Here is a 72089-nt window from a genome sequence, read left to right on the forward strand (position 1 = left end):
ATAATATTAGGAGTACCTGTGACTATATCCCCAGCAGATACCACAGACAATTTCCTAAGGCAGTTTTTATAGATATCTCAAAGTATCACTAGTCTGATGTTACAATCAAATCATCATTACCTTTTTTGTTTTATCTAATAGACTATATCTATTTTAGAATGGTTTTAGATATACAGAAAAATTAAGGGGATAATACAGAGTTCTTATATATCTCATTCCCAATTTCCTCGATTATTGACACCGTACACCAGTGTGGTACCTTTTTTACAATTAATGAGCCAATATTAATACAATAATATTAACCAGAGTCTGTACTTTATTCAGATTTCCTTGGCTTTTGCCTAGTGTCCTTAATTCCATTTCAGGCTTCCATCCAGGACACCACATTACATTTAGTTATCAAGCCCCCTTAGGCTCCTCTGGGCTGTGGTAGTTTCTCAGGCTTTTCTTGTTTTTGATAACCTTGACAGTTTCTTTTTTAAATGTATTTATTTAATTTATTTATTTTTGGCTGTGTTGGGTGTTTGTTGCTACGTGCGGGCTTTCTCTAGTTGCGGAGAGCGGGGGTTACTCTTCGTTGCAGCGCGCCGGCCTCTCATTGCAGTGGCCTCTCTCATTGTGGAGCACGGGCTGTAGGCGCGTGGGCCTCCGTAGTTGCAGCATATGGACTCAGTATTTGTGGTTCACGGGCTTAGTTGCTCCCTGGCATGTGGGATCTTCCCAGGCCAGGGCTCGAACCCGTGTCCCCTGCATTGGCAGGCGGACTCTCAACCACTGCGCCACCAGGGAAGCCCCAACCTTGACGGTTTTGAGGAGCAGTGATCAAGTGTTTTGTAGCATACCTCACTAATGTAAACTGTCCAATGCTTTTCTCACGGTAAGACTGGGATTATGGTTTATTGGGAGGACAACCAGATAAAGTGCCTTTTTAATAACATCTTATCAAGGGTACATGCTATCAATGTGATTTGCCTGTTGATGTTGACCTTGATAACCTGGCTGAGGTCGTGTCTCAGATTTCTCCACTGTAAAGTTACTCCTCCACCCCTTCCACACTACACTTGTTGGAAGGAAGTCACTATGTGAAGCACAAACCCAAAAAGTGGAGAGTTATGATCCACCTCCTTGAGGACAGAGTATGTACATAAAGTATTTGGAATTCTTCCACACAGATTTGTCTATTTTCCCCTAAACATTAATTTATTCAATTATTGATATTTATTTATATCAGTATAGACTCATGGATATCTATTTTATCCTTTGGGTTATAATCCAATACTACTTTATTTTGTTGTTTGAATTGTTCCAGCTTTGGCCATTGGGAGCTTTTGCTTTTGGCACCTGTGCTCCTTTGACATACTCCTTTTGGGGTGTGTGAGTTTGTGTGTGTGTGTGTATCTGTGTGTATCTGTGTTTAGCATGCATGTTTGTGTGTGTGTTTAATACTTCCTGACTTTTTGGTACCACAAGATGCTCCAGGCTCATTTTGTGTATTTCCTGCCCCAGTCCTAGAATCAGTCATTTCTCTGAGGAGCCCTGATTCCTTTTATTGGAGAGTAGTAATAGAAACCAAGATCTGGGCTCTAGATGTGCTGTTGCTAATGGGCTATTATTTGATTAGGCTCTCTTAACTGAGAGAACAAAGAAATATATATGTATACTAACCCATGTATATACACATATCAGTAAATACTTCTATATATAACTATCTATATCTATATTGAGCTGAGTGTATACTGATGTCTGCAACTATAATGCATTAACGCTGAGATTAGTTTAGCCTTCTCCTCTTGTTTATCTGTAAATTCATACTTCAATATTGAGAAATGTGGCTACCACCATCCACCATCTATTTATTTAATTGTTCCAATTTCAGTACACATGTATCAGAGTTGTGAACCCATCTCCCCAACATCACTATTTTTAAGTATAGTAGTTAATAGAGTCTCTGTTATATCTTGTTATTTGATGAGTTTAAATACCCATTCGTTTCTATATCACAAATTTGGTTTTTAAAATATTCTAATGACTACATTTAAAACATAGTAACTAGTTTCTTTTGAGATTCTATGTATTATATTTTATGAATTTAAAAGTGTTATTTTAAGACTATTTAAATGGGCTACTCCATATTGTCAAAGGGATTCACAGTAAAAAGAAGGTTAGGACCCCAACCTCACAAAGATTATTGTCAGTTTATAATGAGATGATGTGAAATTGTCTGGTGCAAATGTTGGGAGCTCATGCTTGATAAGTGTTAGCTTTGTCCACTTGGGCAGGCTTCTTTCTCCTTTAAAGTTCTAAACACCTTGGAAGAGAGAACATGCTAAACCTTATGGTTAATAATTTATAATGTAGTGGAAGGATTTGCTAGGCATCAGTGTTGGAGGTAAAGGTCCATATAAGGTTGACGGAGGATGAGTGATTCCACTGCAGAAGTTTGTACTTGATATAAATTAATATAAGTGCAAGCAATGTATTTTAAGTTCATTCTAGAGGAGTAGTGCAGAATAGCTTCATAGAGGAGAAGACCTGAGCTATCTTGGGAGATGTTTAAACAGATGAGGAGTGGAGCCGGAGTTGAGAAGGCAAAGGCAGTGTAGCCTTAGAATGCAAATGTTCACAGACATGATCTTGTGGTTTATTCACCATCCTTACCAACCTAATAAGGACACCTGCTGGTAGCTGCATCATCATCATCATCACCATCAACATCATCACCATCATGTTAATAAAGAATGGATATATTTGCCAGGTAGTCAAACAAGCTCTTTGCATGTAGCACCTAGATGTTTTCTACGATCCACCTTATGAGTTCAATCATTGTAATTATTCTCATTTTTCACATACAAAAATGAAGACTTAGAGAGATTAAGTAATTTGTTCAAATCTTGGTGTGTGCCCTCTCAACTCCATGCTCTTTACCTCTGTGCTTAACAGGCTAGGATGATTTGCCCATATTAAGGGCTCAAATATTGGTTGATAAGTATAATAATCTCATAAAAGGAAAAGTGAAGTAATCTACTTTGATGTTTATGGTGCAGTTTGGTGAATGCACTGAAGTGCCAATAGATGAATAATAAAAGTTAGAAACACACAAAAATAGAGAAGAAAAATTCATATGTGTATGTCTGCTGGGAACAAAAAATCCTCCTGAATATCTAACTTCTTAGTAAATATCAGGATATCACATACGCATCATTAGGCAGCATCAATGGAGGATCCTCTGTACCCTGCAAGAGGGCACTGTTATAGATGCACAGAAAGAAAATTCATATTTCCTGTACATTATAAATAAGGACATACTATGATCACTCTTTAAGAATGAAGTAATTTGAGTTTTTAAATTTTCCTTATCAATTGGTGTATATGAATCATGTTAGGTGAAGAATTATTGGTTGATTGGACATTTTATGTTTTAATTCTTTACAGAAAACAGTAAACAAATCCTTTTAGGCTTAAAATATCACATTCAGCAAATGAGTTATTATACTGAAGAAAGTGATGAATTCAGTAAAGTGTCTGGAATCTAAAATAAGAAGTAATTGAAGGAACTGGGAATAGATGACATGAAGCAAGACCAGGAGAGAAGTAGGTGGTCGCTCTAAACTATTTTAGGAGTTGTCCTATGAAAAAGGGTTTAGACTGTCCCACACTGAAGATTTTAGACCAAGTAGACAGGTTTAGGTTGATAAAAGGATGAATATTTTGACAAGTAGAACCTTTCAACTATAAAATGGACCGACTGCATTTTAAACTCAAGAACTCCCTGTTACTGAAGTGCTTTAACAGAGGTTGAAGTTAAGCAGTTGGAAAAGTAAGAGCCTTTACAGTGAGAAAATTCTATGATTCTATGGTTTTCAACTCATAAATTTGTGTAGTTCATCCATTTTACTCATTGTATACACTTAAGTATATTGTTCCTTGAAATGGCCATTCAAAGTTGTTTCCTGTGCCACACACTATGAATGTTAGGGTTAGTCCTGTGTAAATCTTACCCCCATTGAATTAGTATTAACCCTAAGCAAGCAGCTTTCTTACATAAGGAAACAAAAAAAGAGGTTCAGAAATGTCCAAACTAAGTTTTTATAAAACTGTGTTATCAAATCTAATTTATCAAAAAACTTCAAACAGGGGCTTCCCTGGTGGCGCAGTGGTTGAGAGTCCACCTGCCGATGCAGGGGACACGGGTTCGTGACCTGGTCCGGGAAGATCCCACATGCCGTGGAGCGGCTGGGCCCGTGAGCCACGGCCGCTGAGCCTGCACCTCCAGAGCCTGTGCTCCACAACGGGAGAGGCCACAATGGTGAGAGGCCCATGTACCGCAAAAAAATAAAAATAAAAGGAAGATGCAGACCTGTATGCTTCAGGATTTTCTCACCAAAACCCCACACAATTTCTTTACTATTCCAGCCAAGTATGGCCTAGCCCTACCCTCATCCCTGTTTTTCTTGGTTTAGTAATAAAGAAAGAGATGGAAATAAAGAAGAGATATCAGGTAGAAAGATATAAAATAGTGGGGAAAATAATATAAGTGAAGTCAAGTACCACCATCATTTACTAGAAGTGAACTTTCAGCACCAGCATTAATATTTTTTCCTGTTATATCTGTAAATGATAATAACTAATATGTACATAACAATTTTCAATTTAAACAAATCTCATTTTTATAACTAACTACTTCGCAACAAGCAACATGCTAAGGCAACACCAATAGATGAAAAACGGTAGTACCTGGCCCCAAGGAACGTTGTCCAGGAGAACACAGATATATGTAAACAACACAATCACAATACAGTGTAGCGAGTGCAACAATCAGGCATGCAGAAGTGCAAGGGTAGCAAAAAGGAGCATGTGATCACAACACTAAAAAGAAGACTGCACAAAAGACATAATATGTAAACTGAGGTTTGAAAAATGAAGTGGGTTTCCCAGGTGCCCCATAGGGAGAAAGGAATTCTTGGAGGAGGGAAAAGCATAAATGAAGACAGTGAATTGTTCATATAATCCAGAAGTGAAGTAGGCAATGGCAAGAGAAATGATTGGACACAGGCGTCATGAATACTTGCATGTCTGCATTTTAGCAAGTCCATTCTAAAGGAAACTTTGAGGATCAACTCGGGGGTGGGGGGCCGCAGGGGGCACAGAACTAGTCATTGCTGCCAGAAACACGGGAACCACTTTCTACCAACCCACCAAAATAACGACTTCAAAGGCAACATGGTATCACAGAAAAGGTTTGTTTTTTTGTTTGTTTGTTTTTAGTTCATTAGGTCTCACTTAAAATTCTGATTCCACAATGCACTTGCTTTGGGATCTTGAACAACACTCATAACCTCTGCAAGTTTCAGTGTAGTAAGTTTATGTGATTACCTTCATCTGTAATATCCCTGCGTTGCAATCTTAATGGAAACTCAAGTTCAGGTCAAAGACAAGTTTCTCTGTGACCTCTCCTCTGAATTGATTCAAAAGCTGTCTCTCCCGTCCTCATTTGGCTTCTCTTATGGAATCTCATAAAAACTTCTATGACCTCTTTTGTGTTTTTTTGTTGTTGTTGTTGTCTGTTTGTTTGTTTTTTAATTTAAGTATAGTTGATTTACAATGTTGTGTTACTTTCAGGTGTACAGCACAGTGATTCCTTTTTCACATTCTTTTCCCTTATAAGTTATTACAAAATATTGAGTAGAGTTCCCTGTGCCAATAAGGAGATCCTTGTTGTATCTATTCTATGCCTTATTTGAATGACCGTAGCACTCGTTGTCTGTATCATTTTTATGTCTCTGGTTGCTTTGTGACTGAAAATGAAAAATTTCTATTTGTTCATTTCCTGGCCCTTCCTTAAAAATGTGTTCATTTATGTATTTCATATTTATTGACTACATCTTAGACACCGTGTTAACTGCTGGTTCTAGATGTTAGTAAAATATAGACCTTCCTGCTCAAAAGGTCACAGTATTTGTGGGAAAACAAAAAAATGAACTACCTATATCTCAAAGAGCTTTGTACTTCCCAAAGAGAACACACCTAGTAGGTACAATAAATACATGTATCATACATAAATGTATAAATAGTTAATGGGATTAAAAACTAGAGATAATTGCTTTTCGATTCTGAGGAAATGATGATTATATTTCACCAGGAGCTCAATACCACTCTGAGAATGAGGGCTTAACCCCCGTCCTGACTCACTGCATTGCTTTTCTGTATAAAAAATACACAAGTCTGTATATACGCTCTAGAAAAAGGCTTATCTGGCATGAATTTCAGAGAGCAAGAAGAAAACTTCAAGAAGTTCAGAGAAGCATCCAGCAGCTCAGATGATTGGCACTAATACAACTTGCTTGACAGGAAAATTGAGCTGTAAATCTCACAAAATTAGATGATCTTTGAAGAATTTCAAAACCTCCTGCTATTAATTGGAAATCCTAGAAGAACCGCTTCTTTTAAAGCATACTGATAATATGCTTTACAGCTTAATATTCAGAAGCCTATGTTTTGGCTAAGTGAGCTTCAGGAAAGAAGGAAACTTGTGGTTCCGTTCCATCTACTCTGCAAACTCTGGTCAAGACATCTACTTCTGTGCTCAGCCATCTTATCATCTGTAAAATGGAGGCAACTCTAAGAAAACATAGTTACAGAGATGTTGCACAGTTTCATGTGTCATTGTCTTCATTTGTTTCAGAAAACCAATAACATCTAAGCTACTACTGCAAAGAGTGCAATGTTACTTGGGGTCATCTGGTGCAGCTCTGTCAAAGTAAAGAAAAGGAAAGCGGCCTAGAATAACTATAATTTTCCCAAGAGGACACTATTATTTTATGGTAACTCTGGGACAAGAACCCTGATCTCTTTGATGCCATTCCATTGTTCTTTCGTTGGGTTCTGAACAACCCAGAGAAAGAAAGAGAAATAAAACTCCTATGTGCTGTGTCACTGGTACAGGTCGTGGCAAGATTGGAATTGGAGCACTACATATTAACAGGTATTTGGGGAATTCTTCAAACTAATTAAGATATATACCAGGTCCATAAAAAACAGTATGTTTTCTGAAGATGATTCTGTGGCATGAACAGAACTGGTAACTGAAGGTGTCTGTGTGCTGCAGTTCCAAACAGCATGGATGAATGGTTGTTTTCTGGCACCTTGAAGACTCCATCCCAACATACACATTAAAATAAAATTAACATTTCAACTGGGTCATAGTTAATTCTGCATGCTCTTGTAAGTCAGCAAAATATTCCATATATCATTTAAGTTGTCACTCCCTTTCTTTTTTTTTTTTTTTTTGCCGTACGCGGGCCTCTCACTGTTGTGTCCTCTCCCGTTGCGGAGCAGAGGCTCTGGACGCGCAGGCTCAGCGGCCATGGCTCACGGGCCCAGCCACTCTGCGGCATGTGGGATCTTCCCGGTCCGCAGCACGAACCTGTGTCCCCTGCATCGGCAGGCGGACTCTCAACCACTGCGCCACCAGGGAAGCCCCGTATCTGATTTTCGTATTAGGACTCTTCTAATTTTTTATATACATTGGAAAATAACTGATGTCTTTCTAAGGTGTATATCTTTGATTATGTTTTCTATTTTCATAAAGCTTCTTGTATTCTCTACTCAAAACAGGAGTAAATAATGGCTGCATATAACTAATCATAATCAGCCATTTTGTCCAGATTTTTAGATGTGTTGGTATAAAGCTACCATAGTATTCTTCTGTAATTAAAAAAAAATTCTCTCTGTTTTATAGCTAGTCCCATCTCTATCATATTTGCCAAATATTGCTTATTTTATTGGTGTTTGTAAAGAGCAAGCTTTTGGTTTTCTTTGTCACGTTTACTGCTTTTCTTCTCTATTTTTGACTTTTCTCTTGATTAATTTTGTCCTTCCACTCTTTGGGATTTACCTTGTTCTTTTTCTATGTCTACGGTCCATTTCCTGTAGCTTCAAGAGCCATTTTCCACAACTCAATGAGCTCTGCTGGCTGTGTCATGGCCACTTCATCATATGCCATTAAAACTTAATCTCATACACTGTGTGAAGACTCGGCGGTCTTATTTTGCTTTCAAAATTGTTCTATAGCCTTGGATCCTTCTTATTCTCCTAAATTAGCACTATCATCAGGGAAAATTCTAGTGGGCCTAGAATTCTAGGCTTGCCTTTCCTGCAGTTTCATAATCAAAGAAAAAACATTTCCACCCTTTTTTTGATGTTGATCGAAAATTTAGCAACACTTCTTTGCACTGTATTCAAATCCCAAAATATGAGCAAGCCTTCATGCACACAGGCTCACTGAAATGTCATAACTTTAAACTATGTATGACCTTGAACAATGACCTTTCCAAATACTCCACACTCTTTCTAGGTGTTCAGACTTTTTCATTCCTACAACATCTTTTACATAGGGTCGATTTGTGTCCTAAGTTCTTCCTCACGCCCACTTCTGAGTATATATCCAGAGGAAATATCATCATAATTTGAAGAGATATCTGTACTCCCATGTTTATTGTAGCATTATGCACAAGAGCCAAGGTATGGAAACCACCTAAGTGTCCATAGTAGATTAATGGATAAAGGAAATATGGTATATATATAGAATAGAATATTATTCAACCTTAAAAAAGAAGAAAATCCTATCATTTAAGTCAACATGGATAAAACTGGAGGCCACGATGCTAAGTGAAATAAGACAAAAACAAATAGTGCATGATGTCACTTATATGTGGACTCTAGAAAAATAATGAAATAAATCAACTCTTCCCTCCCTGGACATTTTCCTCAGCAGAATCTAGCAGCCTCTACTATGAGTATTATCTTTTTTCTTTTTATTGTTTGTACCAGATCACAACCCCAGGGAACCTATGTATTTACCGATGTATATCTACATTATAGTTTACCATTGTTCTTTTCCTTTGTAATTCATTCCTTCCACTTCTGGCCTCAGAACCTCATTTTTACTTTGGAGAAGTCCTTGTGATTCAGGTAGGCTGTGTGTCTCCTTCCTAGGCTGTGTGACTTGGGGCTGGCTAGACACAGTGTTTCACATATACTCTATATGTCTTAAGTACTTATTTCTCTGTTTTCCATCATTTTCCCTCCAAATTTTTGTGTAGTTATTTTTTAATTGACATTTGTATTCCTTTCTTTTGTTTGACTAAGGTACTGTTCAACCAATCTTCTGAGTGCTTAATTTCAACTTTTTTAATTCTAGAAGTTTCTTTTGGTTGCATTTCACAGATCATTTTTGCTTAAATTGTACATGTTGCCCTTCTTTTAATACATTAATCATAATTTTAAATAATAGTTTCATTGAGATATATTTTACTTTCCATATTATTTAAAGTGTACAATTTAATGTGTTATGCATCTACCACCACAATCAATTTTAGAACTTTCATCCACCCCCCAAAAGAAAAAGAATCTATTATAGGTCACTCACTCCCCCATTTCTCCAAACCCTAGGCAGCCACTAATATACTTTGTCTTTACAGATTTGTCTAGTCTGGACATTGCCTACAAATGGAATCATACAATTACTTAGCATGTTTTCAAGGTTCATCCATGTTGTAGCATGCATCAGTACTTGATGTCTTTTTATGGCTGAATAATAGTCCATGGTGTGGATATTACTATGTTTCATTTATCCATTCACAATAAATGGTCATTTGGTTATTTCCACTTTGGGGCTCTTATGAATAATGCTGCTGTGGTTGGATTTACGTGCAAGTTATGTATGCAGGTCTAGATTTGTTTTTTAAATTAACAGACTATTTCGGAGCAGTTTCTGGTTTACAGAAAAATTAAGCAGAAAGGACAGAGTTCTCATAACTCCTTAGCTCTCTACCCAGTTTCCCCTATTATTAACATCTTACATTAGCGTAAGATGTTTGTTATAGTTAATGAACCCATATTGATACATTATTACTAACTAATATCCATGGTTTACATTAGACTTCACTCTTTGTTTTGTACATTATATGATTTTTGACAAATGTGCAATAACCTGTATCCACCATTACAGAACCATACACAGGAAGTCTCTTTGCCTTTAAAATTCCGCACTTCACCCATCCTTTTCTCCCTCCCCGCAACCTCTGGCAACCATTGATCTTTTGACTGTCTCCACACTTTTGCCTTTTCCTAAATTTCATATAGCTGCAATCATATAATATGCATGTAGCCTTTGCAGATTGGCTTTTTTTCACATAGCAATATACATTTAAGCTTCTTCCATGTCTTTTCATGGCTTCATAGCATTTTCTCTTTATTGCTCAATGTTGTTCCTTTGTACCGATATACCATAGTTTGTTTATCCATTCACCTATTGAAAAACATCTTGGTTGATTTCAAGTTTTGGCAATTATGAAAGAAACTGTTATAAACATCCATGTGCAGGTTTTTATGTGGACATAACTTTTCAGTTCCTATGGGTAAATACCAAAGAGCATGATTACTAGATCACTGTATGGTAAAAGTATGTTTAGTTTTGTAAGAAACTGCCAAGTACCCTGCTAGCAGCAAATGAGAATTTCAGTTGTTCTGCATCATCAACAACTTTGGTATTTCATTATTTGGATTTTAGCTATTTGAATAGGTGTGTAGTGGTATCTCGTTATTCTAATTTAAAATTCCCTGATGACATGGAATGTGTAGCATCTTTTCATATGCTTATTTGCCATGTGTCTATTTTCTTTGTTTAATCATAGTTGTTTTGTTTTGTTTTTTAGCCAATGCCTACTAACTCTTGTCCTCCTGTGTCTATTTATATTGTCTTTTTTCTTTCTTTTTTTTTTTTGAGCTTTTGATCATTGAGTCTTTTTCCTGGTATGTCCAATTATTTTTTATATTAAAATTGGGCTTAACTTATTTTAGGAAACTATAAAGATACCTCCATATTCTGGATGTTGTTATCGTTCTCTTGAAAAGATTTCCTTTTGCCCATGGCAGACAGTTACCATAGGGACTGGAAACCTTAGTCCATTCTCAGTTTGAGCTCATTCAAAGCCTTTTTTTCCGTCTGTGTGAAGGGTGCTCTATTTCTGTCTTGTCCTTCCTCTACGGGTGTTGCCGTTTGGGATTACCATGTGAACGTTTGGATTCTCCCTATTCCCAACTACCCTTGTATTTGTTAGGCTTTAAATGTAATGGTTCCCCCAGCCCTGTGAGACTAAGGATACGTGTAACTTGTCATTCCATTAGTTGTTGCTTTTAGCCTCAGCTCTTGCCGTTTGGCTTCTGTGGTTACAGTCTTTTGAACTCCTTGGCTTTTCAGCTCCTAGGCTATAACATTTGAATCAGCAAATGCCCCAAGGAGAAAAGCTGCACCAAATGTCAAGCTTGCATCTGTGTTTCCCTTCTCTCCAGAACTTGGCCCACATGTCTTGGTGTCTCTCTAACATTCGGATGCTGGCGAACACATGTTTTCTTACTGTATCCAGGTTTTCTAAAATTTCTTTAGACTTCACCTGATCTTATGTTATTATTGAAGTATCATCTCAATTAGCCCTAGGAAGAAAATTTACAATTTTATGTTTTTTTAAATTTTCTATATTACCTCAGTTTCTGTAGAGACCTTTTACCTGATTGTTCAGTCTAGTTCCTGTGTTACCAGTAAGATGGAGATAGGTGGAGTCTAAGAATATTGGGGGGAAAATCACTGATGAATGATATGGCTCGTTCTTTTTGTTTTTCCTCTCCTTATTTACTCTGGCAGCCTACATTTGCCCTTCTTGATTTGACCCAGTTGCCCAGATAACCAACCCACTCTGGCAAAGACATGACTTTACTCTCATAAATGTCTGCATGTTAGGATAAGTTAGATGATGAACACCATGCCAAAGTTCTTTCTGTGACCAGTCAGAATGGCCATCATCAAAAAATCTACAAACAATAAATGCTGGAGAGGGTGTGGAGAAAAGGGAACCCTCTTGCACTGTTGGTGGGAATGTACATTGATACAGCCACTATTGAGTACAGTATGGAGGTTCCCTAAAAAACTAAAAATAGAACTACCGTACGACCCAGCAATCCCACTACTGGGCATATACCCTAATAAAACCATAATTCGAAAAGAGACATGTACCACCATGTTCATTGTGGCAGTATTTACAATCGCCAGGACATGGAAACAACCTAAGTGTCCATCGACAGATGAATGATAAAGAAGATGTGGCACATATATACAGTAGAATATTACTCAGCCATAAAAAGAAATGAAATTGAGTTATTTGCAGTGAGGTGGATGGACCTAGAGACTGTCATACAGAATGAAGTAAGTCAGAAAGAGAAAAACAAATACCGTATGCTAACACAGATATATGGAATCTGAAAAAAAATTCTTCTGAAGAACCTAGGGGCAGGACAGGAATAAAGACGCAGACGTAGAGAATGGACTTGAGGACACGGGGAGGGGGAAGGGTAAGGTGGGATGAAGTGACAGAGTGGCTTGGACATATATACACTCCCAAATGTAAAACACACACTAGTGGGAGGCAGCCACATCGCACAGGGAGATCAGCTTGGTGCTTTGTGACCACCTAGAGGGGTGGGGTAGGGAGGGTGGGAGGGAGACACAAGAGGGAGGAGATATGGGGATATATGTACATGTATAGCTGATTCACTTTGTTATAAAGCAGAAACTAACACAGCATTGTAAAGCAATTCTACTCCAATAAAGATGTTAAAAAAACAAAAAGTTAGAGAGTAAAACAATTCAAAAGAATTGGCCACACTCCTCCAATAGATTCTCTAACATTTAGCAGAACAGAGTTCACACTGAATCTGGTTTATGAGTAAAAGACAAGTCAACTTTAAAGTGGATCAGAGATGACAACATTTCTTTTCCATGTGGCTGCTTTGGAGCCATATTTCTGCTGACCACTCAAAACCTTCCTCTTGAGTATTCTGTGATATATTAGAACCAGGAATAAGGGGTGTTAGTGCTGGTAGGGTCAGACAGTGGTCTGCGATTTAATTCACATATCCTTTCTGCACCAGACTCTTTAAGATCATTGAGTTATCCTAAGAATTTTGAAGCTGTAGAATTCACGACAGTACATTACAATATGCCAATATTACTGTTCTCCTGCTCTGACATTCTCCACTGATGGACAGATGAAGGAGAAGGAAGGGCAGTCAGCAGTAACTGAGAGTAAATGAAACTGGAATATTATAATTCAGTATCATTTGAGTGACTGAATTGGCTGGCCCAGTGTTCTCCAGTTAAGGGTGAGGGAAGATTAATCCTGCACATGACACCACTACTGTATTTATACAAGTCTACTGGGACAGTTGTTTGCCTTGATTTGTTTTCTTCATTCATTTCAGTCAGACAGTTGTGTTGACTGATTTTCCTTTTTGATGTATGAAATGACTGTTTGACTGAATTTACCATTTACTTTACACTAGTGCACTGGAAAAATGATACATTCGTCAAATTGGATTGGCAGGTATGAAAATGTTTACCCCAGAACTAGACAGAAATATAATATTGCCTTCTACAGAAATGTAAGTCATATGCCCTGGATTTTGGGGAAATGTTCCAACTTTAAGTATTTTGCCAAATTTCAAAAATGTAGGGTAACTGATCCCATAGTAAAAATAAGAAGATCTGTGAAGTCCAGATAAAAATAGTTTTGTGTGACTCTGACAATCACATAACACAAAAGAAAAAAGTATTATGAGATAAATTTTAGTGATTTTCATACTTATTAAGAGGTGTTTCTATGTTAAACTTTTGAGTCTTATTCTAGAAGTTCTGTAGGAACAAACACTTCAAATATATTCATAGAAAACCCTCTTTATTTATAATTCCATTTTTCCAATATTTATAGTTACTATGACAGGCCATTTCTCCACATCCTATCCCATGATTCTCTGCTCCTATTGAACATTTGGAAATTGGTGGCATGAGCAGGAAAGTGAAGCAGTTTTTGAGATTACTGAATAATGCTGATTTTATAAAGACTGCTTTCTTCCATTGTTGACAAACTTATTATGGTACCGATGGTTGGATACTACTCTTAGAGATGAAAAAGGTCTTAAGGAATCTTCCATATTCCATTCACCAATCTGTGTTCTTGTTCAAAGCAAAATTAATTCCTTTCAAAATTAACATATTAGCTTAATAATAATTTTTAGTCTAAAATAATCTATCTGGGAGAATGGGAATTTTTGGTGGGAAAAAGCGACAGAAGATGGGACGAAAAGAGAATTCATAGAAAGACAAAACAGCATTTTTTAAATGGTGGGTATGAACTTCTGTTTCCAACTATATCAGTTTACCTTAGGAAAACACACTAGAAAGGCCAGATAAATCATAAGCAACATTTGACTGTGAGCGTTAGAAAGCTACTGAGGTAGCCATGACCTAGAAAAGTAAAATAGAGAAAGAAACTCACTGAAGTGAGAACAATATTCTGCACATGCTTTTCTAGCCCAGACATTTAGAAACTACTGATGAAGAGCAAAAGGCTGAGAAACCAAATGCGGCTCCTAAGAGGTAGAAAAGCCAGTAGATCTTAGGACAATGTCATAGGACTAAGGAAACCAGAATTGGAATTGAGAAATAACAAGGCAGCTAGAATTTTAAGGACCAAAATCACAGAGAGAGTAAAGATTCAGAGAACAGAGCTGGATTCAGCAACAGTGTTCCCTTGCAGTATTTTCCATGTATAATAGGTAGACAAGGCAAGATGCTAAGAAGTCAAACAAAAGCTAACTGAAGTCAAAACAAAGACTTAGTTGGTTCATAATGCTGAAGAGACAAAATTGGGGTTCAGAACCTATGAAAGATTTGTGGCCCAATGGTAAACTAATGATATGAATTAGGACATTGAAATCTCTACATATGTGTGTGTGTGTGTGTCTGTGTTTGTGTGTGTGTGTGTGTGTGTGTGTGTGTTAGGAAGGTTGAGGCAACATCTACATTGAACCTTATAAAGAAGGAAAATGAGTATGAAGTTGGTCCAGTGACTGAGGTGATCTTCCCCTCTGCTCCCTACCTAAGAATAGGAAATTCTCTCCTCAAGAAAATACAGTTGACCCTTGAACAATGTAGGGGTTAGAGACACTGACTCCCTGTGCAGTCAAAAATCCACATATAACTTTATGGTCGGCCCTTCTTATCTGTGGTTCTGAATCTGAGGATTCAACCAACCACACATCATGTAGTACTGTATTACTTATTGAAAAAAAATCCATGTATAAGTGCATCTGTGCAGTTCAAACCCAGGTTGTTCAAAGGGCAACTGTAATGTCATTCAGATTCTATACAACTTGTCATATCCCAAGTCTGGTATTCACTGAAGAGCCACCAAGACAACCAAGAAAAGGAGAATTAGAATAAAAAACAAAACAGAATCAGAATCATAGATGACCTAAACATTAAAGTTCATACATATTTCGGTAAATATTATCAAGTTCAAGAAAATAGATGACAAGGTGGAGAACTTAACTTGACGAGTAGAAACTACAAACTGATTGAAGTTGAACTGATAGAATTAAAAACTATACGAAATTTAAAACTCGGTACTGGATTGGACACAGGTAAAGAGAGGTAAGTGAACTGGAAGATAGAGTAGTAACAATATTAAGAGTAAAGCATGGGAAACGAAAAGAATAAAAAGTAGACAAAAGCGCATTTGAGACACATGGGCCACAGTAAATATTTTTTATCATATGTGTAAACCGGAGTCCAAAGAAAAAAGGAGAGAGAGATTGGGATGAAAACAATATTTCAGAAATATTAACAGCTGAGAGTTAAAACTAAAAAGAATATATGGAGCCATAAATTCAATAAGCACTAAAAAATGCAACAAGAACAAATCCAAAGAAAACCACACATGAGATCACCACAGTACAATTCATGAATAGCAATGAAAAGCATAACATCTTAAAAGCTGCCCGACGAAAAAGAGAGAGATTACTTTCAAAGGAACAATAGGATTAAGATTACAGCTTTCTTCTCAACGAAACTGACTGGATACTAGAAAATAATGGAATAATATTTTTAAGTGCTAAAGAAAAGAACTGCCCATTGGGAATTCTAGAGGCAGAGAAAATGTTGTTTGGAAGGAAAGATGAAATAAGGAAATTTGCAGACAAACAAAATTTAGAAAATATGTTCTTATCAGAACTGCCTGAATTAAATTATAAAGGGAGACCCGCAGGCTGAAGGAAGATTATCATAGACGAAAATAAGGACTTTATAAAGAATTATGTATAACAGAAGGAATAAATAAGTGGATAAACCTAAATAAAATCTAACAGCACAAAAAAGTAATAATAAAATATATCAAAAATTAAAATGCATTAAAAAAATGGAAGAGAAAAAGTAGTAAAAGATATTTAAGATCTCAGCATTGCTTGAGAAGCAGTAAAAGAGCTAATAAGTCATGGTACATGTGTAACTGCTACTTATGTACAAATAACAAGCTAATACAAGGGAAAATGGAATTTGAAGAAATCTAAAAGGAAGAAAGAAGAGCAAAAGGAACATAACAAGGTGGGACAGATAGTAAACGAGGAGTAAACGGTCTACAAGAAAATACCTTAACTGTAAATACTCAAATTAAAGGACAAGGATTATTCAAACAAAAAACGTAATTCTATGCCACCTACAAGAGACAAGAGTCAGATTGAAAATTAAAGGATTCAAAAATTATGTCCTAACAACAATAAGTAAAATTGAAGAAGATTTTTTAATATTAACATAAATTTGAAAGCAAAAAGTATCACTGGCGATAAGGCAGGATAATAAAACCCACTGTTACTTTACAAGGAATATATTATAAATCTAAACTTCAATGCAATAGATGAAGGGAAATTCCAAAAAACTAAGTAGAAATAGAAAAATCTAAATTACCTAGATCAGTAACATAGAACCACAACAACAAATCAGCAGGTTAGAGAAGATCTGAATACCATCATTAAAAACTTTGGCCTACATTTACATAAAACACTGCAACAACAATGATGGAATATATATATTATGCAGAAAATTTTAGGTGCACATGGCACATTTATAAAATTGACTATATTCCGGTTATAAAACAAGACTCCGAATAAGCAAGAATTTAAAAAATATATAACCAATATTTTGCCAAATAGTTGGATATTAAAAACATACTTCTGATCATTATGTAAGTCAAAGATAAAGTCGCAATGGGAATTAGAATTTTGTTAATTGAATGATAATGAAAATATGCCATAACAAAACCTGTGGGTTGCAAATAAAGCTGTGGCCACAGAGAAGTTTATGTATTCAAATTATATTTTCTAAATGTAAAAGGGAAAGGAATAAAGCAACTAGAAGATAACCTATCACCCTGAGGTAGGCAGCTCCTGAACTGTACCTGGTGGGGAAGGCAGGGCAGAACTTCAGGAGGCCAGCTGAGAGCACGGTGAACGCCACGTCAGGAGCAGTCTCCAAGAAAGAGCATTTAATGTACAAAGGGATGACTAAAATATATTTAAGAGCTAGCACCCTGACTCCTCTTAAGGATGACTTAACTTTGCTGGGGAAAAAATAAGAAGTGCTCGATGTAGAAGGTGAATAGCTTTATAATTCCCAGGAGAATCTTGGTACCAGGACCACACAATGAAGAACTTGGAGTCCCCGTGGCTAATCCAGCAGAGAGAAAAGGAGAAACAGAGATGCGAGAGAAAATAAAGGGAACTCTTGGTGGAATTTGGTGCTGCTGCAGGCCCAAGTCCAGGTATGTGCTCTCTAGCTCCCCATCTTAAATAAAAGCCACCATGTTCCTCAGTCTTTCAGGTACTTAGAATTTCTCTTTAGAACCTGAAAATGGGGTCAGGTTTCCTGTCTGCATTGCTACAGTCCAAAATAGAGGCAGGATGGTTGAAATAGTTCTCTATCTGGCAGAGGAGGCCTTGAAGCTGTGAGCCACTCACTGCAAACCAGCAGGACATGAAGGATTCTTGAGCAGACCTGAAGCTACTGGGAGGCCTTTCAGGTGTTAAATCCCATAGTAAATACTGTACCTTCATTGGCCCCTTCTCCCTCTCTGTCCAGTCTTCCTCCACACCCATGGGGGCCCAAAGGGGTTAAATGAGCACTCTTTGACTTGTACTTGGTGGTCCCAGAACTTGACTTGGGCTTGGAGACTTCCATGAAAAGTCTGCCTTCCACCTACTGGCTTGGGTTTCTTGGTCTCTCTGCTCCAGGCTAATCCCTTCAACCTGCTTTTTCCATTTCTGCCAATAAGCCCCCTCTCCAGACCTTCCTAATGCTCTTCTGGGGTGGGAGGAGACTTACTGAGGGCAATGTTTATTTCTAGAGGGAGAGGTGACCACATGACCTCACAGTGGTCATCCCCTTGATTACTCAGTTTCTGTCTAGATTAGTCGTGGGTGTCTGTGCACCCCAGCCTCACCCCCAGGAGTCTTTAGATCACTGTCCTTATCTCAGCCCTGAGCCTCTCTCTATCCTCCTTCCCTCTCTCTCCTTACCCATCTTTACCCACAGACTCGCAGACTTTCTGGACCTCTGAGGACGACAAGCACTTCACAGAACCTCTGCTACAGAACCAAACATACTGAAATGACTCTTTACAAAGCTATTGAAACAACAGAAAAAGAATACATGAGGATTGTTTCTCCTGAGGGTTCAATTACCTAGGGGGCCTTTAGCAAACTTTGATTGATAAATCTAACCTTTCCTTCCTTGGCAATAGTTGATCACACTGTGAGGAAAACAAGTTAGAGAAAGGAAAAATAATATTTGGATTTCAATGAAATAATAAAGATGCAGGGACTATCTTTGACTTTTGCAAGCTGAGAAGAGGTTTACATTTTGATTATTTGATGGCAGGAATCCCTTTTAAAACAGGGCCAGTATGCATGATGCATTTAAAAATCAACGTTTTCAAATAGAGCCATAACCCCCACAAGATTTCCTGATTTCTCTGGGGTCAGATAAACCATCACATTTCACAGTGGTGCCCTGTATATGAAAGTGATAAACATAATCTGGAAGCACGGCAGTGGCTAAAAATATGGAGCTGGAAGGCATTCGTTGAAATGATTTTTTGCTTTTAATTCATTGCATAAAATGCTAATGTCCAAATTCAGGCAGGTAGATCTTACCAACCATCAAGAGCTTCAACCCTGCTAACAGCTAAGTGTGCACTTTTAAACCCTACTTTGACTGCTCCAGAAACTTACTAGGTTTCTTTAATGCCTCTGTTACTATTTCCTTTGTGTCATTTTGCTTTTCTTTAAAAACATAGCTGTGTGACCTTGGGGAAGTTATATTATTTCCTTGAGACTTGGTTGCCTTCTCTGTGAATATCTGGGTATAATTTTAGTATTGCTCAATAGAATTTTTGGTGATAATGAAAATATTCTATATCTGTACTATGCAAAGCAGTATTCAATAGCTACATGGAGCTAATAAACATCTTTGAAATATGGCAAATGCAACTGAGGAACTGAATTTTTAACCTTATTTTAAAATTTGTTTCCACATAAATAATGCCACGTGGCTAGCATCTGTTGACAGATGCTAGACAGATCTACATAATATTTTAAGAACACTCTCCACTCAAAAACTCTACTATTCATTAAGTCAACCTAAATAATTTTGCCCTCTGACAAACAGAAAATAATTTATGCTTCCCTTGAAATTATCTGTCAAGACCTTTAGCAGTTAGGGGACATTATATTCTTAAAATTGACTTTGCTTTATGAAACTTTAATAATGTTGGAGTTCTCTGCCCTTGGTACCACCTTTGTGATGATGGGAAATACTGTGGATGATCAAGGACTATTTCAAGAGAACATGGAGAGAAACCGTCTGGATTTAATTTCATTATGAGGATGTCAAAATGTTAAATTACTTAAAATAAAACCCATATTGTTTTTATGCTAAGTTATAGTCTACATGTAGCTGGAAAAATGTTAAAAATATTTTTAAAGAACTACACATCTGGGCTTCCCTGGTGATGCAGTGGTTGAGAGTCTGCCTGCCGATGCAGGGGACACTGGTTCGTGCCCCGGTCCGGGAAGATCCCACATGCCGTGGAGTGGCTGGGCCCATGAGCCATGGATGCTGGGCCTGCGTGTCCGAGCCTGTGCTCCGCAACGGGAGAGACCACAACGGTGAGAGGCCTGCGTACCGCAAACAAACAAACAAAAAAATTAGAAGTATCTGAAATAAGCCTAAATTCAGAGTTAATCAGATTGGCCTGCTTTCTCAGGGGGACTGGAATTCACTGCTCTTTCCCCTCAACTCCCTGATGTCAGTGGCACTTTCCACAGATGAGGTGGCCTTCTCTGCCTACTGCAGAAGCTCAGTTCCCCCAGGCCCACTCCCTGTTTGAATCCCACCCTTGAGGCCAGGTGCCACCCTTCCCAGAACATTCGTGGTCTCATTTCAGTTTTTCACCTGCTCAGATTGAGTCCCTGTAGACTCTTTCTCAGCTTGAAACCTGATCTTCAACCCCTTTCCCTGACCTCGATGGTTACCTTCCTACTTTAGGTCTCAGGTGCTTTAGCTATAAAATGATATAGTTGCTCTTAATTCTAAAGTCTTCTTTCTAAAGCTCTACAATGTGGTGGCTCCTTGAAAATGTTTCTCTTTGCTGGTTTTAATTTTGTAGAGAATTAAAACCACAGCTACTCTAAAAGACAGTATGTTACATTGGATAAGGAAAGTGTGTTTTTGTAGTTAGATTAACAGGGATGGAAGACGACTTAGTATGTTTTAAGATACTCATGATCCATTCTAGTGAGAGTCAGGGGAAGAAGGGGAAGAGAGTTAATAAAATACCAAACCATTGTGACAAATTAAGTTAACCAAGATGTAGCTGATTAGTTACTACTTGAATAAGCCACACATATCCAATTCAAGTTTTCCTTTATTTTTCTAAGAAGGGATCCCAGTGAACTGAGTCCCATGTTCAGGAACTCCACGTTCAATGGCTTAGTCTTTAAAAACTGTTATGTTGCTGGAAGAAGAAATATTTCCCATCAAGTCCTAATTGATGTTTAGCTATCACGCACATTTGAAATAAATTTATTACTTTGCCTGATCTCAGTGTAATACATTCCAAAGGGGCAAAGAGCACACGAAAATTTATGGAGTCTCCATCTTCTACACTAAAGTGTGCAATAAATTACATAATATTGGGCCGTGAAATTCACAAGCCATAGAAACCACACCATTAGCAATGTATACAGTGGTAAACAGCAGGTAATGATAATCATATAAAACAAAATAGACTGTGTGTGTTGGCACTGCTGCCAATAAAGCAATCATTAAATGCATTCATAGGCATCTACGCTAGGTAAGCTCTTTGAGGGTAATTGCTATGAATTCTACATACCTGTCAGGATATTATATATAGTCCAGTTTCTACGGCCTTTATTCAGAGACGCTGAGAAACGGTTACTGTGGGTAAATTCAGACCTTTTCTCAATATAGAATTTGGTCAACATGCATTCTGAACAGCAAAATTTCACACTGCTTTCAATTTCCTACAGTAATTGCCACCTCAACAAATGCAGGATTAAGTATAATGGATTATAAGAAGTTAGAAAGGAAAGATGGAAGAAAAGAAGGAAGGTAGAAAAAAGTTGCGTATGGAGTACATCAACATTTACATAAAGAGTGGACCTAAAACTAACCTGAGGTTACCCTAAACTATTAGCGTATGATATAGAAGCATAAATGAAAAAAAAAACCAGCAAGGAAAACTCAAAGATTCTTTTTTTGTTTACTTTACTGCATATACACGTCCGTCTTAAACAATCTATATGCTTATATCCAATAAGAGCATTGTTTTGCAAGGCTATTTGGGTTCTATCAGCAGGTAAAGGTCGGACAACTCAACTTTAGCAGAGTTAGCCTTCAGGTGAATAATTGCTTCTTTCAGGTTGTGAGCATTTCAATTTTCCAGAAATGTTTCCCCAAAAATGAAAACTAAAAGAGTCCTAGGACAGCGTCCTTTAGAAGTTTTATAGTATCAAGGTTTTTGGAGGAAGAGTATCCTTGTCGATTATCAACACAATGATTCCAAGCAGGTCAATTTATGCTGAGAATATTATATAACAGACCCCACTTCACCTCCATTATACTGACAATGATCTTCCTTACTTCAACCTTGTGCTTCTTAGTAAAGTTGAAAATACTGAGCCAAGAACAGACAGTGACAATGCCAGAGACTCAGATGTACCTATAGGTGCCTTCAGACAACATCAGTCACCCAGGCTAAAGTCCTGGTTTAAAACATCCCAACATGAATGAATCTCAAAAACCATATGCTGAGCAAGTGAAGCCAGATCAAAAGGGCACCTACCATATTATTCAACTTACATGAAATTCTAAACTGGGCAAAATTCATCTCTAAAGATAAAAATCAGATCCGTGGTTGCCTTGGGGTGGGAGATGGGGATACTTTTGCAAAAGCCTAGGAGGAAACTTTCTAGGGTTTTAGAATTGTTATCGATCTTATGGGGGTGGTAGTTATACAAATGTGTACATTAATTAAAAGTCATTGAACCGTTGACTAAACATGTCTGCATTTTATTGTGTGTAAATGATACCTTAATAAAGTTGATTACAAAATGAACCAAAAACAAAACAAAGAAGAAGAAAAACCTCTCAAGACCTCAAAGGAAATACACTGTTTTCTTCCAGGGTACCAGATTGGAAATGAGGCACTGGTCTGTTCTACCCTCAGATTATCCCGAGGATTATCTAGTCTATTTGAAAGCACTAGAGTCCCCTATCAGAAAAACTCACCCCATGTTTAATTACTTTGATTTCTTCTCTGCCTCTTCTCCCACACGGTGAAGTCATTTACGGAAGAAAAACCAGCTTTTTCCAACTTTGCATCATCACATATTCTTTCCAAAGCTACTATTTATGGAACAAAATTTGGCTACACTTTGTAAAAATCTAGTTTTTTGAGCCTTACAAATCTTAAAAGTTAACCTATTGCCTCCTTTGGAATTTGGAAAAAAAATTATTTTGAAAATGAATAGCTGAGATTTGACATTTTTGTGTTTTGTGATTTTCTCTTCCCCTAAGAGAGAAGTGAGTAGGAATGAGAAACACATACATAAAGAAAAAACAAATTATCTTGCTGCCTTTGCATGGTTATAATTTATAGGAAGCCCTTTTCAACAATAATCTATTATCAGAATCAATAAAAATAATCTCCATGAAGGCCAGGCCAGGATATTTGTCTCTTTTTCAGCAGATTGCAATACAAACCACATTCATGGATATGTTTCTTCATGATCTTTGTAATACTGTAACAGCTGACCATTTCCTCATGCCTCTTCACCTTAACTTAAACCTGGTTTTTCATTAATGACCTCACATTTCCTTCTCTATCACTTGGTTGTCGGCCTCTTTTCCAACTCCAACTCCAACTCGCATTTCACTCTGGAACCAAAGGAAGACTCACACCTTCCTGCTTTTTAGTGGTACCGCAAGGTCATTACCATATTGTGATCACCCTGAAGAACAGCCAGACAATTGTTATTGCAGAGCCATCTGACAGTTTGTAGCTCTAAAAATTAACTAAGGACCGCATTTGTCAAAAATACCCTAGTTTAAGATTTTGGTAATATAGCAACAGTAATTCCGAAGTCATTTATGACGATCAGTGTGGGAAGCACCCTCCTTCGGGAAGATCCTTTGCCATACAATACACTTTCCCTGTCAGGTAATAAGGAAGCACGGCCGTGGAAATTAAACTTTTGTGGAAAGAAATACTTGGCTTCGAGAAGGCTTGAAGTTCATACATTTTTCTTGAATTAGATTCCCCATTAATTACATTATCCACAGAGAGGTAATTATCAGAATTATGTAAGCAATTAAGGAGATGCTACTCCACATTCTTTCAGCTTGTTGACCTTTCTCACTTTATTTCATGTGGCTATCTGAAACATCAGTGATTTACATGTCTTTCTTTTTTTTTTAACAGATTTCTGTGTGTGTGTGTGTGTGTGTGTCCCCATGATGAAAACATCATTAAAATAAAGTATCATGAATAGACTCTTAAGAAGCAGAGTCTACTTAAAGTCCTGGAAAATGTGAAAGCACTAATATTCATGGACAACTCTACACTCTGAACGCTACTCCAAATTTTATTGATCTCTATTTTGTCTAGGAGTTTTTCAAATTTTCTACCATGATCATTTGTTAGTTTTATAATTACATAATAAAGGCATTACATCATACAATCTTTTGTTATCCATTGCAGTTTTAAAACTATTCCTTTCCTTGTCCTCAGCAGATATGTCATAGATTATTAGTACACAAGCAAAGACTTTCAACGTAACAGTACTTTATAGTGAGAAGAACTATACTGAGCTATCTCTATCCTAAGACAATGCACTAGGAAAGCACTAGGAATTCTTAAGCACTAGGAATACAGAGACAATCAAGGGGCAAGTCCCTTGCCTTCGAGTATACATAATCATTATAGCAAATGCTTAAATAGCACTTAGTATATAATTCACCACAGCAGTCTTATTATACTCCTTTTAAATAGGTGAGCAGGGCCTCCCTGGTGGCGCAGTGGTTGAGAGTCCGCCTGCGGATGCAGGGGATACGGGTTCGTGCCCCGGTCTGGGAGGATCCCATATGCCGCGGAGCGGCTGGGCCCGTGAGCCATGGCCGCTGGGCCTGCGCGTCCGGAGCCTGTGCTCCGCAACGGGAGAGGCCGCAGCAGTGAGAGGCCCGCATACCGCAAAAAGAAAAAAAAAAAAAAAAAAAAAAAAAAAAAAAAAAAAAAATAGGTGAGCAGAGGAAGCCACAGGGAAGTCATAGGGTCAAGCCAGAATTTGAACCTAGGTAGACTAGTACACTGTCCACGGCTTTAACTACTATGATAATATATATATATATATATATATGTCATATATATATCTATATAACTCCAAGTATTCCGAAGTTACAAAGCACTTATCTACCAAAACTCAAAAAGGAGCACACAAAATTGCATAGAAAATAAACATGTAAAAGGTCATAAATAAACCACAATATAACCTGCTCCACATAATATACTGACTGCAGTGTCCTGGGCCTCTCCCATCCTTAGGTAGCTGGAAATTACAATAAAATAATACTTTTCACTTTTGGAAGCCACACTATCTCTCATATCAACCAACCAATTACTTCCTTATAGAGAATAGGAAATTAACCTGAATATCGGAAAAAAAAATATATATATAGCATTACTGATGTAGAATCTTTATTTAAAGACAATAACTTCAATAGCAGAGGGAACTTTACCATTGCAGGCTTCAGATAACCTCTATATTTCTCAGATTTTATGCTAAATCATAAAATGCCATATTGTGTCTGAAGCTATTTTTTCAATAGTCCATTTTCTTAAATGGACTAGCAAAGCAGTAAATACTGAGGAAAATTTTGGCTCCCCAATCCTAAAGCCATTCTGATTATGCCTGGGTCATCATGGGGACATCATCGGAACTACCAGAGGACTGGCAGAAATACCAGTGGTCTAGCCAGCTTATAAATTAGAAATTATACAGAATCCAATTTTATTTTTTTGTTAAGTAATTCCTATGAGGTTTTTGGGATGTGAATGTAAAGTCCTTTGATGTGTAATCTTTATCCATTAGATAGGGAACAATGCCAATCCCCATCATAAATACGTTCCCAATCTGACACTGAAAATCCACTGTAGGGCATAGGACCTGCAAATAGGATATGAATCACACACATTCATCCACTCATTCAGACAATCCACAAATATTCATTTTTAAGTCTACTATATGCCAATAATGTACCGGGCTCTAAGATGCTACACCATGCTAAATGCTGAAACAGACATACTCAGTTCTGGCCCTCCTGGAACTTATGACCTACAGAAGTGCCTTCATTGTAAATGGTCAGGACTCAGCCAATGCTATTATCATCAGCAGGTGACCAAATGATAGAGCTTGCTTTCTAAACAAGCTCCACACTCTTTGCTTTCAACATTTTTGCTTTCCTTCAAGCCACATAATCCAGTGGTCAGTTTCTCCCAGTTAGTGAGGTTTGGGGAAAATGTACCCAGTGAACAATTCCTTGTGGCCTCACTCTTTCCTCACACTCTCCTCTGTGCTCTTGAGCTAAAGAGACCTGGATTCAAGTCACTTGCTCTAACCTTATTATTTTAAAATAGGGCTGCTCCTGCTTTGAGGATTTCCACGGGATCAACACAGTAGCAAAGCAGCACTGAATCAGAAGCAGGTAAATTTCAAAATGACAGCTCTAAAAATATCCACTCTCCTTTTGTTCTCCTCCTATCCCTTTGCTCTGAACACCTCTGCTCTGAGGCTTTGCCTTTACCCTTCTCTGATTACTGCTCCAAAAGGGTTTCCAAGAACCGGGAGTATTTATGGTTTCACTTGCTCCCAAGTCCTTGGTGGAAAAGGATGCTTGCTTTCTGATTCTTACTAATTCCACACTCACATTGTTAACACAAAAATCATCATTTAAAAAAAAATTTCCTCAGCTTCATATTTCATCTGGGCCAACACTGAAAGAATATTTTCAAAGAAACAATATCCTCTCTCCTTTGCTCTTCTGAGTTTCACGTTTTTACCTCCAGTCTCATTTTCAACCCTTATTACGGGATGCATCACCAAAATAGAAGAAAGTTCTTTCTGCTTTCCCTGTACCAGCCAATTATTCTACTTTGTTCTGTCTCTAACGAACAGAATGCGAAATCAACACAAAGCCTGATTATGTGACCTCTTCCAAGGGAAAGGTCTGAGAGTTGTCTATTTACTAATGAAGCTCAGTGTGTATTAAGGGTTGACTGAAGCAATCATCAGGAATTTTCATCCCTTAAATTAGTGTTTTCCACCAGATGCACATCGTTCATTTCAGATAATATAACTTTTAAGTTCAGGATACAACTGGACAAAAGAAAAGAAAAAAAAGTAACCAACACAACATTTGCAGTAATAACACAGTAACAGCTATCATCCTTCCCTGAGGAATTCAGCCTACTTTATGGACACAATTTAGTACAAACTCATAAGAAAGCTAACAAAGCCCAAAACCACTTCACAATAGCGTAGAGAGGTAAAGGTCAAAACTTATTACTGCCAGGCCCAGCAGACAATGGCACCTACTGAAAAGAGCACAGGACAGGAAAACCTGGAAGCCTGTGTTCCAGCTTCGGTTATTCCTGTAAGCATTGGTATGATCTGAGTGAACTCAGGCTGCCCTGCTTTTTCCGTTTATAAAAACCTACATCATCCTCTCATTAGAATGAAATGCCGCATCTGAAAAGTTGCAGATCTCTTTAGGAAAGAAACAAAACTCATGTTTCTAACCAAAATGGAATAATTCAGTCAATGGAGACATAATAAAAAGCTGCCATAAAGCAACTGTTTACTTGAAATCTATCTTTTGTGGTGTATTTATATGGGTAAGGAGTGTAAGGATATCATAAGTAGAGTTACCAATTCTTCCAGAAATCAAGGTCATTGAGTTCAGATTCCAACTTTGACCTTGACCCAGGCTTACAGAGATGTAACATGTCCCAATACCTCATATCCACCATACATGGGAGAAACAAGGTATGCAGACAGATCTTCTTCTAAGTATCCCATATGTAGTGGTTTTAATACAGGGTCTCAGATTCGTTGCCATTCTTCACATCCAGATGTGGGCATTTTCCCTTGAATTTGGGCAGGCTTTCCATGGCTTCAAACAGTAGAGCAGGGGTCAGTAAATTATGGCTGGTGGGCCAAATCTAGGCCTCTACCGGCTTTTATAAATGAAGCTTTATTGGAACACAGCCATGTTCCTTAGTATATGTATTGTTTGTGTCTGTTTTCACATCACAGCAGCGGAGCTAAGTAGTTGCAAAAGAGACTGTATGGCGTGTAAAGCCTAAAATATTGACCGTCTGACACTTTATGGAAAAAGGTCTCCAACGCCTGCAATAGTATAAAGTGATACTATGTAACATCTAAGACTAGGTCATAAAAGGTCATGCAGCTTTTGCATGATTCTCCTGGAATGCTTCAACCCTGAACGCTCATTCTTGGGATACTCTATCTTGAATCCTAACTACCACGTTATGAGAAGTCCAAGCCACATGGGCAGCCATCTATAGGCACTCCAGGCAACAGTCTTTGTTGGGCACAGTGTTCAAGTCATCCCATCTCAAGGGCCAGACATGTGAATTAAAATTATCTAGATGATTGCAGCCCCAGCCATTTGAATCCTCATGAGCTGAGGTTTCAGACATCAGTCACAGAGTAGAGACAAGCCATCTCCTCTGCGTACTGTTTGAATCGCTGACCCACAGAATCTGGGCACATATTACAATTTTTGTTTATTTCACCACTAAGTTTGGACTTCTTTATTATGTAGCAATAGATAACTACAGCACTGTGTCTGTACACAGGAGATCTACATTTCACAGAGCACATACTTTTAGATGTGAATGTTGACTGCTCAATTTCTAAGAAGAACGTATACACACATATAGGTACAAAATAGTTATGTATATGTAAATATTAGACCTATATAAACTAATCTATATTATCCATAAAATGAGGGGCCCTTGATAATGGCTAACATTTCTTTTCAGTATTTATTGTGTTCCAAGAACTGATAAATTCTTGCATTGTATGAATTTTTTTAACCCTCATAGCAACTCGCTGAGAGAAGTAATGTTATCTCTATATTATAGATGAGAAAACTGAGGCAAAAACAGATAACATGCTCAAGAGTACTCAACAAGTAAATTTTAGAGTCAAGATTGGAACCCAAGTTCTCAAGGTTTAGATCCCTTACTCTTAGTCACCAAGCTATATACTGAGTAAGGAGATGAAAGCTGAAGCCATTACCTCATGCTCAAGAAGGTAGACAGAAACTTAGCAGGCATGGTTGAAAGAAAACAGGACTTGGAGTTGTAAGTCCAGAGCCTGAGTTATGAAATGAATTCTCCTCTCATCTAGATATAGGTTTGTTTTTAGAAAATGAAAAAGATCACTGCATATTTTGATGGTTAATTTCTGTACTTAATGATTACAAAAGAATGGAATTTTACCAGGGAGCTATTTTGCAATGACATAACTTATTGATTCAAATTCAAACCTTTATTATAAATTCTTGATTCAAAAGCAAATCTTTATTAAGTCTCCGTTGCATCAGAAGTCTTTCCCATTCTTCATTTCTTTTAAAACCCTTTCCTGTCTACTCTTGGCCAAAGCTTGAAGCCTAATTTAACATTGGAAATAAAATAATGAAATAGTCATAACACAGCAATTCCAATGCCTACTGAAATGGAAGCTCTAAATAATTTTCCAGATAATTTAGGAAATCAAAAATATTTACATCATAGATGCAAAGAGAGAAGTTACTTGTGTAATAAAATAAATGGTGAGACAAAAAGTTTCTGGTCAAGTAGATTTGTTTAAATATGAACACTAATTTGAGCTCTATCCCGGTGCTAAAACCCAGTGACAGGTTGCATACAGTTTCTAAAGGGATAGTTCAGTGCATTGGGTCAAATTCATGACATAAAATGTGGTATTATTAGTAGTACTAGAAGACAGAGTGTGACTGTCTTCTTTGGGACATAGATAAAGACCCCAAGTTAGACAATATCAAGCACAAGTTATGTAGAATAAGATATTATCTCAGTCTTTGGAACATGTCATCCAGGATTGAACAAGAGGCAGATTTATTATGAAGTACATGAAGCCAGAGACAGTAAGCAATGAGTGGTAGTTGGTTAAAATAGACAGGTTTTAGAAGTAGAGGCAGGGATGTAGAAAACAAACTTAGGGTTACCAGGGGATTGTGGTGGGGAGGCTAAATTGGGAGATTGGGGCTGAAATATACACACTGCTATACATAAAATAGATAACTAATAAGAACCTGCTCTTCTTATTAGCACAGGGAACTCCACTCAATACTCTGTAATGGGCTATTTGGAAATGACTCTAAAAAAACCTAAAAGTGGATATATGTATATGTATAACGGATTCACTTTGCTGTACACGTGAAATTAACACAACACTGTAAATCAACTATATTCCAATAAAAATTTTTTTAAAAATAGGTTTTAAGAACCATAGTCAGGGAGCAGTGTGGATTGGAAAGACCTGGCAAGAAATGTTTCTGCATCCTCAGACAATGCTCCCCAAGCTGGCTATTGCAAGGGTGAGCATTTAAGAGATCTTTGACCTAAGGAGGACAGGAGATTAACAATCAACCCCAATGTGCATGAATTATTCTCCTCTGTGTTATCAGAAATCAGATGGCATCCTAGAGCAAGGGTCAGCAGATCTTTTCTGTAAAGGGTCAGATAGTAAATATTTTGGATTTTGTGTACCATACCTCTCCGTTGCAACTGCCTATCTGCTGCTGTAGCACAGAAACAGCCATGCACCATACATTAATGAATGGGTGTGGCTGTGTTCAAGCAAAATGTTATGTACAAAACCAGGAGTCAAGCGAGATCTGATCAGTGGGCCAGAGTTTGAGGACCCCAGTTCTGGGTCAGTGTTCACAGCTGAATGAGTCATGAGGCCTTAAGTTCCAGTTCTCATTGTACTAATTTCTACCTGGGTGAACTTGGGTTCATCCTTTTATTTATATGGGCCACTATATTAGTCAAGCTTCTCCAGAAAAACAGAACCAACAGCATGTGTATACAATGTGCCCATATATATTGATAGATATAGATCTAGATATCAATAATGATACCTAGATCTATATCCATATCTATATAAAGATAGAGAAAGAGAGAGAGAGATTTTAAACAATTGGTTCACACAATAATAGAGGCTTGGTCAATTCAAAATCTGCAGGTTAGGCTGTCTAGAGACTCTAGGAAGAGTTGCAGTTCAATTTCTGTAAGTCTTCTGGCAGAATTCCTTTTTGCGACAGGGAGGTCAGTCTTTGTTTTATTAAGAGCTTCAACTGATTGGATGAGGCGCACCCATACTATGGAGGATAATCTGCTTTACTCAAAGTCCAACACCAATTTAAATATGAATTTCATCCAAAACACCATCACGGAGACTACCCTGGTGGCGCAGTGGTTAAGAATCCGCTTGCAAATGCAGGGGACACAGGTTTGAGCCCTGGTCTGGGAAGATCCCATGTGCCGTGGAGCAAATAAGCCCGTGCACCACAGCTACTGAGCCCGTGTACCTAGAGCCCATGCTCTGCAACAAGAGAAGCCACCACAATGAGAAGCCTGCACACCACAACAAAGAGTAGCCCTTGCTTGCTGCAAATAGAGAAAGACCACGTGTGACAACGAAGACCCAACGCAGCCAAAAATATAAATAAATAAATAAATAAAAATTGTAAAAAACACGAAAACACCATCACAGAAATATCCAGAATAATATCTGACCAAATAACTGGGCATGGTGGCCCAGACAAATTGACATAGAAAATTAACCACCTAAGCCATAGTTTTGTCATCTTTTACTGAGAAATTTGACTTATCTGAACTATTTTGATAACTAGAAGATACCTTCTAGAGGTAACACCCTCAGGTTTTTACATGATAGGCAGCAGAGGGAAAGAGCCCATTTGTCCAGTCCGATGACACCTAAAGGATAAAATTCTGTCTTCTCTTTCCAACCCACAAGGATGAATGCCAAAAATACATCACTTATATCTGCTTTAGCTAACATAGGATAGGTCTGGAACAGACCTATGCTCCCAGTAAGCCTCATGAAATGCTATTTCATTAAGGGGAGACTTTACTTGCTAAGATTAGAAGCAAAAGAGGGTGGTGGATGAAACACTGCCCAAGGATATAAGTTCATGCAAGGAAGCAGGAGAGAGAATGGGTATCCGAAGATGTGCGCTCTAAGCCAACACTAATTCCAAAGCATCAGGTTATAATTCAGGGAGCACAACTGCTGGGGGTTTTTTCCCCCTCTTTTTTTCCCCCAAAGAGGGACAAATCAAGCATACTGACAAAGGAAGAGCATTAGTCACCACAGATAAATTCCTTTTTAGAGGTGATCTCACAAATAATTTGGCTCAGTGTAGACTATGATTTGGTTCCAAAAACCATAAGCTAGAGCATTTCATTCCAGGTCCCTCCTCAAATATCCATGATAGGTAGAAATTTGGCATCGGTAGTTCTTGAAATCTCCCCAGGTGATTATAATATGCAACCAGGGCTGAGAATCTGGAGATGTAGAGAGAATTTAAATTGAACTTTAGTTAAACAGTACAACAAGCTCTGACTCTACTGGCTGGAGCTAGAAAAGGGATATGCATTTACTGGGATGAGAAGATAAAGAAAACCAGGGAGTAAATCAAATGCTTTACACCTGTGCTTAGCTAATTGTTACTCAGATAATTCAGACAATCTTACAGCACCTGAACCCTGAAATTCCTTAGTTCTGTTTAAAAAAAAAGTAACTCTTCAAGTAACCGAACTCTGAGAATCATGTAAATCATAAAGAAAAAGAAGAAATCTCATTTTTTGAATTAGTTGATTTCATATATACTGTTTCACTTTCATGATATTAACTAGTTAGCTTTCTTTCCATTTTATGTTTGAGGAAAGTAAGGCTTTAAAAATCTTAGTAATTTTCTCAAGGTCACTTGTTAAGGGTGTGGTAGGCAGCATAATGGCTCCTAAAAATGCCCTCACCCTAATCCCTAGAACCTATTAATATGTTACCTTACATGGTGAAGAGGACTTTGCAGATATGACTGAAGTTACAGACCTTGAGAAAGATTATCCTGGATTACCTCATGGAACAAATCTAATTGCATGAGTCCTTAAAAGTAGAAAACCATTCCCAACTGTAGAAAGAGAAAGAGAGAGATGTCTTAATAGAAGCAGAATCAGAGAGATTCAACATTTTGGGTTTTGTAGGTGGAGAAAGGGGACTCTGAGTCAAGGACTACAAGTGACCGCTGGAAGCGGATAAAGTCCAGGGAACAGAAACACCCCTAAGAGCCTCCAGAAAAGAATGTAGCTCTGCCAACACTTTTTTTTCTTTTTTAACCATCTATATTGGAGTATAACTGATTTACAATGGTGTGTTAGTTTCTGCTTCATAACAAAGTGAATCAGCTATACGTATACATATATCCTCATATCTCCTCCCTCTTGCATCTCCCTACCACCCTCCATTCCCGATCGCACCCTTGTAGGTGGACACAAAGCACAGAGCTGATCTCCCTGTGCTTTGCGGCTGCTTCCCACTAACTATCTATTTTACATTTGGTAGTGTATATAAGTCCATGCCACTCTCTCACTTCATCCCAGATTACCCTTCCCCCTTCCTGTATCCACAAGTCCACTCTCTACGGCTGCGTCTTTATTCCTGCCCTGCCCCCTAGGTTCTTCATAACCATTTTTTCTTTTTTTTAGATTCCATATATATGTGTTAGCATACGGTATTTGTTTTTCTCTTTCTGACTTACTTCACTCTGTAGGACAGTCTCTAGGTCAATCCACCTCACTACAAATAACTCAATTTCATTTCTTTTTATGGCTAAGTAATATTCCATTGTATATATGTGCCACATCTTTATCCATTCATCTGTCGATCCTGCCAACACTTTTACTTTACTCAATTGAGACCAATGTCAGACTTGTAAGGTAATCAATTTAAATTGTTTTGAGTCACTATATTTGTGGTAATTTGTATGAAAGCAATAAAAAACTATTACAGGGGTCCTACAGGAGCCAGGCTATATATTTATACTTAAGTATTTCTGAAATGAATTTAACCTTGTGATTGACAGCAGCAGCAGCTTCCAAGGGATCCCACCACACACCTGAGGCAAAAGCAGCCTAATACAAAGCAGTGACAGCAGCAGGTCACTGCCCCACACTTGGGGTAGAGGGGGACTTGATCTACTGTAGCAGCAGCATAGCCTGAATGGGAACCCATCCTCCTGTGGCACTAGTCCCATCAACATTAGTCTAATCTGCTAGCACCTGCTGCGCCAACAGGCCCAACATACACAAACCCTCCAACTCAGCAGCATTAAGTGAGCCAGACTCAGTGTTTCCTGAAACTCATATCCAATGGCACTGGAAAGCCCAGATATCACCTAATGTTATGAAAACATAAAAAAAAACAATAACAGAAGACTGGGAACTTCAGAAAGAAAAGGGGAACAATGGAATGGGTGAAAACAAATGGGGTAAATATAAGAGACTATCATTAGCCTCATGAGTTTCTTAAATACTATCTGATGGTCAAAGCAAATATTATGACACCATCTGATGTGGTTCTCAATGTAGAGAAAGGAAATACTACAGAAAATCATACTTTAAAACTGGGGAATATTAAGAGACTAAATGGAAGTAAAATTTTGAAACTTCACTTGAAGTAATAAAACACTGATTCCAGTAGGCTATGGTAAGTTACATATGTATACTGTGATGCCAAAAGTAACCACTAAGAAAACTATACAAACAGTATACACAAATGATTATAAATAAATTAAATTAAAATGGACTTATTAAAAAATGTTTAAGTAACCCACCAGGCAAAATAAGAGAAACACAGGATTGAGAAACTAAGGTAAAAGACAAAACAAAAAATAAAATGGTAGACCTAATCTTTAACATAGCAATAATTACATTAACTGTAAATGATCTAAATAACCAAGTCAAAGACAGAGATTGGAAGAGTAGATTAAAAATTCACAAGCATGATCCAACTATATACTGTCTATAAGAAGTTTACTTTAAACATCATGATATAGGGAGTTCAAAGTAAAAGGAAGATAATGATATATCATGTGAACGTTAATCAGAAAAAGTAGGAATGGCTATATTAATATCAGATAAAGTAGACTTCAGAGCAAAGGAAATTATTAGGGGCAAACAGGGTCATTACATAAAGATAACAGGAATAATCCACCTAGATGACCCAATGATACAAAATGTGTGTGCACCAAACAACAGAACTTCAAAATACATGAAGCAAACACTGAAAAAAGTAGTAAAAGGAGAAAATTTTAAATCCACAATTATTATTTGAGACTTCAGCACAGCAATTTATAGAACTACCAGAGAGAAAAATCAGCAAGAATATGGAAGAAATGAAAACATCATCAATCAATAGGATATAACTGACATTTAAAGAACACACTCAGTAACAGCAGAATACATATTCAAGTGTCCATGGAATATTCACTCATATACTATATACTGGGCAATAAAAAGAACCTTAGCAGATTTAAATTGTAATGTGCCTAAGTGTTGGATGCTAAGACTCAGAGGTTTTCTTATTTCTTTCATTTATATATTCATAAAAAAGTTAGCAGATTTAAAAGAATTAAAATCATAGAGTATGTTCTCTAGCCATAATGGAATCAGACTAGAAATCAATAACAGAAAGACAACAGGAAAATCTTCAATCACGTGAAAACTAAACATCACAATTCCAAATAACTCATGGGTAAAAAAGACAGCATCAAGGAAATATTTTTTAATGCATAGAATAAAAGGAAATGGAGATATAACAGATCAAAGTTTGCAGAATGAAGTGAAAGCAATGCTGAAAGAGAAGTCTATAGCACTAAATTGGGAAAGAAAGTGTTTCAAAGCAATAATCTAATTTTCTATATTACAACAGTAAAAAAGGAAGAGGAAAAAACACTAAACAAGCAGAAAGAAGGAAATAATAAAGATGAAATAGAAATCCATGAAACTGAAAACAGGAAAATAGGGGGGAAAGTCAATGAAACAAAAGGCTGGTTCTTGGAAATAAACAATCTAATCAATAAAGATCTAGCAAGACTGATAAAGATAAAAAGATGGATGGCACAAATCACAGATATCAGAAATGCAACCAGGGATACCATGGCATATCCTGCAGGTTAATGAGGAACAAGTTGTTATGAGCAAGTCTACACTATAAATTGAAAAATGTAGGTGAAATGGGCCAATGCTTCTACACTCAAAACTACCAAAACTCAGCCAAGATGAAATAGATAATCTCAGTTTTCCTGTAACCATTAGAAACACTGGTTTTTCATTTAAAAACTCCCAAAAGGAATATTCAGGCTTAGATGTTTCACTTTTACCCAAGACATAAAGAATTAACACCAATTTTACATGATTTGATAAGAAATAGAAGTAGAAGGAACAGTTCCTAATTAAATTTATGAAGCCAGTATTACCTTGATACCAAAACCGGACAGGGATACGATAGAAAGAAGAAAACTACAGACCAATATTTTTTATGAAATTGGCTGTAAAAATCCTCTGCCAAATATTAGCAAATTAAATCCAGAAATATATAAAAAGAATAATATACCATGACCAAGTGGCATTTATTCTAGTTATGCAAAGTTGGTTAAATATTTTAAAATCAAACAATGTTATCCACCATATCCAATAGATTAAAGGGAAAAGTCATGTGATCCTATCCAATAATGCAGAGAAAGCACTTGACAAAATCCAATCCCATTCATGATTTTAAAAAAAGAAGAAAAAAGAACTCCAAGCAAACTAGGAATAGAAAAGGAACATACTGAAACTCATAAAGATGATCTACAAACAACCTATACCGAGATTATATTTAACCGTGAAAGACTGAATGCTTTCTCTGTAAGATCAGAAACAAGGCACAGATATCCGCTCTCACCACTTTTATTAAATGTATTACTGGAGGTTCTAGTAAGAAAATAAAGCAAAAATAAATAAATACATACATTTAAAAGTTAAATTTTTAAAAAGTTCATTTAAAAGATAAAAGGACTATTCCTACTATGTTGAATAGGAAGGAATATATCCTACTGAATGTTGAAGAGTAATATATCCTATTATATTGCCTAAGGAAAAGTAAAACTGTCTGTGTCTGAAGAGGACATGATAATCTAAATGGAGAAAATACCAAGGAATCCACAAAAAGCTTGAGAAATAATATTAGTTTGTAAATGTTTTAGAGTACAAGATCAACACAATTTTATCACATTATATATTAATAACAAATGTGTAGAAGCTTAAATTAAAATATGTGATGCCATTTACAACTGACCTAAATAAATACTTAAATACAAGCCCAATAGGACATTTATAGGACCTCTATACTGAAAATTACAAAATGCTGATGAAGAAAAATTTTAAAGTCCCAAACAAATAGGGAGACATACCTTGTTCATGGATTAGGAAACACAACATAATAAAGATGTCAATTCTCCCCAAGTTAAGAGGCTTAACACAATTACTCTTAAAATGCCCTCAAGGTTTTTGCGGATATAGACAAGCTTTTTCTAAGATTTGTATGGTAAGAAGAGGCTGAAGAATAGCTAAAACAATTTGTAAAGGAAGATTAAAATGGGAGGAATTAATCCACCCAATTTCAAGACTTTGCAGTAATTTTGGAGGGTAGATACATAGATCAATGGAATGGAATAGAGAACCCAGAAATAGACTGACATAAATACATTTAACCTGTTTTTGACAGCAGTGCAAAAGCTATCAAGGAAGAATAGACATTTCAAAAAATGGTACTGAAACAGTTGGACATCCCTTGACAAAAACAAACAAAAAATGAACCTTAACCTAAACCTCCACACCTTACACAAAAATTAAATCAAAGTGGATCATAATCTTAAATGTAAAAGCAGGACATTTTTAGGAAAAAAAATAGAAAATCTTTGGCATCTAGAACTAGGTGAATAATTCTTAGACTTGACACCGAAAGTATGATCAATAAAAGCAAAAACTGATAAATTGTATCTCATCAAAATGAGTTAAAAATGCTTCATAGAAGATCCTTTTAAGTGGATGAAAACTCAGATTACACAGTGGGAAAACATATTTGAAAATCCCATATGAGACAGATGACTTGTATCTATAATATACAAAGAACTCTCCAAACAACTTAAAAAAATCCAACTAGAAAATAGGCAGAGGACAGGAACAGACATTTCATGGAAGAGAATATACACATGGCAAAGAAGCACATGAAAAGATGCTCAACATCATTAGCATTAGGGAAATGCAAATTAAGACCATAATGAGATATCAGAGAATAACTAAAATTATAGTGACAACATCAAATGCTGGCGAGTACGTAGAAAAGTTATATCACGTCACTGGTGGGAAAATAAAATGGTTTAGCCACTCTGAGAAACAGCTTGACAGTCTCTTTTAATCCTAAAAGTAGATTCACCCTACAACGCAGTACTTGTACTCTTGAGCATTTATCCAAAAGAAACAAAAACTTAATTAAGTTCCCACAGAAACTTACACATAAATGTTCATAGCAGTTTTATTTATCATAGCCAATAACTGGCAACTACCCAAATGTCTTTCAATGGATGAATGTTGAAACAAATTGTGATAAAATCTTATGATAGAATACTACGGAGCAACGAAAAGGAACAAATTATTAATATATGCAAAAATTAAAATGAACTTCAAGGGAATGATGCTGAAGAAAAAATTTTTAAAAGCCAATCTCCGAAGATTAAGTAATTCATGATTATGTTTACGTATTATTCTTAAAATAACAAAACTGTGGAGATAGAGAACAGATTAGAAGTTGCCAAGGGTTAGAGATGGGGGTAGAAGGTACAGTGGGGAAACTTTGTGAGGTTTTTGTGGTCCCAGTACAAATAATACAGCACTCTTGGTTTTAATCCCTAAAGATTTTTAAAAACAATTCCTAATAAGAGTTGTCCAGATATTTAGCAATGGCAGCAGATTACAGGTATAGCTCCCCAACATGACAACTTCAAAAGAGATTGTACTAATTCAATGCATATGTTAATTTTAAAAAGGCCAGTCACAGTACTTAAATGGTATATATCTTAACGATATTATTCTAAGTATCTAGCTGTACCAGATGGACTAGCAGGATTTTCTGTACATTCAATCTTATTTAAGACAGTAAATCTTATAATAAGAGAGTTAAAAAAAGAAAAAGAAAAACAAACAAACCTCAACTACAGTTGGATATTCTCATAGGAAGATGAGGTGAAAATATGTAGCAGTGGTTCAAAAGCTTAAGCAGTGGCACCTAAATTTGGCTGCATATTAGAATCATCTGAAGCACTTTTTAAAAACCCTCACACTGACTGTTGGTCATCCTAGACCAATAAAATAACTTTAAATCTCCTCAGACGATGCCAGTGTCTAGCCAGAACTGAGAACCAGCAGACTAAGCAGAAGGGGATGTTTCTACAAAGATTTCTTAACAATAAGTCCTTTCACCCAATCAGATTTACCTTCCCACAAAGGGGTAAAGAAGGCTAGATGCTGACCATACTTGCTTAGCTGTAATTAGCACTTGTGACTCGCCCAAATCCTAGATCATGTTTCCCCTAAATTTCATGTTATTCCCTAAGTTTTTCAAATCCAGGGCTAAGGGGTTTGCCAGGATGAGGTTTTAAGTGTTCACACAGGGGAAGTCCCTGGCAAACCAGGACAGCGGTCACTACATTGAATTGTAAAGCATCCTAAATAACCCTGCCACTGCTCCCAGATACTAGTCTGTGCCAACCAGTGGAGAAAAGGCATTCTCCATTACTACCACGGCAAATGCTGCTGTACTTGCCTTGGCTACTCCCTATCTTTTCCAGGCATCACTCCCCTTCACCTGCTGGTGGACACTTTGGCCAGCTGACAATGCAGATATTTTCAAACTTTAAGGTGAATAAAAATCATATGGAGGGCCTGTTATAACAGAGATCACTGAGCCCCACTAGAGTTGCTGATTCCATAGGGCTGGGATAGGGCCCTAAAACTTGAATATCTGACACATTATCAGGGGACGCTGGTAAAGCTGGTCAAGTTGTTACTGAATGCAGGTTCATGTGTCTGAAGCACAGTGAGGCCAAACAAACCTAAAGGTTGGAGTCTGGAGAAGAGAAAGGTTTATTGCAGGATCGAGCAAGGAGAGGGGTGGTCCGTGTTCCAAAACCCCTGAAATCTCCAAAGGATTTCAGCAAAGCATTTTTAAAGGCCAGGTGAGGGAGGGACATCCCAGGGCATGTGATCAGCTCGTGCACAATCCTCTGATTGGCTGATGTTGAGGCCACAAGGCAGGTAACATTATCCATCCTTAGGTGCCAGGAGGTCTGAGGGCTACGTGCTCATGATCATCAAGGAGTTCATTTCTTCCATTGGGTGGTGGTTTTTAGCATCTGAAAACTCAAGAAATATGCCTGAGATACTATTATCTGAGTACTTCAGAGAGAAACTACAATAGAGGATATGGGGGATGGGTCTGTCCTAGGAAGGCCCCATAGGGTACTGCTTGGTTACAAGGTGACCATACTTTGAGAACCACTGCTCTAGTGGCTTGGAATGTTAAGAAAGCAATGGAAGAATCCCTTCCCAGATCTAGATTCTAGTATCACCAGCTATTTTGGTGGGAGGAAGGGTAAGTTTTGTCCTTGCTTGGACTTCTTGTTCATTTATATCAAAGCCTATTTGAGGCAGTGCGTTCGGCAGTCCTGCAGATCTGTCTTTTGCTTCAACAGTGTTTGGAATGAACAGACCCAGGGACGCTCCTTGCTCCAGCCCCCGACCACCTTCCAACCTTTCTTCCTTTCGCAACCTTTGGAATCAGACACTCAGCTATCCTCAGCCTCCAGGACAGGCCAACACCAGTTTTTGAGCTTAGCTCCTTATCACTGATCAACCACGAGTTCACAGGTTCGTCAGAATTATTCCACCGAGGTGGAGGCCGCCGTCCACCGCCTGTTCAACATGCATCTGTGGACACTTACCTCTCTCTGAGCATCTATTTCGACAGCAACAATGGGACTCTGGACAGTATGGGCCACATTTTTCGCCAACTGGCTGAGGAGAAGTGTGAGGGCGCCCAGCGCCTCTTGAAAATGCAAAACCAGTGCTGCGGCCGCGCCCTCTTCCAGGATGCGCAGAAGCCTTCTCAGGATGAGTGGGGTAAAACCCAGGATGCTGTGGAAGCCGCCATTCTTAGGGAGAAGAATCTGAACCAGGCACTAACGGATCTGCGCGCCCTGGGTCCTGCCCGTGCAGACTCCCAGTTCTGTGATTTCCTGGAGAGCCGCTTCCTGGAGGAGCAGGTAAAACTCATCCAGAAGATGGGAGACCACCTGACCAACCTCCGCAGGCTGGCTGGTCCGCAGGCTGTGCTGGGCGAGTATCTCTTTGAAAGGCTCACCCTCGAGCCAAACAGGAGTCTCTGAAGTCCAGCCGCGTCTGAGGAGACCCTCTGGCGTCAGAGCTTCTGCCTGAAGCCCCGCTCTGCAGCCACTAGGCAGCTTTGTAACCGCCCTGGAGCCCTCTCCCAAGCCTTGGACCAAATGGAAACAATAATGCTTTTTGCAGAAGGAAAAAAAAAAGCCTATTTGAAATACAAACAGAATAAAGTGAAAAAAAGAAATATATACATATATTCACGTTCTTTTAACATATGAATTGCCCCACTTTATCTGTGTGAAATAAGTTTGTTCCCATTATTGGGCTGGTTCTCAAGCTTTGCTGCTCGTTTGAATTACCTAAAGAGCTTTGAAGAAAAACATTGGTGTCTGGGTCCCAGCCCCAGAGATTTTGATTCAGTAGGTCTAGGGAGGAGCCTGGGCACGGGAAGGTCTCAGAGTTCCCCAGGTGATTCTAATGTGCAGCAACTTTGTGAACCACCTCCTGGCTTCAATGCAGCTAGTCATCAGATATTAAATCTAAGACACATGGACTACTAGTGCGTGAGCTCTGTCGCTAGGTGTATTCCATTTTCTTTCTCCTGGAAGATTCGTGCCAGGGAAAATGATTGATAGTTGTGTTACTTCTCTGAAATGGATGGAAATTTCCAATTAGCGTGAACAGGGGAGGGTGAATGGGTGAATGCAATAAGGTGTATCATTTACGTATTGCCCTATGTGTATGGCTAGAAGCTTTTGCAACTGAGGTCTGCCCTACTTTTCATGCTAATGGTAATGCTTGTCCTCCTAATGCAGCCATAAACTTTATAAGCCCATAGGTAGACAGCATCACAAAATATTTACCCCTCCCCACTGGCCCACTCTCAAGCTTCACTCCCCTTCCCCAATACACAAATGTACATCAATGCGCTTGAGACCAATATCAACATACTGACCTTCAATTCTTCTACTCTGCAGCTTCCCTCTTATCAGGAGATGTCAGCATTTAGTGCAAGGACAAATGCTTGCCTCTTGAGGAGTAATGTAGACAAAGCCTCCAAGAGACAAATAGCCCTCAGGGAGGGGGAAAAAGTCTTTCAAAAAGGTTGATGCCCAGAGGAGGCATTTTCAGTCATCTCAGCTTAGAGGTCAAATATCCAAAATTAAAAAGGTTAAAAAAAAGAAGAAGAAAGCAAGGAAGAAAAGAAGGAAACAATTTTCTTATCTCATAGTAATAAGGCAGTTTTCCTTAAAAAAAAAAAGACTTAAATTCTCTTTCCTAATCAAAATGTGCTTTTCCATCTTTAGACTATTCCTCTTATATCCTGTATTATTCATGATGTTTAATTCTTGAAATAGCACATGGCTGAAAACAGAAGCTAACCTCTTGTTCACTATGAATTGAATCTTCTTTTCCTAGGACCCGTCTACAATGTACAATTTGGGGTTGGCCAACATAATTATTTTCTCTGAAATACGTTACAGCATTTTGCCTTTTCAATATATAGTTATACAATACATTGATAACACAACATATTTAATATAGTCAATATAGTAAATACAGCTATAACACACATGATATGATGCCACTTTGGTGATTTTCTTCATCCATGTAATTCTGAAATTTGACAGTATAGTTTTCATATTCTAATGAGCTGAGTATTACCTTTGCAAGGATAGAAAAATAAAATAAATTCATAATATTCTTGTGTGGTTTGCCCCTGGGGTGGATTACCATAATGGGGGGATATTTGAGCCTTTCCCCAAGTCATTAAAAATCCTCCAGCGAGCAGCCCCTTGTCCTCTCCAGGGAGTGGGGGGAAAGGATCTTTAATCATAATAATCCTGGGGGGAGAAATCTCGGAAATAAGACATCTGCTTCTGTGCCTTGTTGTTTTGCAGAATAGCAATGATTGCCTTAGCAGCTTCTATTGCCATATGTATACAATAAGTAAATGAACAGAAAATTGAATGAACGCATAAAAGAAGGATGAACCCACCCAGCTTAACAAACCCACTCTCTCACCTGCTGTGCCCCGAAACATGAAAGAAAGAATCATGGGATCATAAGGATTAATAAAATAACAGTCTCTGTTAACAATATTGACAGGAGGTATAAGGATAATTTGTCTGATGTGGGACCAACAGCTTAACTAACTGCTTAATTCTTTTTTTTTAAGGGCAATTCATTCATTTATTGTTTAAAGATTGTAAGACATCTGAATTTTTGTAGCACAATTTAAATGTTTTACTTTTTTGATAAAGCAGAGTATAATAGCAAAAACAATTAGTTTCCAGTAATATCTATATCTCTATTCAGAATTAAGTCTTCCACAGACATGTAACCTGGAAACAAAAGCCTGTTACAATAAGCAAAGCTTCAACGGAGTGGCTACTTTTTGGGCCAGGGAAAGGTTCATCCCTATAGGAGGATGATGTGCTATGTAAAATGGCTGCAAGGTCACAGCCTTGAGGGCGTTGGAAGTCTACTATCCTATTCCACATTACGTAGTTCAGGGAACTTCAAATGTCTGTTCATCTGCAACCAAGCTGGCAACCTTTAACTGATATTTCAAGCAGGTAAGAAATAAATGAAAAGAAATCCCTACATTGATGTTCCTTGATTTACACTGTTAAATGGTTCATTAACATGTAATTCTGGCTAAGAATTACATTTGAGACTCCTTGCTCAGATTTTGGTTAACAGTACAAATCTTTCAGAAATTCATGTTTTTATTAATCAATAATTTGTCAGCTAGGATACGTTCAGGCATCAGCTGCAACATCAAAATAGGTGCACTGCCTCAGCGCTTTGGAAAGACATAATCTAAAACACTAATAGCAGACAAAATATCTGTTACTAGACAGCATATGTGCAGTACAGCAAGACAAAAACATATTCATATGTGCCACGGACCAGCCTCAGAAAGAGGATTTCACCGCCCAGGGTCAGAAGGGACGGGGTAAGGAACTGAAGTAGCACCGACGAATGGGGTCAGAAGGACCAAGACAACTGACGGTTGCAAGGCAAGTTTTATTATGCTACAGTTGCAGATTATATAGACTAGAAAAGGGAAGGTTGCCAGACGGTGGTTTACATTATCTAATGACCGTCTCGGCTCAAGGTTAACTTCCCTGGGAGAAAACCCATAAACCCAGAATCATCCAAAATAACCTGCACGTGCAGGGTGGAGACAGATTGGCTTGTCTCATTTTACATACTTTCTGATTTCTGGACCCTGGTGATTTATCTCCCGTGGAATGGAACAAGGAGGGGAACAAGTAGGGACAGTCCCTTCGAGCAGCAGCGGCATGCCTGGCATGTCTGTAGCCTGCTCTCAAGGCTGATTGCTTCCCACAGGTCCCCCTTCTTTATTTTTTAATTTTTGCTGCAAAATAATTCCATGAAGCTTAGTGCCGAGAGTAGTATACTGAAGCATGAGGATACGAAACAGACATGAGAAGATTATTATCAATAATAGGCAAATTATGGCCAGGGTAATAACTCCTGACAACCCTCTAGTAATCCACGACTAAGGGTTTAACCACTTTAAATGATCCAGTAAAGTTTGAATTACATCTTCTGGTGAAATATCATCAAGATGTGCATGTTGTATATCCTGAATTTCAGCATTTAATTTCTTAAGATCAAGACTAATATTATTATCTGACCAAACATTCAGCAGATGCATTTTTACTTTTTCCCATTCCCAAATACAGTCATTGTACTTGTAAGGAATAACACAAATCCACGTATACTTTGCATGACAAGCTAAACGCATCCTCAATTTTAATGCTGCCATCTGATCTCCAATCCTCAAAATTGCGTTTTTAAATTCATCTAACTTGTTATTAATCTGTAAATCTATGTGACTTTGTAAAGATTAAGCAAGACTGGTATTTTGAGATAATTGATTAGCAAAGTGAGCATGATTAATACTCTGTGAAAGAGCAAGACGGGCAGTAGCCGCGGTAGCAGACAGAGCAGCCAAGGCAAGTAAACTTACTATTAGCCACCCAATAAAGCGTCTCCTTCTCTGCAAGGCTTTAGAGAGTTCCACCCATGCCTGTACTCCAGTATCTTCATACCAAGGTTCTCTCAGATGTACAGGCACCATAACATATATGGGTTGCCTTAGTATAAGCACAGATTGTGTTCCTGCAGAAGGGAACATACAACTGCTAAAAATACAATGAACACAGCTAATATTATATCCTCCTTTGGAAGAATTACCAATGTTAATAGAACCAATCAAAAGTGTATATGGAGGAGCAACACAAGTTATAACAGGTGTATTGGAATAAGTTAGAGCTAGTTTCCATATATCCCAGTTCTTTTGAAATGTGATAAACCTATCTATGATGGGAATAGAAGAGAGAAGAATTGACCCCTTGGTATGATCTGTAGTACACCATATTTGGTTATTATTCCAAGATGCATTGCAACATTCAAAATTGGATCCAGCAAAGTTAATGGTCATAAAAGGAGGAAATTGAGGTTTTGATTTTCTGTTAAGAATAGTAACCTTATGTCCAACTATAAGTATCCCTTGTCCTCCAAGTAAATGCTTCATACAGAAATAATTTCCTGAATCTTCACCTGGAACCTTGGCTATAGTAATAGCGGAATCCCAAAGTGGCGAGGCATATGAGATTCGACCTCTAATATTAATAGCTTGCCCATTTTTATACCAAATGATGGTATCCTTAAGATCCTCTCGTCGGCTGGTAGCCGGGCCTGTAAGAGTAATGTTGGTTCCTGTAAAATGAAGGTTCACAAAAGCAAAACAGTGTAATAAATGAGTGATAACATGTTTAGTAGCTTCTCGGGTCTGTGCTGTAGCACAGAGGAAACCAGAATAAGTATCAATAGTGACATGAACAAATTGTAATTTCCCAAAAGACGGGATATGAGTAACATCCATTTGCCATAAATAACTAGGTAATAATCCACGAGGATTAACACCATAATGTGGAACAGGAAGGTGAGGTAAGCACTGTGGGCATTGCTTAACAATTTGTCGGGTGGCTTCACGAGTAAGGGAAAATTCTTTGCGTAACGTAGCCGCCGACTGATGGTGTAAAGCATGCGACTGCTGTGCTGCTTGTGAAGCAGTTTGATCATAACTTACCATAATATGAGGGTGTCCAGGACATGGACCATGAGTATCAACAGTATGAAGATAATGAATGCAATACCTTAGCCATTCTTGACAGCATGACGAACGGAAAGGAGGAGGACGGTAATTTGGGATATGTCCTGCTTTAGGGAAAAGAGATTGAGGAGGAAGAGTAACTTTAACTTTATTTTTGGGAGGAAAACGCACAGGATAAAGATCACGTTTAGATCGAGTTAAAACATCTGCAGTCACATTAAGTTTAGACAATGGACCAGGCAAGTTAGAATGAGCACAGATATGCAGAGCTGCAACACGGCCATCGTGGGAACGAATAAGCTGTTGAAGCAAACGAAAAGAGGATGATAATTCAGGGTCATTAGTATGTCCTCTGGTCACAGTCTCCAGAAGAAATAATAAGCTGATAAGATATTTACTATCAGAAAACAAATTAAAAGATATAGAAGGCAAATGTTTAAAAGCCATCATGACAGCATACAGTTCAACACGTTGAGCTGAAGTCAAGGAAGTTTGTTTAATGAGTTTTGTTCCGTCGTCAGTGATTACAGTAGCCCCTCCTGAAGAAGAACCGTCTGTAAAAACCAAAGGTACATGAGGAATAGGCTGTTGCCTAATTATAGAAGGAAAGATATAACAGTTAACTTTGTCGAATTGGATCAATTTATCAGCAGGGTAATGGCATTCCAAGGCACCTGAAAATCCTGCAAGAGCAAGACCCCATTCATTACTATGTTGAAAAAGCCAATTTTGTTGACTAACTGAATAAGGGATAATAATTTGAGAAGGTTCTATACCCAGAAGTTGTAAGCATCTAGTTGTACCTTGCATTATTAGCTTACTACTAAGTTCAAAATAAGGGTTAATAACCTTAGAGGATGTAGTTTTCATATGAATCCATTCAATAATGCCAACAGTTTGCCATAAGATGGCAGTAGGCACATGAGGTGTTGGACAAGCAATTAAAGAAATTGGCAGGTGAGTATGCATTCGAGTTAACTGTGCAGAGCTGATAGCTCTATTAACTACTTGTAAAGCTTGAAGTGCTTCTGGAGTCATAGAGCGTGAAGTAGAAGGATCTGAGTCACCTTTAAGAATATCAAACAAAGGCTCTAATTGAGCAGTAGTAAGTTTTAAGGAAGGCCTTGGCCAATTAATATCTCCAAGTAATTTTTGAAAATCCTTTAATGTTTTTAAATTATCAACTCGAATTTGCAGTTTCTGAGGCCTAATGGTAGTGTTATCAATATATTTTCCCAAATAGAAAAATGGAGATTGTCTTTGAATTTTTTCTGAGGCAATGACCAAGCCAAATGATTGTAAGGATTGTTGTAAAAATTGAAAAGCAGTCTCTAATAAAGAAATATTATCAGTGGCTAAAAGTATATCATCCATATAATGTATGAGATATAACGTTGGAAACCTTTTTCTCACAGGAGTTAAGGCCTGAGCCACATAGTTTTGGCATAATGTAGGACTATTTGCCATGCCCTGAGGCAATACTTTCCATTGAAAGCTCCTCATGGGCTCCTTAAAATTTAAGGAAGGCAAGCTAAAAGCAAAATGTTTTCTATCTTCAGGAAACAAAGGAATAGTGAAAAAAACAATCTTTTAAATCTATAACTAAAAGATGATAATCGTGTGGTATGGCTGTTGGAGAGGGTAGGCCTGCTTGAAGAGCTCCCATTATTAGCATAGTTTTATTAACAGCTCTTAGATCCGGTAATAACCTATATTTTCCAGATTTTTTCTTGGTAATAAAAATAGGAGTATTCCAAGGACTATTGGAAATTTCTAAATGCCCTAATTGTTTCAGTACTAATTGTTCTGCAGCTTCTAATTTCTCCTTTGTGAGGGGCCATTGGTCCACCCATACAGGGTCATCACTCAGCCAAGTAATTGGATCGGCAGTGAGTGGAGGAGAATCCAAGGCCCCTAAGAAAAACACAAACCTTGTCTATCATATTTTATTTTCACATCAATAGGATAGACAGGTCCTTGTTGATTTGTTCCCAGCCCTTTTGTGGGAAGAAATCCTTGATCCAACATCATATTAGAGACTTGAGAATTTGGACTATAAAGTAATACTCCCATTTCTTTTAATATATCTCGGCCCCAGAGGTTTAAAGGCAGCCTAGGCAAAACATAAGGCTGGAAGTATCCTGAATGGCCCTCACTATCTTGCCATAATAACTGACTACTTTGCATAGGAGAAGAACTCTGTCCTATTCCTTGAAGTTCTGTAATAGTAGGACTAACGGGCCAATGTTTATGCCAGTGAATCTGTGTCATAACAGAGACATCAGCTCCAGTGTCTAACAAACCTGAAAAAACCTTTCCATTAATGGTTCATTTCCTTTCTGGATGTTCTTTCCCTATCTTCTGAATCCAGTAGGCAGCATTAGATGATCCAAAAGCCTTTGTGTCTCTCTTTTGATGTTGTAAAATTTGTCCATGAGGTACAAAGGGCAAAAGTAGCAATTGTGCAATTTTATCCCCAGGAGAAATCATTATTATATTTTTAATAGTTTGTGCCATGATTTTTATTTCTCCTTCGTAGTCACAATCTATGACTCCTGGCATAATAGTTAAACCCTTCATGGTGACACTACTTCTTCCCAATAGTAGTCCCATCAAACCCTTGGGTAAAGGTCCATAGATGCCCGTAGAGAAGGCCTGAGGACCCATTTCAGGAGTTAATACATATCGGGCGGAGGTACTGTGGTCCAGTCCTGCGCTTCCTGCTGTTTCTCTGGAGAGCAAAGATATTGTATGTTTTTGTTTTTGGTTAATGTCTGATTGATAGTTTGAGGAGGATACACAGACATTGCCCCTATTATCTGTTGGGGCCGGGGAAGGCCCCGGGAGGAGTTTCCCGACAGTGGTGTTCCATCCTTGTGGGCCACTGAGCGACCAACAATCGCGTGCCCAACGTTTTCCCCTATTGCATTTAGGGCATAAACCAGGGATTTTCTGACCATCTGGAGGGTTTTGAGTAGGGAAGGAAGGACCAGGGTTACAGTGAAAAGATCTACATTCTCCAGCAAAATGACCTGCCTTTCCGCATTTAAAACTAGTCTTTGTTCTCTTCGGATTGTTTTTAAACCCCACTTTAGTTGATGCTGCAGCCATAGCAGCACCCTGTATATAAGCAGGCCCAATGTCTGCACAAAGGCGAATATAATCCTCCAATGTTCCCCGTTTTCTCCAAGGTCGAATCGCAGCCTGACATGCATTATTAGCATTTTCAAAAGCAAGTTGCTTAACTACAATTGTACCAGTGAGTCCATCCACAATGAGTCTCCCCACCGGCTGTAACAATCTATCTACAAAATCAGCATATGGTTCATCAGGTCCCTGTCTAATTTTTGAAAGATCCTCAGTTTTGTGTGTAGAAGATAATTTCCTCCAGGCTTGTAATGCCAAATGATTTATTTGAGGATAAGCAACAAAGGGATAAGTTAATCGAACTTGTAAAGAAATATATGGTCCTTCCCCAATCAGCATATGATAATCAACTGGAATATCATGGGTAGCATTCTTTTCTGCTTGTTCAGCAGCCCGTTCATAAAAATCAAACTTCCATATTAAATAATCTCCACCATTTAAACAAGCTCGTGCAATAGACTGCCAATCAGCAGGGGGAAGAGCTTCTCCTGTAATAGTGTCAACCATAGCAGTAGTAAAAGGAGCAGTGGGCCCATATTGAGCACAAGCAGATTTTAAATCTTTCAAAACTTTAAAAGGAAGAGCCTGATGCTCCCTAATAGCCTGTTGAGGATTATTAGGATCAGGTCTTTCCGTGACAGGACAACAGAAAATAGGATCTTCTCCTCGTTTTATTGCTGCTTGTACAGCACGTTGCAAGGGACTGAGCAGTTTTACAGATGGAGAATTTTGAGGAAGACAGTCCTTACTAATTTGCAGCTTTTTCACTGACTTATCTATTATAGCCATTAGAAAATCATCTTCAGGATACTTCTCTCTTTTATGTTTAAAAGCCTCATCTGTTAAGTCAAAATGTTCCTCTTCATCTGAAATATTTAAATTTATTAGCTCTTTTGGTTTAGGAAGTGGCGACACAGTAGCTGATAATACAGTCGTTTCTTCTGTCAGAGGCTTATGTTTTTCTGACTTTACATTCAAATCAACACTATCATGAGAAGAACCTAAACATATTTTTATCAGATTCCACAAACTAAATGTAACAACGGCAGTATGAGTAGGCCCTCGAGACTCATAATAATTTTTAAAATCTTCTCCAACTTTCTGCCAGATTTCTATGTCACAGAGCCGCCATCAGGAAACCAGGGAGATACATCATGGATATGCTGCAAAAATTCAGTCAACTGTGAGGTAGAAACTTTATTACCCCGAGCTTTAAGCATCGAAAGTAAAACCGGAGCAAATAATTCACGCTCCTTTGAGCCCTTTTGCCCCATCTTATTTTACTTCTGACTGTTGCCTTATGCCTCTGTTAGTTTCACTTTTACTCGTGTCCACACATATTTTGCATAAGGGTTCTCTTACCTGCACTTTCTTTTTCTTTTCATTGGCTTCACGCTTCAGGTCCCTGTTCAGGCGCCACTTGCCGCGGACCAGCCTCAGAAAGAGGATTTCACCGCCCAGGGTCAGAAGGGACGGGGTAAGGAACTGAAGTAGCACCGACAAATGGGGTCAGAAGGACCAAGACAACTGACGGTTGCAAGGCAAGTTTTATTATGCTACAGTTGCAGATTATATCGACTAGAAAAGGGAAGGTTGCCAGACGGTGGTTTACATCATCTAATGACTGTCTCGGCTCAAGGATAACTTCCCTGGGAGAAAACCCATAAACCCAGAATCATCCAAAATAACCTGCACGTGCAGGGTGGAGACAGATTGGCTTGTCTCATTTTACATTCTTTCTGATTTCTGGGCCCTGGTGATTTATCTCCCGTGGAATGGAACAAGGAGGGGAACAAGTAGGGACAGTCCCTTCGAGCAGCGGCGGCATGCCTGGCATGTCCGTAGCCTGCTCTCAAGGCTGACTGCTTCCCACACATATGTTGGCTTGTTTAAGCCTCAAGCCCTCGATCCTTTGATGAAATACAATAATTTCATTCCTATGGTTTTCAATACCAAAAACTCAACCTCCAGGAGGGCTAAAGTCTAATTTGTACTCCAAACCAAGTAGCAGTGCAGTTCGCTACTACTGAGGCTGAATCCATAAAGACTTCAAGACCACGACCAGAAGACAAGTTATTATATATAATACCCTAGAAGGCCTGAAACATAATTATCATATACATAGCTGGTCCTTCAGAGCTTTTCACCTATAACATGTTTTTTGATGAAAGTTATTTAATGTACTGGAGATAACTGTGACTTACTGATCAAATATTTGAATACTTATACTTACCTGGGATTTCATTTCTGCTGAAAGAAAAAGGAAGAACAGGACTCACCTAAAAAAAACAAACTTTAGAAATGAAAGTAAAAATCTTATCACACACTCTCACTTTTGGAAGCAGCATAGAGGGGCAGTCAATGGTAAAACACTGGTGAAATAGGTCAAAACTCTAGGCCAAAAATCCATTATTATTATCGTCAGTGACAGTACCACAACTGTGCCCTTCATAATTAATAAGCACTCCTAACAATCTTCATTTGGCACCAGATGATGTGTTGAAGAGAAACATTCTGGGAGGTTTTGAATCACACTTGGTATTTTGTTAGCCAAGTTACAGGAGAATTTTTAAAGTGGGGGGAAGGGAAGAAGGAAATGGACCAGAAAAAGAATTGAAGCCATCATCTACAGACCAACAAAGCACTGAGAGTTCCAAACGTTATGTCAGACACTAAAGTGACTGATAGAGGCTCAAGTGGTTTATAAAACCTATAAAAAGACTACACCAGCAAAGTCCCCATTTATCGGTAGAGTTCAGAAACTAAAACAAGGAATATTTTAGCTTAAAACCTTATCTCAAGAGAATCATATACACTTCACATGAATAAAAATACCTGAAACCAAACATTTTTAAAAGCTCCAATACCCAAAATATAAAGAAAAAAATTAATTCAGAAGACTCAATCAATCCGTGATAATCACAAAACGGCCGGGCAATCTCTATCTCCCTTCCACATTAACCATCCATCCCCTGGAAGACCAAGGGAGATCAGACCTTCCAGACTTACCTTCCAGACTCACCTTCCAGACCTTCCAGACACCTGGCTGCTGCAAAATTCGATGGAGACTCCTTGTGGAACAGCAGTTTCGCATCTCTTGGGTTTCTCCCTATCGTGATCATGCAGGAAGCAAGTCTGGCTGTGCTATTTCTTATCATTGTCTGTCACCCATCTGCACCATGATATTGAAAAAGTAGTTCCCTTTCCCCCAGAAGGTTGAGGCTCAGCTACAGGGGTAATTCTCCTGGGCACACAGTCATTATTTAGGCCGACTCAGTGACTTCAACCGGCTTAATCATGTGATCAGGTTTGTTGCCAGCTGCATAATGCTCCCACATCTGTAGGTAGAGCCGCTCTAGTTCCATTGTATATTGTTTGGTGTTGAACAGAGGGCTAGATGTTCTCTGCTTCCAGACTTTGCCACGAATTTTCTTCAGGTATTCGAGATCAGTTCCCAGTTTCACAGCTATCTCTTCATATTCTTGCCGATTTTTAGCAATCAGCTCAAGACAGCCTAAACAAGTGAGCTGGGAACCTGCAACTCGGGAAGCAAGAGTCTCTCCTGGCATAGTCACCATGGGGGTCCCTGCCCAAAGGACATCCATCCCTGTGGTGTGGCCATTACAGAGTGGAGTGTCCAAGCAGACATCAGCCAGCTGGCCTCTCCGAACATGTTCCTCTTTAGGAGCAACAGGTGAAAAAATGATACGGTTTGGGGGAAGGCCCATATTTTGTGCGTACTGTTGAATATTAGCTTCTCCTGCTGCTGGAAAACGCAACAGCCACAGTACACTATTGGGAACACGCTTCAGAATATTTGCCCACATCTGCAAAGTAGATGGGTCAATTTTGTATAACTGATTAAAGTTACAGTACACAATGGCATCTTCCGGTAACCCGTACTGAGAACGTGTGGTTACAATAATGGTACGGGGAACCTCCTCTCCAGTGGCAGCCTTATTGTTGATCAGGGTAATTGCCAGGCCATTGCTAATACTGAATCCATTCATTGTAATCTGAATTTGTCCTCTGTTAATCATTTCAATAACTGCTTCTGCAACAGTATTCATAGGAATGACAGGCATATTAAGAGCTGTATTACTGCTGTCTGCGTTGTCTTCTCCATCAGGACATTTCATCTTGACTATTTGCACATCTGATAGACTATCAAGAAATGCTTGGAGGTCGATGCCATTCAGCACAATCCGATTGTCATAAATGTGCCCATTGGACTTAAAATCGATGACGGCTTTTTTCTTCAGGTGAGGGAACATATTAGCATGATCACCAATAAAGAACGTATGGGGCATATAAGCCAGTTTCTCAGAATACTGCTCAGCAACTTCAGCAGGTGACGTTTCCTGATCAGTGATGATATAATCCATGAAAAGCACGCCACTAGTCCCAGGGTACCCCAGCCACATTGCCTGAATAGGAGCTGGCCTGAGAGCAAAGAGTTCATTTCGAGCACCCCTGGTATAACCATTCATATTTACAAGGATGTGTATACCATCTTGATGGATGCGATCAGCTGCTTTCCCATTGCATGGAATCTGAGAAAGATCAGTGAAATGATTGGCTTCTGCCATCACCTTCGCTCGGAAGTTTGTGCCATCATGTGGGCTCAGGGCATAACAGAATATCTCAAATTTATCAGGACTGTGCATGCCTGGAATAGACTGCATAAGGTGAGAAGTAGGATGGTTCCCAAAGTCAGAACTCACGTATCCTACACGCAGTCGACCATCACTGAGCTTCAAGTCTGTTATATGTTCATACGGTGGTTTATGAAGGGCACTTATATTAGCCAAGCAGAGGTTCCCATGCCTCTCAGCAATAGCCTTCCTGAAGCCATGAGGAAGAGGATAGAGCATACTATGATGAGGCTGCACAGAAGGCAACCTATTCTTCTCCAACTGGTCAGCCACAATGCTGACCAACTTCTTCATTCGCTCATCATAGTCTGTCCAATCACAGACAACCTGCAGGCAATGAGCCAAATTACAATAAGCGTCAGGAAAATCAGGTTGAAGCTTCAGAACAGTGCGATAAGAAGCAATTGCTTCTGGAATATTCCCTGAATCCTGGTGAATGGAAGCCAGATTGCTGTGGGCATCCGCAAATGCAGGGTTGATCTGCACGGCACGAGTATAACACTCTAAGGCTCCCTGAACATCCTGCATCTCCCATAGAGTGTTTCCCATATTACAGTACGCATCAGCAAAGGTAGGACTGATTCGAATAGCCTCCTTATAATGCATCAGAGCTTCGTGCAGTTTTCCCTGCTGCTTCAATACACTTGCTAAATTTGAATGGGCATCAGCAAAGTCTGGGCAGAGCTCTAATGCTTTACGATACAAGTGAACCGCGTCTTCACTGTTTCCCTGTTCTCCTTTGATATTGGCTAGGTTATTCAGAGAGTCTGCATGGGTGGGACACAGCCGGAGAGCTGTATGATAACAATCTTCTGCTTCAGCAACACTGCCCTTCTCTTTGAGAGCGTTGGCTAGGTTGCAGTAAGCATCAGGGAAATGTGGTTGCAATTCAATAGCTCGCCTGTAGGTGTCTATTGCCAGATCCATCAGGCCTTGCTCATAGTATACACAAGCCAGGTTGCCATGTACCACTGCATGATTTGGACTCAAGCTTAGGGCACGAAGGTAAGCTGCCACAGCTCTGTCAAAAATCCGTGCCTCATTGAAGACATTTCCTAAATTGATATAAGCATCCAGAAAATTGGGGTCAAGGGTGACAGCCTTTTCAAAGTGATGAATTGCAAGCCAAATCTCCCCTTGTGCATTGAAAACACAGCCAAGATTACTCCAAGCTACTGCAAAGTTCGGTTGCATCTCAATTGCTTTCAAATAACATGCCTTGGCTTCTTCTAAGCCACCCAGGGCTTTGAGCAGGTTCCCCAGGTCACTGCGAACACAGTACAAAGAAGGATTGTACTGAAGAGCAGAGACGTAAGCTTGTACTGCCCCTTCCATGTCGCCTGCTGCTACCAAAGCGGCTGCCAGGTTAATATAACCATCGATGAAATCTGGTTTGAGACGCAATGCATGCCGGTAATGCTCAGTTGCTTCCTGCAACTGCCCTCTTTCCTTGTACACATTCCCCAAATTCGAATAGGCTTCTGCCAGAAGAGGGTTCTGTTTAATTGCCAGAGTACTAAAGTGGGCAGATCTGTCCAGCCTTCGACACTGGAAGTGTATAGATGAAAGTAATAAAAGTACACCAGTATTGCCTGGCTCTTGTCTCCAGAGCTGCATGCAGTGTCTCTCAGCTGTCTCAAAATCTCCTGCCTGATATTCTCGATGTGCCAGCTCAGCTAACCCTTGGAAGGAAAGCATACGTTTCGTTGGTTCTGTGCTGTCGGCCACGTTGCCCACGGAAGACGCCATCTGGAGCTTCTGGAGAGAGTGAAAAAAGGGAGTAATTGAGTCCCGCTGCCGCCACTACTGGCAAGAATGTTTCTAGTGGTAGCAAACACGAGCGCAGCAGCCATACCACTGCTTTGGCACGCTTAAGCAGCGGCAACAGTTACAGGCACCGAACCTTAGGAACTATGGTTGGCCATCTACCTCTCATGCTCTTGAAATCTTAATTCTTAACCCTGCCCTCTTCCCCCATTTTTCTCCTAATCAGGGAATAAAAATTACCTATCCATTTGCCTTAGAAGAAATCAAAAGTCAGTAGGCCAAACACTTTTCAAAATATTGTTTTCTGTCCAGTTGGAAATGAAATACATGATTGACTTTTCTTCATCATTCATATAGTCAACGTGGAGAACATTAGGGCCGTGAATTTCAATACAGTAAGATGAGAAAATTTTAAATTGGCCTTCCCAAACCACTAATAAGTAACCGATGTTGTATAGAATGCTAAAATCTTAGAGACTGAGTTTGATATTTTAAAAGTTCTGCAAACATGAGCTAATTTCTCCTCATCAAATTTCTCATGCCTCAAACCTGAGTATTACTTTTTAAAAGATAAATTTATTTTTATTTATTTATTTATTTTTATCTTGGCTGCGTTGGGTCTTCAGTGCTGCGTGCAGGCTTTCTCTAGTTGCGGCGAGTGGGGGCTACTCTTTGTTGCGGTGTCCGGGCTTCTCATCACAGTAGCTTCTATTGTTGTTCCACAACTCTATGGGTTCCTTTTTAGGTCCTACGAAGAACCCTAGAAATTAGTTCATGTCATTATAGGTTTTTGCAAAATTGTCAAAAGTGAGATATTTTTATTTCCATCAGGTAAGTCCAGCGTCTATTTCTTTGTCAATTTTCCTTCTATCATATTCTGCTATGTTGGATCATATTGGATTGGTCACAGGCTTTCTTGAAATCTGGCTAAGGAGATGTTTTAAGTGAGGCTATTATGTGATTTTCAGACACCACCATATGTAACTGACTATATAATATCCCATTACAGGAATAACTTCCAGTACTCTTACTGACTACTCTACTGACTTAACTAGCACAAGACACAGAAGCGTAAGGACAAAAACCACCTTACAATATAGCCATGTCTTGCACTTCACAGCTCTCAAAGCATGTGCGTTTGAAGAAGAAAAAAAGAACTGAAAAGTATAAAACCAGAAGTTATTCTGTGGAAAATTATTTCAATCATCAGGCATGTGAAGGATAAGTCAAAGATTCAGTTTTCTTCAATGCTTAGTCAAAACGGAAATTTCCTTCTGTCAAGAATATACCCCAGGGCTTCCCTGGTGGTGCAGTGGTTGAGAGTCTGCCTGCCGATGCAGGGGACACGGGTTCGTGCCCCAGTCCGGGAAGATCCCATATGCCACGTAGCAGCTAGGCCCGTGAGCCATGGCCACTGAGCCTGCATGTCCGGAGCCTGTGCCCCACAACGGGGAGAGGCCACAACAGTGAGAGGCCAGCATACCGCAAAAAAAAAAAAAAAAACAATATACTCCAGGGGCTTCCCTGATGGCACAGTGGTTAGGAAGTCACCTGCCAATGCAGGCGACACGGGTTCGAGCCCTGGTCTGGGAAGATCCCACATGCCGCGGAACAACTAAGACCGTGTGCCACGACTATGGAGCCTTCGCTCTAGAGCCCGTGAGCCACAACTACTGAGCCTGCGAGCCACAACTACTGAAGCTTGTGTGCCTAGAGCCTGTGCTTTGCAACAAGAGAAGCCACCACAATAAGAAGCCTGCACACCGCAACAAAGAGTATCCCCCAGTCGCTGCAACTAGAGAAAGCCTGCGCACAGCAACGAAGACACAACACAGTCAAAAATAAATAAAGAAAGAAATAAAAGAATATACCCCATCAATAATGTGTGTAATGGAATGGTGTGAATGAGTATTTTATCAGAATTCCTGTAATGCACAAACCTATAGCAGTACTGAAATCAGTAATGCATTTATAATAGTAAATATTTATGAGGAAGTAATCCATAGAGGTTTTCTCAAAGTTAACAATGAACATTAATGCGACATTATCAATAATAAATTGTGATGCTGAAATAAACTTTTCTAAACTATTAATAACTAAAAGCAAACTCTAATCAACCATGTGAAAAGAAATCTATGTCTATAAACTACAAAGTTTATTTCTTAAAATTTTATTTCTAAAACAGGAGGCAGTTAAAGAATATATAGCTACAAGAGTGGGGAAAAAGTTTTATAGAGACACATCTGGCAGTAGTTAATTTTCAAATGTCATTTTTCTAGATTTTGTGACACCTATAGTATTGATATTTCAAAGCATTTAACAAATTGTAATTTGAAGATTTGCTACTTCCAGGTAGAGTAAAATATTTTGAAGCAAAACAACATTTCCACTGAGAAAAATTTTAAAAGCCAAATAAAATAGTCAGCATTCAATCAAAAAGTTCTAGACATACCAAGAGATAGAATCATATGACTAAAATTCTAAGAAAAGAACAGATAATACACAAATATTTATATAAGATATTGTGTATATTTATCAGGAAAAGTCTTTATCAAGAAAAGACTTTTAAATCATCAAAATTAATATTACATTTTATTTATTTGTATATTTTATTTATATATAGATATTTAGATATTTATATAAAGAACTTAAAGTTAAAGCTCTAGTTAAGGCAGTGACAAAAGTAGTAGCAGTGGCAGTGAAAAGAAATGGTTATATTCAATGATATTTTGTCAGTAAAAGTCCAAGATCAAATGTCTGACTGCATACATGGGATGGATAGACGGTGTGGGAAAAATCAAAGTTAACTATAGAGGTTCTAGTGAAGATGGGGTTGCCATCACCCAACCCAAGGGGTTGCTATCATCCCCAAGGTCTAGGAGACTCAAAAGGAAGGTCATGGTCGAGGAAAAGTTAATTGCTGGGAAAATAAGACTCCCAGTCTCTCCAGCTCCTTACACTAGTTTTTTTTTAAACATCTTCATTGGAGTATAATTGCTTTACAATGGTGTGTTAGTTTCCACTTTCTAACAAAGTAAATCAGTTATACATATACATATGTCCCCATATCTCTTCCCTCTTGCAACTCCCTCCCTCCCACCCGCCCTATGTCACCCCTCTAGGTGGTCACAAAGCACAGAGCTGATCTTCCTGGGCTATGCGGCTGCTTCCCACTAGCTATCTATTCCTTATACCAGTTTTGTTTTTCTGCTCATATACGTAGCAGCATTTCATTCAAGGGGAAAGTCATTGATCTGACTGGTCAAATTAAACACCATAGTTCAAGGCACATTTACAGTGGTTAGTTCCTCCACAATTTAGAAAGTAACGTTCACAATTTCCCTCTTCCTACACTGTGGAACACATTGGCCATTCCTCCAAAGTTTCCACTCCATAGAGTGGACCAGAGATGACATTAGCCCAGAACTGAGAGCTTGGCATGAGATGGTGTCAACCCCACCTAGAGCTCTGGCATAAGTTATGACCCAACCCAGCTCTACAGAGAGTTCTGCATGGAATCTTGTCTCAGCCATAATAATGTGATTCTGTTTTTCATTTGGTTTGCTTCTTTGCTTAACTTTCCCTGGCCACTCTGACAAACAAAATTTCAGACAATCCTGGGCCACTCACTAACTTTATTCCATCTAATGTTATCCAGATTCCCAAGAAAATTACTAACTATAAAGGGGGAAATTTGGAACATGGTGAGTTTTAGGTGCCTGAAATATACAGGTAACTGAATCCAGTTAAGTAGCAAATTATTTGGATCTCAAATATGCCAGTAGAAGAGCAGACTAAGCTCAATTTAATGTACTCTTACTGGAGACACATGTAAATTCTGGGTCAGTTTTGAAAATGTTAAAAGCACATAGCTGAGATTAAAAGAAAGAAAGGAGCACCTGCATGTTTCAGAAAGTAACAGAGAAATTAAATCCAGAGAAATAAGAGCAGACTGATGTGTATGCGTTCTGTTCCTTAGTAGAGGCCTTATGTACATAGGGGCTGGAGCTAGAAATCTAACATTACCTTGAGGCCAGGAATTTAGACTCAGGATGGAACAATATGGAGAAGTTAGTACAGATATCCTACAGAACTTTCATGAGGAACTGCTTAGTCCATTAAGAGGGCCAAGGGAGGTGGTGAGGAAGATTGATATCTCTTGAAAACCTTCAGGTACAGAAAACATCAGCACCTCTGAAAAGTAGGCCTGTCCTTCCCAGAGTTGTGATGGCCAGGTTGTCACTAACCTGTAAGGCCCTGTATGAATCAGAAACTGCAAGGAGAGGAATTCAAAGAAAACCAGATGCAGGATGGGTGTGGCAATAAATCCTAGGACCCTATCAGAAACAAAATTAAAACCACTCTAGAGGGAAATTTTAACAAACCAGGGCAGAGAGTATCCTAACCAGAATAAAATAATAATTCTGAGGAAGTTCCTTTACTTATTTAAGTAAGATTCAATGCATTTCCATGGCCAGGCCCTTTAGAAGAATTCTAAAACATATACAAACAATTCATTTACATCTTATATATCCCACCATCCAGAGCAAAATTCACTTAAGAACTGTACTGGTGGAAATTGGGCAGCACTATGGAGAAAATAAAATGTGTTTACCATCAAAAAACATGAAGGTAAGAAAGATAATGTCTAATTTTTTAATTATCCTGTGGTTTCTTGAAATCTTTTGGAAACCCAAACTAGAGAAACCTAGGAGGAAATGAAGATTTAAATGTTTAGAGATTTATCAACTCATCTATAAAAGCTTTATTAATCTCTTCTTTTAATAACATTCCTGAGAGGTATAAATGTGTCCAGTGATAGGGTTGAATAAGCCTGAGAGAATTTCAATTGTTTACTATTCTTGGTCAGCTCTTAAGACCTTTCAGGAGCATCTTGATTTTCATGGCCTCATCCAACAAAAGCAGGATATTTTACAGAAAGTCCTGGGCCACTTTTCGGCTTGCTTTTGTGTTTATGCTTTTGGTTTTTTCACATCGGGCGGTACATTAGGCTACCTATTGCATACTCCCTCATTCATGCATGCATTCACTCAAACAATATTGACTGAGTTGAGACATTTAATTAACACTCAATAAATGATGTTTAGATGAATTAATGCGCTTTCTATCAAAGTAAGTGTAAGTACTGAGAAAAATTACAGAATGTATGATCCCAGCCCCACAAAAGCTTATAACTGTGTTGAGGATATAACATATGCGGATGAAATAACTAATATATCATATTGGACAGTGTCTAAGTTCAAAAATGAGTTTTTATAAATAATCAGAGCCTAAGGAGCACAAAGAAGGGACAGTTCATTATGGCTTGAATCTATCAATAAATGTACATTTCAGATGAGATTTGAGATTGACCTCAAAGAAGAAGACTTAGATATATGAACAGAGAACAAAAAAGGCATGGTGATAGCATGTGCATAGATAGTGTGGCCAATATTTATGTTCTTCATTAAAGATAGTCAGAGATAACCCAAATGTAACTGTTTCCATGGGTTCATTCTCAGTATCCAAACAAAACGGCAAATCCTATCTTAGTAAAACTAATGAAAAACACAGTCTTTAACAAAGAGATTGTGAAGGAAAGGGGGAGAGAAAGGCTTGCATCCCACACCACACAACAAAACTTTTTGAATTATTTGTTTAATTGTCTCCCTCTGAAAATTTCCTCTCCCTCTCTCGGTACGTGTCTCTTCTCCCACATCTGGCCACACTCTACCAGCCATCTTTCCAGATCTTTCCAGAACTCTCCATCCTAGTTTCATTAGGCCACAATTTAAACATCTCACAGGTCTCCAGGATGCATCCCCATCACTTATTCCACAAAGACAAACAAAGGACACTTCTCAGGATCACGTTTCTTTGAAGGAAGAGGTCATGAGGAGTGATTATAAATAATATAAGGTGGAGAGCAGTGACTTAAAATACCATTTTTCACCTTAGAATGTGAATACAGGGAACTTTGGGAAACTAGAAAATCTAGAAAGGATTCACTGATAATTATTTATGTTCAATGAATAAAATAAAATGTAATAATACGGCTGAACTCTGACAGATTCACTTTTTCAAAAGTTGCTTTCACACACTTTCACTATTGGGATGTTTGATAAACACACCTTTCCTTCTTTACTTTCTTCTTTCTTTGCAGATACTGGCACCAAACTTTCAAACAATAACAACCTTCCCATAAGTCCCTTGCCAGGCAAGATTAAGGTATAACAATCCAAACAAAGTTTTGAAGAAGATAACTGCTTGAAAGCACAGGAAAAGAGCTGGGTTTCTCTTATTCAACAGTCACATAATGAGTAATGTGCGAATTGGTTTAAAAAATCTCTCTGCATGAGGGGCTAAGGTTAAGATTAGAACTTCTGAGGCCAGAAGAGCAAAATGACTACAACAATCCACATATTTTCAAGAGCTGCCCTTTGGATGTGAGGCATTGATTTTTCCCACTATTTTTTCAGCAACCCAACTGGTGTCTTTATTAAACGACATAAGAGAATACAGTGTGGCCAAGAAGGCTTAGATTTCCTTAGCCCCAAGTCAGATATTCTCCAGTGACTGTCCACTCAAATGAAAAAGAGAGATTTACAAGAGGAAACTGGATACAACTGAGTGTACTTTAATTTTACCTGAATTATTTGTTTTGTTTTCAATTCTCCGCTGAAGTGCCTACATTAATATATCTTTAAGAGCATTTCCTTAAGTTGAAGTATTCATTCAGTATATTCATTTACTATAATTTAGAAAAGCCAAATGATTTAGACAAATTCATTTCTATATTGCCACAACAGTGTATTGTGAACTAAATGACACCTGGCAGTTCTTTACTCAGATACTAACTCAATTAGAAGGCAGAACAAGGATACCTACCCATTCAGGGAAGGATAGGTCACTTAGCCTCTGTAGCTCTCTTAGGTCTCTTATCATCACAGTAACAAATTGAAGACTAAAAACCATATGATTATCTCAATAGATGAAAAAAAAGCTTTTGAAAAAAATTCAATATCCATTCATGGTAAAAACTCTCCAGAAAGTGGGCATAGAGGGAACACATACCTCAACATAATAAAGGCCATATACGACAAGCTCATAGCTAACATACTCAATGGTGAAAAGCTGAAAGCATTTCCCCTAAGATCAGGAACAAGACAAGGATGCCCACTCTCACCACTTTTATTGAAGGTACTTTTGGAAGTCCTAGCCACAGCAATCAGACAAGAAAAGTAAATAAATAAAAGGACTCCAAAATGGAAAGGAAAAAGTAAAACTGTCACTGTTTGCAGATGGCATGATCCATAGAAAATCTGAAAGACACCATCCAAAAATTATTAGAGCTCAAAAATGAACTTGGTAAATTTGCAGGATACAGAATTTATATCTAGAAATCTACTGTATTTCTATACACTAACAGTGAACTATCAGAAAGAGAAATTAAGGAAACAATCCCATTTACAATCGCGTAAAAAAGAATAAAATACAGAAGAATAAATCTGCCTAAGGAGGTAAAAGACCTGTACCCAGGGAACTATATGACACTGATACAAGAAATTAAAGATGACACAAACAGCTGGAAAGATATACCATGGTCACGGATTGGAAGAATTAATATTGTTAAAGTGACCATCATACCCAAGGAAATCAATGGATTCAATGCAGTCTGTATCAACATATCAAGGGAATTTTCCACAGACCTAGAACAAATAATTTTAAAGTTTGTATGGAAACACAAAAGGTCCTGAATAGCAAAAACAGTCTTGAGAAAGAAGAACACAACTGGAGGAATCATGCTCCCTGGCTTCAGACTATGCTACAAACCTACAGTAATCAAAACAGCATGGTACTGGCACAAAAACATCGATCACTGGAACAGAATAGAGAGCCCAGAAAGAAACCCATGCACTTATGGTCAATGAATCTATGACAAAGGAGGCAAGAATATGCACTGGAGAAATGTCTGGGCTTCATTAGGGATGGTTTCATCAATTAATTTGTTTTCTTAAATGGACCATACTTTTCCATGTCTTTGTATACCTTGTGATTTTTTTGGTTGAAAATTTGTCTTTCAAATATTATAATGTGGTATCTATGGAAATCAGATTCTCCCACTTTCCCAGGGTTTCCTGGGCTTTTGATTGTTGGAGGCTGTAGTAGTCTGTTTGTTTAGGGACCTTTCCAAACTATTTTTGCAATGACTGTTTTCCTTATCGTATGTATGCACCGAAGTCTCTGTTCCTTTAGTTCATGTTTAGCTAATGTTTTGACAGAGATTTCCTTGAATTCCTGCACCTAAAACAAACAAAAATAAATACACACAAGCACATCCACATGCACACCCAAAACCACACACCTCTGCCCATTGTGCAGATTGCTGGATCACTCCTTCAACATTTAGCTGACCTGCATTGAGTTCAGGGCTCAGCCCATGGTAAAAGCTTAGAGACTCCTCTGGTGTTTTCAGAACATGCATCTTATCTCGAGTATGCATGTGGCTTTCCTAATTTCTCTGGACACATGTGTACTTTTTGTAGGTTCTAATTTCCCAAAGAATCTCCCCCAACTTTGGCTCCTGCATCTTCTGTGGTCTACTGTATTTCAATGCACAGTCTTCTGCCCCAGCCATCTGTGCTTTGTTAGTTCAACTTGCACTTTTTTGAGCATTGACCGCTGCTTTTCCAGACTGTGTTCCAAGTTAGCTAAGACAGAGATAAGCATCTTGTGTCAGTCCTTCAGGTAGCTCCCAGACAGGTTAGAACAGATACACATAATAATCTGAGAGTACAGTCTCTTCTGCTCCCTCCTGAAGCAGGATTGAGGGTCCCATTCTAGGAATGGTCTGCTGTTACTTTAAGACTATCACTGCATTAAGACTCCACCACTTTAAGACCATCACTACACTAACAGTGGATGGGGCAAGGGCAAGTAAAAATGCCACAAAGCTTTCCTGCCATTTTCAAATTGCCTCTTCCCTGGTTCACTATGTGTTTGGTTGCTATAAATCTTTGGCTGATTTCAGGACTAAGAGAAACTCAAAGAACCCCACAGCAAAAACCAGTATAATCAAACTCTCAGAAGCCAAATGACACAGAAAGAATCTTTTCTCCCAAAGGAGAAAGAAAAAAGAAATTTGTTACAAAGCAGGGATCCTCAAAAAGATTAGAGCTAATTTCCTATACGAAACCATGGAAGCAAGAGGCCAGACATATTTAAAGTGCTGAAAGAAAAAAAATTGTCCACCAAGAATTCTATATTTGGCCAAACTGGTTTCAAAACGTAGGGAGAAATTAATGCATTCCCAGATGAACAAAGGCTGAGGGCATTTATTTTACAACTTCCTACCACTGCCCTATGAGAAATGCTAAATTGAACCTTCAGGTTGAAATGAAAGGACACTAGACAGCATCTCGAAGCTGTAGAAAGAAATAGAAATCTCCAGTAAAGATAAATACATGGGCAAATACTAAAGCTAGTATTGTGTTATTGGCTTGTAGCTCTACTTTTTATTTCTTACATGATTGAAAAAACAAATGTATAAAGTAATCATAAATCCATGTTATTGGGCTCACAAAGTAAAAAGGTGTAATTTGTGACAATAATAATGTAAAGAGGAGGAACAGAACTGTAGAGGAACAGAGTTTCTGTGTGCTACTGAAGTTGGTTTCAATTGAAATTATATTGTTTTAACTTTAGAATGGTAAATGTCATCTTCTTGATAACCACAAAGAAAATATCAATAGACCATATGCAAAAAGAAATGAAAAGGGAATCAAGAGTTCACCACAAGAAAATCGGCTAAGCACAGAAGTCAGTAATGGAGTAAATGAGGGGCAAAAAATGCATAAGACATACAGAAAACAAGCAGGAAATAGACAGAATTAAGTTCTTCCTCATCAGTAATTTTTGAAAAAGTAAGTGGATTAAGCTCTCCAATGAAAAGATAAACATTGGCAGAATGGACTTTAAAAACAACCATAATCCAAGTATATGCTGTCCGCAAAAATCTCACTTGATTTCAAAAGACACAAGTTGCTTGAAAGTTAAAGCATAGAATAAAATATCCCATGCAAATAGTAACAAAAAAGAAGGAAAGAGACACAGAAAAAGAAAGGAAGGAAGGAAGGAAGGAAGATAGATCTGGGATGGCTATGTTACTATCACACAAAATAAACTTTAAATCAAAAACTATCACAAGAGGAAAAGGAGGCCACTATATGTTGATAACAAGTTCAATCTATCAAGAACATAGAACACCTATAAACATATATGTACCAAACAACCCCCAAATATGTGAAGCAAACATTGACAGAATTGAAGGAAGAAATAGATAGTTCTAAAATAATAGTTGGAGATCAATACCTTGCTTTCAATAGTGGAAAACACATCTAGACAGAAGATCAGTAGAGAGGTAGGGGGACTGAATAACACATTTAACCAACTAAACCTAACAGCCGTATATAGATCACTCCACTCAACAACAGCAGAATACACCTTTTTCTCAAGTACACATGGAACACTCTCCGGGAAAGACCATATGTTAGGCCACAATACAAGTACCAATACATTTTTAAGAAATTGAAATCATACAAAGTATCTTCTTTAGCCACAGTGAAAGGAAGGTAGAAATCAATAACAGAACCATTGATAGCCATTTCCCATCATGCCTGCCACACATGATATAAAGCAATGAAGGGAAAAACATAATTTACCACTTAGAAAAGTGGGAAGGAGGACATACCATTGACACAGAGTGTATGCTGTTTCCCATTGTCAGGGATAGAAATAAATTAGCATCATTTATTCATTAGTGTGTTAATTTCTTGGTCAATCATTGGGCAGCCAGTGTTTCTGCCTGATGGGAAGATTTCCTATACTCAGTGTTGAGTGGAGCCAACCTTGAAAGGGACATTTTAAAGGATTATACTGTGATGGGCTTCGCAGTACCCTTCCTCCTATGCCAGTATTTAGGCTGGGGTATTTCCATGGAGTGTGTACAATCGTAGGCCCCAGTTCACCAGAATTTAGTTTGACTCGTTCTGTTAATACATTCCCTCAGTACTTTGTCTTTTGTATCCTTTTGCATTTAGTTCATTCTTTATTATCACTGCGAAACAACTTTGTTTCCTGTTCAGATGCCAAAAAGTGGATATCAATACCTCCTGAGTTTTACACATCACAGATCAGTTTTGGATACCAGGGACAGAGACAACAGCTATTTCCAATGACTTTGAGACATACTTTGAACATGTGATTAACATGTTGAGTGTTGAAATGTGTGTCGAGCTCATTACACGTGCTCTAAAAGGTTTCAAACTGCAAATATTTAAAAATCTCTATCTTTGAATCGTTTTACTGTGCTGTCCCTTTGTGTCAGACTGTTAATATGCAGTCTGGCACCTTCAAATAATGTGGCTTTGTAACCAATTATTTACATGTTGTTTTATCCACAGAGAATCTTTTTTTAAAATAAATTTATTTATTATTTATTTTTGGCCGTGTTGGGTCTTTGTTGTGGCACACAGGCTGTCTCTAGTTGGGGCGAGTGGGGGCTACTCTTCGTTGTGGTGTGCGGGCTCCTCATTGCTGTGGCTTCTCTTGTTGTGGAGCATGGGCTAGGCGCTGGGACTTCAGTAGTTGTGGCACACGGGCTTCAGTAGTTGTGGCTCATGGACCCTAGAGCACAGGCTCAGTAGTTGTGGCACACGGGCTTATTTGCTCTGCGGCAGGTGGGATCTTCCCTGACCAGGGCTCAAACCCATGTTCCCTGCACTGGCAGGTGGATTCCCAACCACTGTGCCACCAGGGAAGTCCCCGCACAGAGAATCTTAAGGTCAAAACATACAACTCGATTAACTACACTTCCTCCTGTTCACATTTCCCTCATCTTTTCTTCATCTTCTGTCTATGTTTCCTTGGCCCTGTTTATATTAAGTGCTTTTGCCATTATATTTGATTGTTTGTATTCCGGTGAGTTACCACAATGCTTTATGAGACACGCTAGGATATAAATGCATTTAAGTAATATATATATATATATATATATATATATATATATATATATATATATACACACACACACACACATATATATGTAGTTTGCTTGAGTGCAGTGTTTTTCGTTTTCTGTACTGAATTCATTAGCATGGGTTGGTATAATATTTAGCATAGGTCGATATGTAATTTGTAAACTAATAAAGTCTTAAAAGTGAGGAAATAAGTCTTTCAAATTTAATTATTTATTTTAAAGAGCAGAATAGCATACATAAACAGGTGCCTAATGAAAACTTGTATTCTAATTTGGAACTCTCATGAACACCTATTCTTTTGTTCTTCTAATGGTATGATCGTAGGCCATTTGATTATTTTTATTTTTATGGCTTTAACTTTAGAATAATGAAATATTCGTAAATTTAAAAAAGTATTTTTCTTTATTTGATGGGGGTGGGATACTGGAGAAATGAAAGGTCAAACACCTATTGAGGAATCCATACTTGTCTATATAGTGTGTACTTTTATTTCAATAACTGATTTAAAATTCCTAAAAGGATGCTATAATAAGTTATTATGCCATTTTACAGACTGAATTAAGTGAATTTCAGGGAGGTATGAAACTTGCCTAAGGCTATCCAGCTGCCAAGTGGTAGAAGTGAGAATTAAATCCAGGTATACCTATCGCCAAAGTTTCTGCTCATCTCTTTACGTCATCCACTTTGAATAGCCAATGCTTTTCTGCTTACAAATATGACTGAGGTTTCCAGACAGTCAACATTGCTTTTTAATCAGATAGAAAAATTACTGTTGCTTCTCTAAAGACATATTCCTTTTCCATTAAGTGACTTTAGTTGTTCAGATAATACTTCCAGACAGTAGTCATCATACAGTTGGAGACTAAGAACAGAACTCAGGGATGTGTCTAGCACTCAGTAAAGACCAACTGGGCTCACTGATGGTACTTACGGTCATTTCCTCTAGACTAAAATAATCTTATTAATAAGAGCCTAATAATTCACAGTACTGCCCTTGCCTGATTGTTTGTTCTTCTCCCTCTATCACTCTCTCTTTCCCCATATGATTATTATTTTTGACAATTTTTGGTGAATTAAATTCAGGGATTAGTATTCAGGAGCGCTAGTCACAAAAGCAGAGAATCTTAGCTCACACCAAAGGAAGAAAATAGAGAAAAAGTATAAATTATATGAATACACACATATCACACATGTACCAACTATATGTTGCACTCCTCCAAAATCTATTTCGTATCTGCACATTTATTGTATATTAGCAGTAAGACAAGAGATGAGCATAATGCTCTGTTTACAAGATACAGAAAACAGACCCAAATATGGAAATTACTAGCAATGAGAATGGGGAAGAAAGACTACAACAAGGAATGTAGATGATATTTTTGTTTCTTAGCTATGATGCCAAATATTGAACTTTCAACTTGAGACAAGGAGGCCATAAAAAGTTGTATTAGTTTCCTAGAGCTGCCATGACAAAGTACCAGAGACTGAGGAGGTTAAACAACAGAAATTTACTCACTCACGGGTGTAGAGGCTAGAAATCTGAGATAAGGTGTCAACAGGATTGATTTCTTCTGAGGTATCTCTTCTTGGTTTGTAGATGCCATGTTTTCCTTTGGTCTTCACATGGTCTTCTCTCTGTGCATGTCTGTGTCCTAATATTTTCTTTTTATAAGGACACCAGTCATATTGAATTAGAGCCCACCCATTTGACCTCATTTGAACTCAGTTACCTATTTAAGGGCCTTATCTCCAAATACAGTTAGATTACGAGGTATTGGGGGTTAAGACTTCCACATATTAACTTGAGCAGGACACAGTTCAGGTGATAATAGAAGATAAGAGTAATTTAAGCAAGTAAGTAACTATTGTTTACAGTGAGTTGCTTAAGGATATGTATTTACTCAAGAAAAACAAGAAGAAATTACATAACACTCTGTGTTATACAAAGATATTAAATTAATCATCATAACATCCTGTGAGATGGGCATTAAATTAGACTAAGCAAGAGTAAGCAACTTATCCAGAATTGTATAGTTGGTACTTTCCAGAATTTAAACCAGGTATTTTCCCAGTTCCATTCTACGTTATATATTCATTTCATTATTTGAAATGAATTTTGAGTCTTCATTTTGCTTAGTTCCTGAAGTTATATGGGGATAGAATGGAGTTGGATATTTTCAGTGACATTCACATATGGGGAAGGAAATTGAGTCCAGAAGCTTCAGCAGTGTTTCCATGGAGAATGCTAACAACAGAACCAGAAACACCGTTATCCTTTTGGTTCAGTGATCTTTCCTATAGCACTACAAGAATCAATTTTAAGAAGCCCCATGTTTTCCAAACTTTCACCAATGGGCTCTGTAGGGTCCTCTAACAATATCTAAGAGACTAACTAGTTTCACATTCCAAGCCACTTAAGACAAGGAGTTCTGATTGTTCTCTGTGAGGAAATCAAGTGACAATCATAGCTGGTAATTTAGGATAGTTTCTTCAGGGCCCAGGCCAAACCTAATACACAAGTGATAACCATTGTTAAGTGCATCTTTGACAAGGATTCATCAAGTATCAAAGAGGTCTATAAATTGGGAGAAATTATGATCAAAGACAAACATAGACCACAGATATCTAATTAATGCTCAATTATTTATGAGTTTAACTTTGGTTAACCTCATTTTCCTTCTTCTAGACAATTTCCAATTCATCTCCACAAAGAGACCAGAATACTTACCTTCCAAAACAAGATTTATTGTGTTCCTTTAATTCAAAGCATACAGTGACTTCTACATTCACTCCACCAAGTTTTGCTAGGAGAGAAAAGGAGACATTATATTTTATCTTGAATTACATATGCCACCATACTTGACTTAGCTCATCCTACTGGAAGCACTTTGACGGCAGATTCTACAGTCTGGTCTGACATCCTCTACGGAATCAAGCCAAGGGAATCACACATAGTTACAGCTGGAAAAACGTTTGTTCTGGGTTGATACTTTTAGCCTTTACCACCAAGACTTTATCACCAAGATCTATCTTGACAGCCTCTAAACAGGAGACCTTCTTGCCTTCCGTTTTCATATTGACAAGGAAGGTAAAGGGAAGAACTGAGAAGTACCCAAAGTCAGCTAGCAGCCAGCACAGATAAATCATCTGTGGAGATATTGTTTCTTTCAAAAGATATAAACATAAGAGGAAGTCCTAGTGTTTGAAACAATTGTGCATAATAAAATACTCCATGAAAACCTAGAAATCCAGATGCAGATCAGTAACATAGTGGCTAAATAAGCTGTTATGTTCATGCAATGGACAAGTGTACAGACATTAAGAAGAACGAGATACTCTTTTCTATGAGATTCTCTTTTCACTGAACTCATCAGTGCTGCAAAAACAATGTTACATAATACTTTTTCTTTAACATTATATCAGGCATCCTCATCTTGTCCTGCATTTATTGCCAGTGTTACTAAAGTTTATCATTTACCTCTTTCTCTTGTAGACATATAATTTCTTCTTATTTTGGAAGCATTCATCAATCCCTATTTTACTCTTTCTTTTAAATTACAAATGAATATTGAATTTTATAAACTATCTTTTGCGGGATATTTCAAGTGATTGTATAGTATTGCTCTCCTTGGACCTTGTTATATGGTAAATTATATTTTGTTATTTTATATATGCTATTTATTATATGTCGTATTATGTTTACTAATTACATTTATTATATTATAATTACATTATAACTAAGGTAGCATTTTGTTTTAGATAGGCAAAACAACCAGTGGAATAGGAAGCATCTTAAAATTAGATGCAAGAGCATAAGGGAATTGAGTTTAAAATAAAATTCACATTTTGGATCAGTAGCAAAAATTATTCAACAAAAGTGGGAAAATATGGCTATCATTACTAAATTCTAGATACAGCAAGTAGTTAAAAGTTAAAAAATAATGAAACTGTAAAAGTATCAGAAACCTGGGAGACATGAAATAAAGTATTCATGAGGAATACCTTTCTCAGATACAAAGAAAAAAGGATACATTTAATGATATAAGAAATAAAATTTGCCTCATGGCAAAATGCACTACAAAGGTCAGAAAACAAGCAAAAGAAATTGGGAAATATATTAAGAAATGGATATGCTTTCTTTACAACTTTTGAGGAAGCACATGTTTCTTTTTCCTTTAACCTGTTATGGGGGTATTAATCTATAATGTAAGTGCATGGTTCCTTTCCTTTAACC

At 38.1% G+C, this 72089-nt stretch overlaps 1 protein-coding gene and 1 pseudogene across 2 annotated transcripts; one reads left to right on the forward strand and one right to left on the reverse strand.

The window, feature by feature from the left end:
• Positions 1 to 36501: 36501 nt before the first annotated feature.
• LOC308610419 (ferritin light chain-like) lies at positions 36502 to 41306 on the forward strand (annotated as a pseudogene). Its single transcript has 2 exons — positions 36502 to 36540; positions 40623 to 41306. The product of its transcript is annotated as a ferritin light chain-like (transcript).
• An 11128-nt stretch (positions 41307 to 52434) lies between these two features.
• Positions 52435 to 55972, reverse strand: LOC308610420 (UDP-N-acetylglucosamine--peptide N-acetylglucosaminyltransferase 110 kDa subunit-like). The gene has a single exon (XM_081259563.1). It carries the CDS (start codon positions 55797 to 55799, stop codon positions 52659 to 52661), a length of 3141 nt encoding a protein of 1046 aa, XP_081115689.1. The 5' UTR covers positions 55800 to 55972; the 3' UTR covers positions 52435 to 52658.
• Positions 55973 to 72089: the final 16117 nt, after the last annotated feature.

Source organism: Mesoplodon bidens (assembly GCF_964165515.1).
Source record: "Mesoplodon bidens genome assembly, contig: HAP1_SCAFFOLD_943, whole genome shotgun sequence".
NCBI lineage: Eukaryota > Metazoa > Chordata > Mammalia > Artiodactyla > Ziphiidae > Mesoplodon > Mesoplodon bidens.

Bases quoted from the DNA above. Each gene is read 5' to 3' on its own strand.
- LOC308610420 (XM_081259563.1), bottom strand. From the start codon at position 55,799: ATGGCGTCTTCCGTGGGCAACGTGGCCGACAGCACAGAACCAACGAAA.